A 72089-nucleotide genomic window follows, 5' to 3' on the forward strand; every position below is an offset into this window, starting at 1 on the left:
GTGAAGGATCTTTGTCTTTAATGTGCTGTACTAAGTGAATTAACTGTAAAACTAGTATTCAAGAAGTACTTTATACTTTGTGTGTCTGTGTGGGTACAATCTGTTGAAATCTTTACTTAATATATAATAAGTTGATGTTCTGTATACAAAAATAATTATAAATGAATCTTAAGAATGGGATGGGAGAGGGAGTAGGAGATGACATGGTTTGTGGGTGGGAGGGTGGTTATGGGGGGAAAATGCTATAATCCAAAAGTTATATTTTCAAAATTTATTTTTATTAAATAAAAGTTTTTTAAAAAATTAAAAAAGCATCAGAAGTATTTACTGAATCATTTTTTAATCATGAACATCTGATTTAGAAAAAGTATTTTTAAGAAGAATGTGATTATTGATTATTATTCATAGCTCTTGACCTACAATTGTAGAACAGTATTTATTTCTTCACCTAGTGGAGGATTAATCTTCTGATTATGAAATAAATGGAAAGCATGTGTCTGCAGCATTAACATCCACATGGGCACTGATTCCTGTCGTGGCTACTCCATTTCCAATTTACCTCCCTGCTGATGGCCTGGGATAAACAGTGGAAGATGACCCAAGTGCTTGAGCCTATGCGCCCGAGTAGTAGACCAGAATGAAGCTCCTGGCTTCAGCCTGGCCCAGATCTGGCCATTGCGGGCATTTGGAAAGTGAACCAGCAGATGCAAGATCTCTCTCTCTCTCTCTTTCTCTCTCTCTCTCTCTCTTTCTCTCCCTCTTCCCCTCTCCCCCTCTCTGTGTAACTTTGCCTTTCAAATAAATAATATTTTTTTAAAAAAAAAAGTAAAATAAAGAATAAAAACGGAAGGAGGAGGCAGTGTACAGGTATGGGTTGGAGGGAGGGTAGTAGGGTGGGAAGTATCACTGTGCTTCTAAATCTGTGTAAATGAAATACATGAAATTTGTTGATCTTTTATAAACAAAATTTTTTAAAAATCTATTTAACTATTCCTATTCTATTTGACTTGATTGAAACAAACTACTTAAATTTTTATGAGCTTCTTCTTCCTTTGTTATCAGACTCATTATGTAAACAAGAATGAAGCAGAAAGGTTCTAAAATCAATTAATTTCTACATTAAAGCATAATGTATCTATTTTATAGCCATGTCATGACTTACATATGGAATTGATGTCACTAAACTATTATAACAACCTCTTGGTTAATGTGAGGTTATAGTGTGACAGAGATAACAGAAAACAAGAATGATTTTAAATATGCCTTAGAAAGGGGAAGATTAGCCAATTAAGAAGCATATCAAATTGCTGACATCTTTCTATATGAATTTTGTGATGACTGCATTATGGGAGAGGAAAAAGGTCACTACAACTAAGGCAGACAGACTTTTTTAATGAATTGCAGAAAGAACAAGCTCATGGCATAAAAGCAGTGTTTATCATCCTGTGGTACAGTAATAGTAAAACACCATTCACAGCTTTGTGTTGTCCAGAGGTCTTGAGTTTCTTTGTAGCAGTAATGGAGGTTCAGGTGGTCTCCTGGCAACAGGAAAGGGTCCACACTTCCCTGGTAACAGAGGACACAGCTGGATTTAGGAAAGTCTATCCAAACATGACACTTTATTACAATACAACTCGCATTCATTTGCATATCAAGCCATTCCAAGCCTATTAACAGCTATACAAACACTAGCCCAAATTGAACAATGATTAATTGTGATGTTTGCTCTTAATCTTCCCCATTTGTTTCTGATCTGAGTTCTCATCTCAGATCTCAGACATGACAGTAGACTTCTTGATTTCTGCATTTCCCCCAAAGATTCTGACTTCATTTGTGTTCCATATTGTCTCAGATAGGAATCAATATTTTAGCTCTAGTCACATAGATTTGGGGCATGTTTCTATCCTAGCCAAGCCCACATAATCTCAACTTTCCTTATCACAACATGAGCTGCTGATGTACTATAATGCAACTGCCTCAGGATTGCTGTGAATTCAATACTGAAGTTTGAAGACAACCCAATTTTAAGCTATTTAACATATTTTATATTGTTTCATAATGCACTTTTTGTCAAGATATCTGTCCTGATGTTTCTTGACTGCATCTATATTTCTATATGCATTTTTAAGCTTGCAGTTGCAATAACATGTGAGAATATTCTGTATGCTATGAATACAAAGGGAAAATATAAACTTGAAATAGTTATAGATAAGAAATTCTTTATATTGTTTGTTATGTTATGCCATTAGACAATTATGATCTATCACATCATTTCAAAATGATTCAATCATGCTGATCTACTCTACAGATGACAAGTTTCTGAACCCTTATTTGAAATGTTACATTACAATTATATTCTGTCCTTTTATGAATCATGGAATCTCATTCTTGGTGGGAAATTTAATAGCCTTTGATTGGAATGATATTGTTAATTTTCAATCCATGTTTTCTTGCTTCATATAAATATCAGAGGGTTTCATAGTAGGCATGGGTTTGGGAAGCAGAAATAAGCCTGTTATTACTCTCTTTCTAATATTTGGATGTATTAAAGAGGGCATCCAGTTAAAATAATTTCTAGATTAATGAACTACTGTTTCTTTCAAAGCATCTAAAAGATATAACAACACTTAATTCACATCCAAAATGAGCAGGGTAAATCAAAGAAATACTCAGTAATTGTTCTAAAGTAGCCTACTATCTGGTGAGGAGAGCGAGGTTACCAGGGAAATGTACAAGGACAAATGCAACAAAGCATTGTGGCTGAATCTAATGGTACATATTAAATCAGGGATGTACAATGAGACTAGTGGATTTCAGCTGATAATCTTCAAAATAGAAAAAAATAGACTTTAAAGTCGTGGTGTAGTAATATCTATCTATCTCCATATATGCATGAGCATGTTATATACAATCTGAAAAATGGTAAAATCTTATATGTGGAATCAAGAAACAGAGGCTATCACAGAACTTTTAAGGTAAATAAGCATAACAAAATTCGGCAAAATGTATAATCTAAGGTGTAGTGGGAGATTAAAAACTTTAATGCTCACAGGGATTTGAACCTATTTTCAAATGTATAATTTCGTCCTCAGAGTATAAACATGAAAATATATGAAAGTGCTTCAAATAATATGAGGAAGGTGGAATTAAAAGATAAATTTTCTTTGTGTAAAAACTTTGAAATATATGCCCCTCTTTGTCATCAAGTTTCTGAGTTTGGCCAAGTTTACTAAGCACCATTTTTCTCTTTCAGAAAAGGAAATAGGGAGATACATTTCAGTTATGCAGTTTGGTTTCCAAATCTAGGATAAAATGTATAATTCAGCATTCCTGTGCTCACCCCACAGAGGAGGGACATATGCAATCTGAACACACACACACACACACACACACACGTTTGGTTTAGCTATGGGCTATGGAGACTGATGACATCATATATTTATAAAAGAGGATTAAAAGGTTTTTTTTGTAGATTAATTTATTTATTTACTTATATATTTTATTTTTTTATTTTTTTGACAGGCAGAGTGGACAGTGAGAGAGAGAGACAGAGAGAAAGGTCTTCCTTTTTGCCGTTGGTTCACCCTCCAATGGCCAACACGGCCGGCGCGCTGCGGCCGGTGCACCGCTCTTATCCGATGGCAGGAGCCAGGTGCTTCTCCTGGTCTCCCATGGGGTGCAGGGCCCAAGCACTTGGGCCATCCTCCACTGCACTCCCTGGCCACAGGAGAGAGCTGGCCTGGAAGAGGGGCAACCTGGATAGAATCCGGCGCCCCGACCGGGACTAGAACCCGGTGTGCCGGTGCCATAAGGCGGAGGATTAGCTTACTGAGCTGCGGCGGGCGCCAGCTTATATATTTTCATTTTCTTTGAAAAGCAAAGGATGAGAGTAAGAGAGAAATTTAGAAGAAGACAGAGACAGAGACAGAGAGAGCTTCCATCCTCTGCTTCTTTACCCAAATGCCTGAAACAGGTAGAGATGGCCAGGTTGAATTCAGGAACCCAGAATTCAGTAGAGATTTCCCAAACGGGTGGCAGGACCCAAACTTTTAATCCATCAGCTGCTACCTCACAGTGTACATTGGCAGGATGCCAAATGAGAAGCAGACCAGCTAGGACTTGAACCAATCATTACAATGGGATTGGACATCCCATCATCTACTTAATCACTACCCCAAACCCCCAACTGTGAAGGTTCTTATTATTCATAGAATGGGAATTACAGGGTAGAACGTGGTGATCTCTCAACCAGACTGAGAAAGGGAGAGAGGAAAGACTGGTTTGATGCTTGACAGTTTTGGGGGGTGGGACTAGAATGAGTTCAGATCTCACATGGGCAGATACAGCAAGATTTGTACCTCCAAAAGGTATTAATGGAGGGAGCACATGGGTTTTCTTATCAGGGTGCTAAGTTGTGTAGGAACACGAGACAAGGAAGTGGTAGTCTTTCAAATCTTTCAGCAAACATCAAAAATGAAGTTACAGTCTTTATTAAAAACCTGCAGACTAAATACTTAGTGCCAAATCCAGCCACCTAGGTTGATCTTCCTCATAGAGACTGAGACTTACTCATAGGGAACCGATGAGCCACCAAACCCTTTACCAGTCTAATAATGATTTGCTTCATGCTTTTTATTTTAAAAAGATAGTACACAGGCCAGCGCCGTGGCTCAATAGGCTAATCCTCTGCCTGCAGCGCCAGCACACCGGGTTCTAGTCCCGGTCGGGGTACCAGATTCTGTCCCGGTGGCCCCTCTTCCAGTCTACCTCTCTGCTGTGGCCTGGGAGTGCAGTGGAGGATGGCCCAAGTCCTTGAGCCCTGCACCCGCATGGGAGACCAGGAGAAGCACCTGGCTCCTGGCTTCGGATCAGCGCAGTGCGCCGGCCTTGGTGCACCATCCACAGTGGCCATTGTGGGGTGAACCAATGGAAAAGGAAGACCTTTCTCTCTGTCTCTCTCTCTCACTGTCCACTCTGCCTGTCAAAAAAAAAAAAAAAAAAAAAAAAAAAAGAAAAGATAGCACACAAATTCATCTAGCTATTGGTTTATGTATCCTGACTTTGTATTTATGTGTTTAATTTGAAGGCTTGAAAATTAAAAAAAAAAAAAAAAAAAAAAACCTATACACAAGTGCTTAAGAATTTCTTAGTTTGGCCAACAATTCAGCAACTTATTATTGTGGTTATCCTGGCAAAAGTATCTGCTTGATAAGATAGACTTAATTCTTAAAAAATCCTATTGTTTGAATATAAAAATACATTAAGATTATCAAATAAACAATCCTTGCCTAGAAAGAGAAATCAAGCCATTTTGTATGCTGAGACTCTCTCCCTGCACATGGCATTCTCAGAAACACACGTTCTCTAGAAAAAGATAATCATAAACATCTGTCTTTGCAGTGCTGTTTTTTCCACCATAACACATTAAGAGACTATTCCATGGCCTTTCTATGTGTACAGAAATTTGAGTTTTACATGCACTATTGGAATCACTAGTTTAATAAAAGCTTAGTGAAGTGTGGAAAATATGTAAAATAAAGGAGCAATCATAAACTTGACTGCCTTTAAAAACAAAATGATATCCTTCTATAGAGCTATAGACTTAGCTTGACATATTCTGTTAACCTTTTTTCTTTTATTTTTTCTCTTTGATTTATTTATTTTCTCTCTTCTCTTCTCTTCTCTTCTCTTCTCTTCTCTTCTCTTCTCTTCTCTTCTCTTCTCTTCTCTTCTCTTCTCTTCTCTTTTCTTTTCTCTCTCTCTCTCTGTCAGCATACTATAAGCCTAAGACTTCCTAAGAGGCTCATTGCTAGAAGGCTGTGGGCATTTTGATATTTGTATTGTAAATTTTAAAGTAACCTTTTATGGAGATTTTCATTTTGATGGCTAACCCACAGGAATGGGTGGAGAACAATTTCATGGAAATATAGAGACATAGCTCAGAGACTTGAGCTCCCTCCACAGAGCAGGGAGTTTATTAGAGGCATCAAAGTCAAGCTCAGGAGCATTCATGCCTTCAGATCATGTGTTTTACAATGAACATTTACATAAATTAGAGAATGCATTTGTTTTATTTACAGAGAATCAAATATGGAGTCCTCTAAACAGTTTTGTTCACTGTATTTCTTAATGTAAGTTCAGACAATTGATAGAATGTGCTGAGCTTTATCTAAACACACACAGAAGCCCATTAGTATTTTTGTGTTAAAGTTATCCCCAGCTGTATTTTTAAAGATTGCTTAGTACCTAGTTTTTCTCTTCTTTTTTAAATATTTGTTTATTTATTTATATGAAAGGCAGCGTTATAAAGAAAGAGAGGGAAAGGAAGAAGAGGGGGAGGGGCAGGGGGAGGGGGGAAGGGGAGAATCTTCCATCCACTGATTCACTCCCCGAAATGGTCACAATAGCCAGTGCTGGGCCAGGCGGAGGACAGGTTCTAGGAGCTTCATCTGGGCCTCCCATGTGGGTACAGAGTCCCAAGCACTTGGGTCATCCTCCACTCCTTCCCTAGGAGCATTAGCAGGAAGCTGGAAGAAGTGGAGCAGCCAGGACTTGAACTGGAGCCCATATAGTATATGGCGCTGCATGCCGGGTTTTCCTCTTTTAAGACTCTATTAAATCAGTGGACTATATTCACTATCTCAGAATAACTGAGTATCTTAAACGAGATTTATATTACTTTGCAGATTATCATTTATTAAAGGATTTCTCACCATGTTATGTTCATTAAAGTGTTTAAGTAACATAAATGATGCATTCAAGAAAATTTTTAATATCAAAATTTCATATGGAAAAATGTATGAAAAAATCTAGAGCACTATGGCTATTACAACTGGCATTAAATATGTCTTCAAATTATCCTTAGGGCAACAAATGAAATATAAAGTCTATTTTGTTCTAACTGTTGGATAAGAAAATTGGTTTCATCAATTAAATATGACATAATTTACTTGAAATGATTTTTACAAGGCAATTATTACATCAGTTTTACAGACAGAGCTACTAAACAATAAAAACATTTACAGTGAATATTTTGGCACATAAACAATTTGTATTTTGACTCTTGAAAATATTTTCCCTGGGGTCAGCACAGTGGCATAGCGGGTAAAGCAGCCACCTACAGGGCCAGCATCTCATATGGGCACTGGTTTGAGTCTTGGCTGCTCCACTTTCAATCCAGCTCTCTGCTATGGCCTGGGAAAGGAGTAGAAGATGGCTCAAGTGCTTGGGCCCCTGCACCCCCGTGAGAGACCTGGAAGAAGTTCCTGGCTCCTGGCTTTGGATTGGCCCAGTTGTGGCTATTTGAATAGTGAACCAGCGGATGGAAGACTCTCTCTCTCTCTCTCTGCCTCTGCCTTTTCAAATAAATAAATATTTTATTAAAAAAAGAAAATATTTTCCCTGAGCCGGTATTGTGGCCTAGTGGGTAAAGCTGCTGCTTGCAGTGCAGGTGTCCCATATGGCTCTATTTGGAGTCCTGGCTGCTCCAAGTCAAATTGAGCTCCTTCCTAATGCACCTGGGAAAGCAGCAGAAGATGGAACAAGTACTTGTGCCTCTGTACTCGTGTTAGAGACCTGGATGAAGTTCCTGGCTCCTGGCTTTTGCCTGGCCCAGCCCTGACCATTCTGTCCATATGGGGAATGAATAAGCAGATGGAAGATCTCTCTCACTCCCTCTCTCTCTAACTTTCTCTCTCTCCTTTTTCTCACTTGCATAATTTCTCTTGCTAGGACTTCCAGTACTATGCTGAATGAAGGTGGTGATAATGGGCATCCTTGTCTAGTTTCAAATCTTAGAGACAATGCCTTCATCTTTGCCCAGTTCAGTATGTTATTAGCTGTTGTTTTGTACCCTTTATTATGTTCAGGTATTTTCCTTCTATACCTAATTTGTCAGAATTTCTACTCATAAAGGATGTAGAATTTTATCATATAAGTGCCTTTTCCACATCTATGGAGATAAACTTGTGAATTTTGTACTTTATTCTGTCAATGATGTGTGCCTCATTTTTTAAATTTGTGTGTGCTCAATAATCTTTGCATCCCTGGGATGAAACCCACTTGATCATTGTGAATGATCTTTCTAATATGTTGATGAATTTGACTTGCTAGTGTTTTGATGAGGATTTTTGCATCTATGTATACAGGAATATTGGCAAATAGCTTTCTATTTTTGTTATGTTTTTATTTTTTATGTTTTTATTTTATGTTATTGAACTTATTGCCATCTAGTTGTTCACAGTAGTCTCTGACAATCTTGTTTTTCTGAGGTGTCAGACATAATGTTTACATTTTTATTTCTGGTCTTATGCATTTGAGTACTTTTTTTCTTGGTTGGTCTAGCTGAAGGTTTATTGATTTTGTTTATCTTTTTTAATTTAAGTAAACAAATTTAACGTATTTCATATATACAGGTCTAGGAACATAGTGATGCTTCCCACCCTACCCTCCCTTCCCTCAAACTCTCACACTTCCTCCTCCTTTATCTTATATTCTCTCTCTTAATTTTTACAATGATCTATTTCAGTTTACTTTAAACTCATTATATTAACCCCCACTAAGTAAGAATTTAACAAATAGTAAAAAGAAAAAAAAATTGTTCCTCAACAATAGAGACAAAGACTGTAAATAATCATCAAATCTCAAAATATCAATTTCATTCCTATACACTACATTTTTGGTACTCTACTAGTTGCCACAGATCAGGGAAAACATACAGTATTTGTCCTTGGAATTATTATTTCACTAAGTATGATGCTTTCCAGTGCATCCATTTTGTTGCAAATGACAGTATTTCTTTTTTACTGCTGTGTAGTATTCCATAGTGTATATATAGACCATAATTTCTTTATCCAGTCATAGGTTGATGAACATCTAGGTTGATTCTATATCTTAGCTATTGTGCACTGAGCTGCAATAAACTCGAGGTATAGATAACTCTTTCATATGCAGGTTTTATTTTGTTAAAGTAAATTCCCAGGACTGGGACTGCTGGATCATATGGTAGATAAATTTTCAGCTTACTGAAGTATCTTCATACTGTCATCCACAATGGCTGTAAGTAGTTTATATTCCCACCAACTGTGGATTAGGGTACCTTTTCCCTCACATTCTCACCAACTTTTATTGTTTGTTCATTTTTGGATGATAATGATTTTAACGGTGGTGAGGTGAAATCTCACTGTGGTTTTGATTTGTATTTCCCTGATGCCTAGTGATTTTTGAGAATTTTTTTTCATGTATCTGGTAGCCATTTGAATTTCATCCTCTGAAAAATGCCTCTTTGTGTCCTCTGCACACTTCTTGACTGGATTGTTTATTTTGTTCAGTTTCTTGAGTTCCTTACAAATTCTGGATATTAATCTTTATCAGCTGCACATTAGGCAAATATTTTCTCCCATTTTGTCGATTGCTTCTTCACTTTGCTGAATGCTTTTTTTAGTTCAGAATCTTCTCAGTTTGATATATTTCCATTTGTCTATTTTGGCTTTGGTTATCTGAGTTTCTGGGGTCTTTTCAAAAAGTCTTTGCCTACATGGATATATTACTGAATATCCCTGATGTTTTCCTTCAGTAATTTGATGGTATCAGGTCATAGATTGAGATTTTTAATCTAATTTGATTTTTGTATAAAGTGTAAGGTAGGGAGTTTTTTTTTTAACCTTTATTTAATGAATATAAATATCCAAAGTACAGCTTATGGAGTACAATGACTTCCCCTCCATAACATCCCTCCCACCCGCAACCCTCCCCTTTCCCACTCCCTCTCCCCTTCATTCACATCAAGATTCATTTTCAATTCTCTTTATATACAGAATATCAATTTAGTATATTTAGCAAAGATTTCAACAGTTTGCTCCCACACAGAAACACAAAGTGAAAAATACTGTATGAGTACTAGTTATAGCATTAAATCACAATGTACAGCACATTAAGGACAGAGATCCTACATGAGGAGTAAGTGTACAGTGACTCCTGTTGTTGACTTAACAAATTGACACTCTTGTTTATGGCACCAGTAATCACCCTAGGCTCTTGTCATGAGCTGCCAAGGCTATGGAAGCCCCCTGAGTTCACTGACTCTGATCATATTTAGACAAGGCCATGGTCAAAATGGAAGTTCTCTCCTCCCTTCAGGGAAAGGTACTCCTTCTTTTATGGACTATTCTTTCCACTGGGATCTCACTCGTGGAGAACTTTCATTTAGGTCATTTTTTTTTTTGCCAGAGTGTCTTGGCTTTCCATGCCTGAGATACTCTCAAGGGCTTTTCAGCCAGATCTGCATGCTTTAAGGGCTGATTCTGAGGCCAGAGTGCTGTTTAGGACATCTGCCATTCTATGGGTCTGCTGTGTATCTCACTTCCCATGTTGGATCATTCTCTCCCTTTTTGAGTCTATCAGCTAGTATTTGCAGACACTAGTCTTGTTTATGTGATCCCTTTGGCTCTTAGTCCTATCATTATGATCAATTGTGAACAGAAATTGATCACTGGGACTAGTGAGATGGCATTGGTACATGCCACCTCGATGGGATTGAATTCAAATCCCCTGGTATGTTTCTAACTCTACCGTTTGGGGCAAGTCAGCTTGAGCATGTCCCGAATTGCACATCTCTTCCCATTCTTATTCCCACTCTTATATTTAACAGTGATCACTTTTCAGTTAAGTTTCAGCACTTAAGAATAATTGTGTATTGATTACAGTATTCAACCAAAAATATTAAGTAGAACAAACAAAAAAAAATACTAAGAGGGATAACGTATTAAGTTGTTCATCAACAGTCAGGGCAAGGGCTGATCAAGTCACTGTTTCTCACAATGTTCATTTCATTTTAACAGGTTTCCTTTTTGGTGCTCAGTTAATTGTCACCAATCAGGGAAAACATATGATATTTGTCCCTTTGGGATTGGCTTATTTCACTCAGCATAATGTTTTGCAAATTCCTAACAGGGATCACTTTTCAGTTAAAATTTAAACACCTAAGAATAATTGTGTGTTAATTAAAGAGTTCAACCAATAGTCCTAGAACAAAAAAAAAATACTAAAAAAGATAAAGTATTACATTGTACATCAACCGTCAGGACAAGAGCTGATCAAGTCACTCTTTCTCAGAGTGTCCATTTTACTTCAACAGGTTTCCCCTTTGGTGCTCAGTTAGTTGTCGCCGATCAGGGAGAACATATGATATTTGTCCCTTTGGTACTGGCTTAATTCACTCAGCATAATGTTTTCCAAATTCCTCCATCTTGTTGCAAATGACCGGGTTTCATTTTTTTGAATGCTGTATAGTATTCTATAGAGTACATATCCCATAATTCCTTTATCCAGTCTACTGTTGATGGGCATTCAGGTTGGTTCCAGGTCTTAGCTATTATGAATTGAGCTGCAATAAACATTAAAGTGCAGACAGCTTTTTTGTTTGCCAATTTAATTTCCTTTGGGTAAATTCCACGGAGTGGGATGGCTGGGTTGAATGGTAGGGTTATCTTCAGGTTTCTGAGGAATCTCCAGACTGACTTCCATAGTGGCTGAACCATTTTGCATTCCCACCAACAGTGGGTTAGTGTCCCTTTTTCCCCACATCCTCGCCAGCATCTGTTGTTGGTAGATTTCTGAATGTGAGCCATTCTAACCTGGGTAAGGTGAAACCTCATTGTTTTTTTGATTTGCATTTCCCTGATTGCTAGTGATCTTGAACATTTTTTCTTGTGCCTGTTGGCAATTTGGATTTCCTCTTTTGCAAAATGTCTATTGAGGTCCTTGGCCCATCTCTTAAGTGGGTTGTTTGTTTTGATGTTGTGGAATTTCTTGATTTCTTTTTAGATTCTGGTTATCAACCCTTTATCTGTTGCATAGTAACCTGAAAAAAGATGCAGCATTGAAAGAGTATACAGACCAATATCCCTGATGAACATAGATGCAAAAATCCTCAATAAAATTCTCGCCAATAGAATGCAACAACACATCAGAAAGATCATCCAACCAGACCAAGTGTGATTTATCCCTGATATGCAGGAATGGTTCAGTGTTCGCAGAACAATCAATGTGATACACCACATTAACAGACTGCAGAAGAAAAACAATATGATTATCTCAATAGACGGAGAGAAAGCATTTGATAAAATTCAACACCCGTTCATGATGAAAACTCTAAGCAAACTGGGTATGGAAGGAACATTCCTCAATGCAATCAAAGTAATTTATGAAAAACCCACAGTCAGCATCCTATTGAATGGGGAAAGGTTGGAAGCATTTCCACTGAGATCTGGTACCAGACAGGGATGCCCACTCTCACCACTGCTATTCAATATAGTTCTGGAAGTTATAGTCAGAGCTATTAGGCAAGAAAAAGAAATTAAAGGAATACAAATTGGGAAGGAAGAACTCAAACTATCCCTCTTTGCAGATGATATGATTCTTTATTTAGGGGACCCAAAGAAGTCTACTAAGAGTCTATTGGAACTCATAGAAGATTTTGGCAAAGTAGCAGGGTATAAAATCAATGCACAAAAATCAACAGCCTTTGTATATACAGGCAATGCCACAACTGAGGAAGAACTTCTAAGATCAATTCCATTCACAATAGACAAAAACAATCAAATACCATGGAATCAACTTAACCAAGGACGTTAAAGATCTCTACAAGGAAAATTACACAACCTTAAAGAAAGAAATAGAAGAGGATACCAAAAAAATGGAAAAATTCTTTGCTCATGTATTGGAAGAATCAATATCATCAAAATGTCCATTCTCCCAAAAGCATTTTATAGATTCAATGCAATACCAATCAAGATACTGAAGACCTTCTTCTCAGATCTGGAAAAAATGATGCTGAAATTCATATGGAGACACAAGAGACCTCGAATAGCTAAAGCAATCTTGTACAACAAAAACAAAGCCGGAGGCATCACAATACCAGATTTCAGGACATACTAAAGGGCCATAGTAATCAAAACAGCATGGTACTGGTACAGAAACAGATGGATAGACCAATGGAATAGAATTGAAACACCAGAGATCAATTCAAACATCTACAGCCAACTCATATTTGATCAAGGATCCAAAACCAATCCCTGGAGTAAGGACAGTCTATTCAATAAATGGTGCTGGGAAAATTGTATTTCCACGTGCAGAATCATGAAGCAAGACCCCTACCTTTCACCTTACACAAAAATCCACTCAACATGGATTAAAGACTTAAATCTACGACCTGGCACCATCAAATTATTAGAGAGCATTGGAAAAACCCTGCAACATATAGGTACTGGCAATGACTTCTTGGAAAATACCCCAGAAGCACAGGCAGTCAAAGCCAAAATTAACTTTTGGGATTGTTGAACCCTTCCTGCATATCAGGGATAAATCCCACTTGGTCTGGGTGAATGATCTTTCTGATGTGTTGTTGGATTTGATTAATTAGTACTTTGTTTAGAATTCTTGCATCTATGTACATCAATGATTATTTTATGGTTATTTTCTTTGTTGAGTAATTTTTCAGGTTTTGGAATTGAGCTGATGTTAGCCTTGTAGAAGGTGTTGAGGAGGATTCCATCCATTTCAACTGGTTGAACAGTTTGAGAATAATTAGAATTTATTCTGGTGAATAAAGTGATGAATGAAGTCACTCAATCCTGAGCTTTTCTTTGTTGGAGGATCTTTATTACTGATTCAGTCTCCATCTTGATTATAGGTCTGTTTGGGTTTTCTATGTCTTCATGACTCAATTTTGGTAGTTTATATGTGCCCAGGAATCTATCCATTTCGTCAAGATTTTCCAATTTGTTGTCATATATCTGTTTGTAGTAATTCCTGATGATTCTTTTTATTTCTGTGGTATCCATTGCTACATTTCCTTTTTCATCTCTAATTTTATTTACTTGGGTCTTCTTTCTCTCCCTTTTTTGATTAATTGGTCCAATGGTGTTTCAATTTTTTCTTCACAAAGCCAGCTCTTCATTTCACTGGTCTTTCATATTATTTTTTGGTTCCAATTTTGTTCATTCTCTAACATTAATTATTTAATTCTTCCTACCAATTTTGTTTGGATTGCTGTTGTTTTTCAAGGTCCTTGAAATGCATTTATAGATCAGTTATTTGATGCCTTTTCAGTTCCTTGACGTAGGCTCTAACTGCCATAAACTTACATCTTACTGCTTTGTTGCTATAAACGTACTTCTTATTCCTGACTTTGCAATATCAATGATTCTTACACCTTCTTTTATTTTCTTTATGCTTGTTAACTCTTTCTTTCTTTTTCAAGAAAGATTTCTGTTTCATGAAATCCCCTTAACATTTCTAGTAAAGGTCTGTGATAACTTCTCTCAGATTTTGCTTGTCTAGGAATGTCTCTATTGCCCCCCATATCTGAGGAATAGCATTGCTGGATACGGTATTCACTTTGACTGGAATTTTTTTTTTTTTTTTTTAGTATTATGAAAGTCTCATCCCACTTCTTCCTGGCCTAAAGGATTTCTTCTAAGAAGGCTGCAATCAGCGGTGGAGCCACTGTGTATTATTTCCTTCTTTTCTAATAGCTTTGAGAATTTTCTCTTTAATTTTGGATCACTGATTATCTCATATGGTAGACCTGATTGGATTGAAGACATTTGACCTTCTGGTATCTGGATAGTTGTATACATTTTATTCCTTTGATAGTCTCAAGTCTCTGTTAAAGTCCAATAATTTGAATAACTCCATGCCATTCTATATTTACTGTAAGAATTTTTATTAGTCTTGATATGTTTTATGTTTTATTCTCCAAATGTATACTTTCAAGTATCCTTTGAGCTCACATATTCTTTCTTCTGCTTTATCTACTCTGTTATTGAATTCCTATCTTGTTTTTAATTTTATGTAGTACCCTGTTCAGTTAAAGGACTTTTCCTTCCATCTCTTTCAATTCTCTCTGCTAAAATATAGAGTAATTTCTCTGTCTTTTTGAATTTGCTGTCTTAAGATGGATATTTTTGTAATCTTTATCTGAGTATTTGGAAATTTCAGTTTCTGAAATTTCTGGTTCTGGCATTTTATTTTGCGTTTTAGGTGATTTCGTATTTCCTTGGAAGTTCTTGATGCTTTTCAGTGTGTAACATCATCTGTGCATTGAAAGATTAGTTATATTATTCTGGCTTCATTTGTAGATGTGTTTGTAGAAATTCTAAGCGGTCCATTTATTTTCTGTGAGCCTATGGATACTTCCGCTTTTTCAGCACTAGATAGCACCCTAAGTTGCAGTCTGATATCTGTCTGCTAATGGTAAATTTTTACTGATTCAGTCTTACAAAAACTCCCTAAACTTGAATTTTTTCCAAGTTTGCAGATGTGTTGTTCAGCATGCACTGGAGAAATACCCAAAAAGATAAAGTTAGACTTTTTAAGCCACTTTCTGAACCTGTAGTAAGCTGACACCTTGTCCTGTGTCGTGAATGCCACCTTGCTAGATCACATCTGTTATTCTCAGCCCACCAAAACCAGTGCAGCATTGGGCCAGGGCCAAAACTAACCCTGCTGCTGTCTGTCTGCTACAGAGATGGGCTCACTCCCAATGCTGCCCCAACTAGTCACTGGTGACATCGGCTAATCCCATTCTACCCAACAAGAACCACTGAACTGTTCTGAGCATTGAAGCCAATTTAAGAGCCTCTGTCTGCAGTCTTTGGCTTGTAAGAACTGCTCAATGTGGGTTTTATCAGTATGTAACTAAGTCTCAAAACTCAGTCCTGCCATTCCTTACTACATGTCCAAGGTCATGGTGATGGTGATAGAGACAGCCCCTTAGCTACTGAGGCAGGTTGTAGGTGAGTCACTTCTGTGTCTCATAGTCAGCAGGCCTTATGAAATCTTGAGGGCATGCACAAGACTTGTAAGAGGCTGGCACCGCGGCTCACGAGGCTAATCCTCCGCCTTGCAGCGCCGGCAAACCGGGTTCTAGTCCTGGTCGGGGTGCCAGATTCTGTCCCGGTTGCTCCTCTTCCAATCCAGTTCTCTGCTGAGGAGTGCAGTGGAGGATGGCCCAAGTGCTTGGGTCCTGCACCCCATGGGAGACCAGGAGGAAGTACCTGGTGCAGCGCGCCAGCCATAGTGGCCACTTGAGGGGAGAACCAACAGAAAAATGAATACCTTTCTCTCTGTCTATCTCTCTCACTATCTAACTCTGCCTGTCAAGAAAAAAAAAAAAAAAAAAGACCTGTAAGAGGTTGGTGGTGATACACAAAAAAACAAATATGTCCCACCAGGGCATAGGTCTCTGCCTGACACTGGGGTAACTCCAAATACTGTCCACAGAGACTTTCCTCCAGGTGGGAAACTGTTAGAATCTTACCAGTCTTGGAACAGCCCATCACTTAGTCTTAAGACAATTCCAAGGTGCCATGGTGCCTGCCTAAGACTGCAGGAGGGTGATAGAGGCAGCCTTCTGGCCACCCAGTCTGGTAACAAGTTGAGGCATGCATGGGACCTTATACAAACTCCTTTGGGTGAAAAGACCACCACCTGAGGCCGGCAGTGACACATACCCAAAGGAATTTGCCTCCATTCCCTGCTTCCACACACAGATATCCACCCATATCCACCCATACACACACACACACACACACACACACATGCCACGGAGCACTAGTCTACCTGATGCCAGGCAAGTCTAGAAATTCTGGGAGCACCAACCAGAGGTTAACGTCCTTTGGATTTGCTAGGTCTTGGGTGAGGTCGTTCATGCTCTGAGCCCCACTGTACAGTCCTGAGCTCCCTCTTCCGGCATCTCTGTGAGGCTGGAGGTCTACTTTCTGTTGGAGGGGTAGTGAAGATTTCATTCACTCCACAGCAACAGGTCTGGGGTAGACACTCTGGAACCCAGTCATACTGAATTTTTTCACTGCCTGCTGGAAACTGGGATTTATTTCTCCCTCCATCTCCCAGCTGAAGGCATCTCTTCACTGAGTGCTTCTTGGAGATGGAGTAGAGGTGGCAAAGGCAACTCTTCACTTCTTGCTTTCTTCAAGGTGACTTTTTATTATTGTAAGATGTGGCACCATGATTTCTCCCTTGAGTTCCTTAATGCTTGTATAGGTGACACGGTTGTTGTACTGCTGTTTACATTTCTGTCTCTCTAGGAAGGTGGTCACAAGAGCCTCTTACTTAGCCACATCTTGTTTCCAATCTCTCAGAACCACAGGTGTTTCCCCTTTTAAGATTTTATTTATTTATTTATTTATTTATTTGAGAGGTAATGTTACAGACAGAGTGAGCCAGAGACAGAGAGAAAAGTCTTCCATCTGCTGGTTCACTCCCCAAATAGCTGCAACAGCAGGAGCGAGGCCAGTTTGAAGCCAGATGCCAGGAGCTTCTTCCGGGTCTCCCATACGGGTGCAGAGGCCCAAGCATTTGGGCGTTCTTGTACTGCTTTCTCAGGACATTAGCAGAGAGCTGGATCAGAAGTGGAGCAGCTGGGACTAGAACCAGCACCCATATGGGATGCAGAGCCTCAGGTGGAGGCTTAACTTCCTAAGCCACAGCACCAGCATTCGAATCATAGGTATTTTCAAAAATCACTTAAATGATTTTGAAAACAGATTGGCATTAATCCAATAATATGATATGATGATCATACATGCACATGCATATTTGATATTTGATGCTCAGAGGAAAAACATTAAAAGAAATAGACATATTAATATGAGTAAACCTAAGCCTGGTTTTGCACAGGTGAAAATAATGCAGGACAGTGCTTGCATTTAAGGCAAAAATAGAGAAGAAAGCAAAAACCTGAAAACAAGAATTATCTATAAGTTGACTTTAAATTTATTGTTATTCTGAAATATCTAGGCCAGGAATGTTTATATGCATATAAACAATCATTTTCTGATACATGCACAAAATCTATTTAATGGAAAAGTCTTTCCACAAAACAAAACAATATTGCAATAAACGCACAAATGATAGAAAAATAAACCCAACTCCTATCTGTTACCACACAATTGATTGAAGACAGATTACAGACCTTAACATAAAATGTAAACTACAAAACAAGTAGTATATGCTTACCACAAGTGAAATATTTACAGACATGTTAAGATTATAAAATAGGAGAAAACTTATTTAGAGTTATTCATGAAATACAATAAGTAATTGCTTTTTTTGTGGAACTATTTTAGGTTCAGTAAGTGCCATGATGGACAGCCATGGAGTATTCAAGATGTGCAGTGCAGGAAATAAACAAAAAAGTTAGGTACACAACTTTTGAAAATAATAACATTTAAAAAGTAATAGGTAATGAACTCCATGATATGTACAAACTTTCATCCCTCATTTTATTATCATTTCTTTAGAAAGAATAAAGAAAAGTAGAAACTAACATAACTTAATTAAAATAAATATCACCTATTAAGTGCCTTTAATATAAGACAAATTTAATAGCCTAATCTATAAATAAATAAATAAATAAAGTGCTACAAGCTGTTGGGACTTCATGTCAGTCAGGGGTTGGGTTATCTCAAGAATTAAAACATATTTTTCCTATGTTTTGTTTTCTCATGCCCCTTTATGGAATTTTATGTCCAATATCATTAGAAAAAATGAAGTGCAGAATTTTGACTATTTTTATTAAGTAAGGTAACTGCACACAATTCAAACAGAAAGGTTTAAAAAGGGAATGAAAAGATCATATTATAATCAGCCCACAATTTACTTTACTGTTAAGTTTTAAATGATTTATTTTATCTATTTAAAGACAGATTTAGAGTGAGAAAGAGAAATTGTCCATATACTGGTTCACTCCCAAATGACCACAATGGCTACAACTGGGTAAGGCTGAAGCCAAGTGCCTGGAGCTCCACCCTGGTCTCCCATGTGGGTAAGGGTCCCAATTTTTGGGACATTCTCCATTGGAAATGGAGCAGCAGAGATTTGAATTTGTGCTCATATGGGATGCCAGTACAGCAAGTGTTAGCTTAACTCACTGTTGAAAATGCTGGCCCCTACTGTTGATATTTTACGAAGTATTTTGCAAGTCTTTATCTATGCACAGAAATGTATCCATATGCAATCATAATGTATGACTATATATGCTTATACTATTTATAAAATTCTGAAAATTATGTTATTTTTTTCTTTTCTTTTTTTTTAATTTTATTTAATGAATATAAATTTCCAAAGTACAGCTTATGGACTACAATGGCTTCCCCCCACCATAACTTCGCTCCCACCCGCAACCCTCCCCTTTCTCTCTCCCTCCCCCCTTCCATTCACATCAAGATTCATTTTCAATTCTCTTTACATACAGAAGATCAGTTTAGCATATATTAAGTAAAGATTTCAACAGTTTAAAATTCTGCAAATTATGATCAATCATGATTAAATTACAGATAAATGAATGGTTATTAATCAATTAACTACTTATGATTGCATAGTATCTATTCTAGGGAAATATAACTTTTTTTAAAGAATTCTTTCATGATCTACATAAAATTATCTTTTAAAATTGTTTTATTGCCATTACAAATAACGTCAGAATGTACAAAACTTTATAGACTTGTACTTTAAAGTCTGGGGATAATCAAGAAATAGTTTTGTGAGGTGTAACAGAAATAATTTAAGACATGGGCAATTGACCTCAATTGCTGAAGCTTCTTTTGGATAATTGTATATACGTGAGTGTGGTGGGGGGGATAGGGTCATGAGAATCTACAGTAAGTGAATTTCTCCTTTTCTTATAATTTTCTCTGTTTTTCTTGAACTGGTGAGATGTGTTGAAAATGGACATCAGGAAACTTTCAGTTTCTGGTTTCACAGGTAAGGAGGTTGGAAGTAACCACTCTGTCTTAACAAGAAGTACAAAGCTAAAAAGACTGAAACCCAGTGATTCTTGCAGGATATGTGGGAGAGATGAGGATATCAGGTGAACCTCAACACTCAAGACTTGTGAATTCCGCAGTCAAGCTTATCAGAACAGCGCTTCCATAGTGGATAATGACAGCCGGAAGCAGTGTCGAGGTAGAAAGATCTGAAATGTAATATGAAAACTGTTGTAGACTTAGAGTGCACAAATGTCAGTGTTGAAAACTAACAGGTGCAGCCATCAGCAGGAGAGGGGGAGAATGCACTTCTAGGATATTTATCTCCAAGATCTCAAGAGGTAAATATCAGAGAAAAATCTCTTCTTTATCTTCTGGTAGGGGGAGGAAAAAGAGCTACTTTAAAATACTCCAGAGTATTCTTGTCTTCCTAAGAAAACTTCCTTCAGGAAGGAAAGAGTGAATAAGTGACCAAATGCCTGGAGCATTATCAGAGCCTAACTGACCTGCAAATACGCAAGTGCCAGCTCCAGTCAGTTCCTGTCGTCCATGTTGAAGAAAAAATACCCAAGTCCAGCATGCTCTGGCTTTTGAATGCCATCTGAGAGGGAGAATAAAAGACTGAGGGACACTCCTGGAGCTCACAGACCACATCACACAGTGAAGAGAGAACTCAGGAGGCTTGCATAGCCTTGGCAGCTCGTGACAAGAGCCTTGGGTGATCACTGACATCATAAATAAGAGTTTCAATTGTTAAATCAACAACAGGAGTCACTGTGCACTTACTCCCCATGTAGGATCTCTGTCTTTAATGCATTGTACTATGTGAATTAATGGTATAACTAGTACTCAAACAGTACTTTATACTTTGTATGTCTGTGTGGGTGCAAACTGTTGAAATCTTTACTTCGTGTATACTAAGTTGATCTGTATGTAAAGATAATTAAAAATGAATCTTAATGAAGAATGGGATGGGAGAGGGAGTAGGAGTTGGGATGGCTTGTGGGTGGGAGGGTGTTTATGGGGGAAAAATTCTCTATAAACCAAAAGTTGTGCTTTCAAAATTTATATTTATTAAATAAACATTTTCTAAAACAAAAAAGATATTAAAATCCTCAAAGAAAATCCTTGAGATTTTTGACAGCTTATGGTAAAACAATTAACCAAAAAAAGGTGAAGTTGAGCTGTAAGAAATTTTTTTTTATTTGACAGATAGAGTTAGACAGTGAGAGAGAGAGACAGAGAGAAAGGTCTTCCTTCCATTGGTTCATCCCCCAAATGGCCGCTATGGCCAGAGCTACGCCAATCCAAAGCCAGGAACCAGGTCCTTCTTCCTGGTCTCCCATGTGGGTGCAGGGGCCCAAGCACCTGGGCCATCCTTCACTGCCTTCCCGGGCCATGGCAGAGAGATGGACTGGAAGAAGAGCAACCAGGACTAGAATCTGGCACCCATATGGGATGCAGGACCCACAGGAGGAGGATTAACCAAGTGTGCCACAGCGTTGGCTCTTGTAATAAAATTTTATTTTTTTTCTTTAATTTGCAAGGAAAGAAACAATGAGGCAAATCACAGGATGAGAGAAAATATATGGCCACAAAGGATTTTTATTCAAATATATAAGCCAGACTTAAAACTCAATAGACAGTGGCCAAATAGGAAACAGGTAAAAGATCTGGACACACACCTTGCAAAAGTACATTTCAGAAAAGTTAAACAGATTTAGGCAATTACAATGCTTTACAATGCTAGTTGGATGTAAAGTTTCTACTTTCTAAAGAAATTAAGCATAAGTATTATTTGACCCATCCATTTCATCTGCATATTTATCCAAGAAGTATGAAAATATATGTCCACCTAAATGGTCATGCATGAAGGGACAATGCCTTAATTTACTATAGCCTGCCCTTATCAATCCATGAATGTATCAGTACATTTTGATATACAACAAAAATATATTTAGCAACAAAATGAAACAAAGTACTCATACACAGGCAAATATTAAAATAAATGTGCTGAGTGAAATAAACCAGGCACAAAATGAATATATTCTATAAGACTGTATTTATATAAAATGAAAATAAATATATACTAATAAAGTCAAATCAACAATACTGAGCCAGGATGAAAGGAAGGGAGATTACAAAAGGAAAATAGAGTATTTGCAGGGTGGTGGAAATATTTTGCATTGCAAGTTTGGTGTTGGCGCATGAAGATATATGATGTCAAAACTTATTGACTTACACATAGTTTATTGATATTTAATAAAGTTGATAAGAAATGAAGTCAGTACAAATATTAACTGAAGTAAACATGACCAAAGAAACTAAAGAAAAACCTTTAGGGATATGATGATTGAAATGACAACAACAGCCTCCGTTCCAAGAAGAGCCTGTACTGTTTACTCAGAGAAGGGCTGTTGGTCTTGCTGGAGGGAGATGCGTGAGAGTGGACTGAACTGATGCTCACGTATGCTGCGATCCTCAGTGTCCTCTACTTTTCCCAGTGTGACTCCTTCTGCCCTTCCCACAGAGGCCATCCAATAACTCATCATCCCCCTTCAGAAAATTCTTTCCTGTCACAGTTGAACTTTCATCACATAGAAAAATAAGGCCATTTGGGATACACTTGGCCTTGAAATGCCTAAAATGGCAAACAAGGGCCTTCTTAATCTGGTCTGACTTACTTCTCCAGAATTATTTCTCAGAACATCACACTCCAGCCTCCTCTTGCTGCTCTCTCTGCACAACATCTCCATTCTTTGTTTACATTTTTCTTGTCATCCTCATATTATCTCCCTGTAAATGTATGCACATGTTGCAAGGTTCAGTCCAGAACTGCTCTATGTAACCATACTGATATCTAAGCCAGAATTAATCACTCACTACAATGTGATTCCATTGCAGTACATACATTTTTTATAACTGACTATGCATGTCTATTTTGTTTGTTTCCAATGCTTCAAGAGAGCATCAGATGGATTATTTCTTGCTTATCTTATGATTTTAATAATGTCATGATCTTATACACTTAATATATATTAAAGTAAATTAATAACTTTAATATTTTAAAGTCTAACTTCATGTTTATTCTGTAATTTAATTCCTCACACAAACATTTGAACACTTCTCAGTCAACTTAGAAGCCAGAGTCCCAAATCCAAGCCATTTTCTAGGAGACCTAGGTATAGAATGGCATGAGATTCGTCTAAAGCCCCATAGTAGGTGTCAGAGAGTGTATAAAAAGCAATGAGGAACAGACATGCCCTTGTGAGCCAGACAGATCATCAATAGCTGAGTCAATCAGTAGAAACTAAGACCAGGTATAGAAGAGCTGTTAACGCAAGGACACCAGAACAGCAATAGTAAATTCTTACCTGCAGCTTAGAGTCAAACTTACTTGTTCCCCCAATTTGAAGAATTATGCCCAATGTTCCTTTGACAAGCAAAGTGGCTTCTATAGTGGGCATGGAAAAAGCTGTTATGTGTTCCCTAAAATCTTGAGTAGAAATCCTATGAGACAATTGTTACATAGGAAGATATTAAAAATTAAATCATCTAAGTTTTGATAAATAATGTAACTGAAACTTAAAGTAAGACTTATAATAGCAATTCAATAATGTTCCCTCTGCTAATTTACAACGTTTTGATTTGCTAACTGAGCCTTGTCCATGAAGAAGTACGCAAAAATAGATGAAGATTCAGGAGAGCATTTGTCTATGTAACTAAATGATATGAATATTTCAAATATGGTGGAAGAAATCTCTATACAGCAGACTAAGAACACATCATTAGACTGCAATTGCAGCAGGGTAATGAACAATGGGAAATGCATTTCTGATGTTCGGGTGAAAGTATGGTACCTACCTAGGTGCAAGTATTCACAACTCAAGCCAACAAATGTATGCCCACTCCTATTTGGTCTTGACTGAAGGGATCTTAAAGACACGTGGCTTGTTCCTTGAGGTTCCATTAATTTCCTTACACTTGGACATCTTGGACGATATTCTTTTTACCTCTTGGTTCCTGGAATTTCCCTTTGTTTCTTGATTCCATTTTTCCTACTCCAAAGACTCTTCCTTCTCAGGAACCATTTACTAGTGAAGTGATAAGTAGCTTCTGGGGTGCATTATGTGATTAAAGTATATTTATTCATGTGGTCCTGTCTGCAGAAATTGGTCTTTCTCAAGGCAAATCAACTTTGCTTATGAAAATTGTGAACGATTTTACATAATCCGTTTTTCCTCCATTGCTGATACATTATCTACTCTAAGATGATATGGTAAATTATCAGGATTCTCTTCTGATTATTCATGGGTTCTTAAATCTTGTTATATCCATGATACCAAGCGTCCAACACTCAGGATGTAAAAGGCTCATGGTATGTATTCAAACAGTAGCATGTTCTTTGCTTTGGGTGATTCTTTTCTGCTGAAAGTCACGGGACACACCAATGTTACTGATATGTTAATTTCTTTTAGGTTTCATAAAGCAAATGTACTCATTACATGTCTCACAGAGAACTTCACTATCTTGGAAGAAAACACTAGGTAAAACCCAGTGAAGGGTCTTGTAATAGTGCCTTGGCATTTCCAATAACTATCTCCTGGTGTTATTTTTGCCATTACATTTGCCCAAATACTTTCTAACTAAAAGTACTTTTATAAGATTTGACCATGTAAAATTCTAATATATTACTTGTTTTCACTCACAAAAGCATACCTATGTCAGCAAAATACTACTCTCTCTCTTTTTTTTTTTTTTAAAGATTGATTGATTGATTGATTTGAAAGTCAGAGTTACACATAGAAGGAGAGGCAGATAGAAAGAGTGGTCTTCCATTCACTGGTTCACTCCCCAATTGGCCACAATGGCCAGAGCTGAGCAGATCTGAAGCTAGAAGCCAGGAGCTTCTTCTGGGTCTCCCACATGGGTGCAGGGGCCCAAGGACTTGGGCCATTTTCTACTGCTTTCCTAGGCCAAAGTGGAGAGCTGGATCAGAAGTGGAGCAGCCGGGACTTGAACTGGTGCCCAAATGGGATTCTGGCACTGCAGGCAGTGGCTTTACTGGCTACACCATAGTGCCAACCCCCAAAAATACTACTCTTAATGTTAACGGATTCCTTCTATCTTCTCTCAGTTTCACCATTTCTTCCTCTTTACTCCTAATTTCTTCTGACTTCTAGTACCTCAAAACTCCTGATTGTTCATTTCTCTGTGTCTTGAGACACAAAACCATTTGTTTCTTTCTGCTCATTAGTGATGTTTCTTGGAATCAGTAATTGGCCTCCAGTCACCAGTGAGAGAAAAACCCACACTTGTTTTGCTTAGAGTTACCATACAGGGCCATTCCATATTCCTTATTCAGCCTGTAGTTGATCTTTTTGGGCCCAGCACCATAAGTATATACATAGTACAAAATTTTCTTACCTATGCCACCTAAGTAGCTATGAAGGAGAGCACTGAAAGTAGTAGGTATTAAAGAAAATCAGTAAATTTTCCATTTTTTCAGTCGGTTTTATAGTTGGAGAAAAATATATACTTATTCCTCCAACACTCAAACCACATTTCTCCAGAGATAATCATGTTACTTAGATTTTTTTTTTTCTTTTCACTCTCTATGAATCAGTAAGGCCCATATTCAGATGACCTTATAAAAATGCACATAAAATAAAGATCTTCTGCAACACAGTAGGCCATAGAGTCAATTATGGTTAATCTCTGACCTCACAGGGTAATGTGTTTTGAAGATGAATTATATATTTCTCTTTAATTTTCTTCTTCCAAACATGGGGTTTCTATGTGTTTAAAATTTCGTCACAAGCAGGCCTCATATTTCAGTTCAATTATATAAATTTAAATAAAATTTGAGAGTTTTTACCATAAAAAGTTTTGAATGCCCCTCAGCTTTATTTTTATTTTTATTTTTTTAAATACAAGCAACAGGTCAAGCTGTCTCCAACTGAACCATGTCTAAGTAATTCTGGCTCTTTCTCTCTTTGTTACTGCTTGGCAAGCTTAAGGCTCCAAGGTCAGGTCAAGGCCTTGTCTTTCCAAAGTATGATGGAGCGCGAGGTCCAGCCTCTCCTTTACTCCCTTCCAGACTGTTAAGAGTTTCTTTTCTTCAGTGTAGCCAGATGGACTTTTTTATATCCTGTGCACAGGACTAAGTTTGGATTCGATTTTTCAAGATGAATCCAAGTTTAACCTCTCAGTGTTAAGGAATCTTTCCACTGCAACTTTTTCCCAACCACTTTTGTACATTGAAAATGTCTCCATAATTGTTTTTTAAAACATGATTGCCTCATCCAAACCTCCTCCTGTGCTATCTATGTCTGCTGAAAATTAATATATAACACCCAGAGACAGAATTATACATGGATTACAGCTTAGTTAAAATTAAAGCAAAGTGAATTTGAAGAATATATGTTATGTGGGAAACACATCGGCAATTATGGAAAGCAAAAGAAAATGAAACAACATTCTTAGTGCTTTCGATTTTCCTAAGTGAGGAGAAAATACGTCTCATCCTGGTTCTACCTGCAATCTACTAGCTAGAGTATTTGTGTGACATGCCTGGGATTGCCTTATAGAATTGATAAGCAGAAAGTGGTGCTGTTCAAATAATACTCTCAGTAGATCCTGCTTTGTTTTACGGTTTTACACTTAAAGGTGGAATTGGGATTCTGTAAATGAGCTTAAGTGAATACTGAGGATATTAACATAAACAGAGAAGGGCCACTGTATGTGAAATAGAGGTTTCCCAGTTCATTGTGTAATGGTTTCTCTGTGGGACTTTATCAACACAGGCCTGGGATGGAACCTCATGGGCTACCTATACTTAGGCTGCAATGGAGTAAAAATTCACTTCTTTGCCCAAACAGCCACATTTGAGCAAATGGCTTTTTACAACCAAGACAGAAACAGCATGTTTTCTCAGCCCCCTGACTATGTCAATTATATTCTGAGCACCCTTCTCTCACTTTAAAAATGTGAGCTGAGGAAGGCATCAGCATTGGTCATTTTGGTAATTTGTCATGCTGATATGTAAACTCAATATGTTAATTGTTCCAAAGAGATTTGGATTTTAAACTTTATTTCTTTTGATGGATTGAAAGAGTTTTAAAATAAATAATTTAATAAATTAGAAACTAAGTAGTAGAAGTTTCAGAGGGAAGGGGCTTTCCTGCCAAAATACTAAGGCTCTCCAGAATGACAGAACCCCTTAATTTTTGGATTGACACACATTCATTAAAAATAAATTACTGTTCCCATCTGGTCTGACTCATTTGATGGGAACAAGAAGTTCCTTTGGAAGTACAAATAGATAGGGGGAAGGGAGCGCAAAGAGAAGGGAGGCATGGGACTGGCCTTGTGCAATGTTTTAGGTCTCAAAACCACACATATAATTTTATGTAGGAGGAAACTACAAAAAAGTTCATGAAGAATGCATGTTGTAAAAATGTGTGGATTTCAACATTTTTCACACCAAAACAAATCTGTCGTTTAATTCCATTTTCCACAAAAATTTTAAAACACCCATATAATTAAAATATTGCAAGTAGAAAAACTTTGAAACAGTCATATAATTAAAATATTCGAAGTAGAAAGTCAGTAGGCTCATCTATGTGTCAAAATATTTATTGCCTGGGTTACCACACAAACCAATTTAATTTTCCTCAATCAATCTCAAAAATAGCTTCTGTTCCAGTATTAAGTGGTGAATTATTAAAGAAATAAAAGTATTCTATTACTTTTCTATGTCCATTCTCAGTTACCTTTGCCAAAGCAGTGGTCAGATTCATGAAAACTTAATTAAAGTGTAAATTATGGTAGTAGGCACATTTGAAATAAGTAGCCTTGAATGTCTTCCTTTTTCTAAGCCCTCTTTATAGATTGCATGTTATAATATGTAACCAAAGAAGAAGGTCATGGCCATGGAGAAAAGAAAAAAAAGTGTGTGTATATAGGTTCACATGTGTATAGAAGTATAATCTTTTAAATATCATAGCAGATTAAAATATTATACATCAAGTTTTAGTTAAAATTCTTTGTGCAAGGAAAATTTAATATCAGTTTTTATGGTCAGGAAAGCACAATACTCATTCGCTTCTCAGTTTCTTAAATTAGCTTCTATTCCCTCCTTACTCTCTAGCCTTTATAGACCGATAAAATATACTTGTCTTGGCAGAATTTACATAGATTATTTTCTCTATTTTTTAAGTGTGTAATGCAGGAATTTATTTTTTAAACATATGTATATATAATGAATTGAATTAACACATAAATACATTGCATTTAACTTTATACATGATTTTTCTGATAAGCAGTCTTAAACTGGGGTACTAAAATGAGGTTTCCATTGAGTAGATGTTTTTAATTCTCTCTGTCATCATATTTCAAGGGGAAAAGTTCATGAATGATAAGCCAAAGAGGTTTGCCAATTCTGACAACATATTTTTTTTTGTTTTATAGATGAAGTAGGAAAGGAATTATGCACTTACTTTGTTTATTTCTTTTAAATATGACTTTTTCTCTGAGAAAGACCATACGAGACAATCATTAATACATGTGTGACAGGAAGTTTGAGTGTGGGATCAAGTGGAAAATTCGGATGACATAGAAAATTATTTTCTTAATGCAATTTTATCTAAATACTGTTTTTAAATCCTGTTCTGGATTTGAACAGTAGATCTCAACTTGGTTTAAATTAGCACTAATACTTGTGGAGTGTGATAATAAGTTCAACATACCCAGAAATCTTTTACTTTCGGGATCATGCATCATATAAAAAACCAAAGCCAAGTTCTAATCTATAAAGAAGATATTCTTATTTAATTTTGGTTCCAAGCTATCTTCACTACAGCCAGGCAATATTTCCTTCCAAGGGGCTTCAAGGATACCACAGACTTAATGTTTTATAACATAGCTATGTGTCTATATGTACAGTTCATAATCCACAAACCAATATTGCTTATTTTAAATCAGAGTTTTTGAAATGGACTCAAGGAGAAAATGTGCCTACAGATGTTTGGCTGGTTGCTTAGTCAGCATTTTCTAGGGGTAATATTTTAACTGAATATCACCAATCAAGCTGTAGTCATCTGCTTAAGACAGTTATGCATTCAATATGGTTAGAATATCCTGAGATAATCAGTCTCTCAGGACCTGGTTTACATAAACCCAACTCATAAGAGACTTAGGAGTCACACTCAGTCTCTATTCTGAAGCTAATCTGGCTTTCCTCTTGGCAAACAAAGAGCCACCTCATAGATTTTTTTAACTTTTTTTTAAAACTTTTATTTAGTAAATATAAATTCCCAAAGTACAGTTTATGGATTACAATGGCTTCCCCCCCAATAACTTCCCTCCCACCAGCACCCCTCCCATCTCCCGCTCTGTCTCCCATTCCATTTACATCAAAATTCATTTTCAATTATCTTTATATACAGAAGATCAGTTTAGCATATATTAAGTAAATATTTCATCGGTTTGCACCCACACATAAACACAAAGTGTAAAATACCGTTTCAGTACTAGTTAGAGCATTAATTCACATTGAACAACACATTAAGGGCAGAGATCTACATAAGGAGTAAGTACACAGTGACTCCTGTTGTGGACTTAACAAATTGACACTCTTGTTTAAGGCATCAGTAATCTCCCTAGACTCTAGTGATGAGTTGCCAAGGCTATGGAAGCATTTTGAGTTTGCCGACTTCAATCTTATTTAGACAGTCATAGTCAAAGTGGAAGTTCTCTCCTCCCTTCAGAGAAAGGTACCTCATCCTTCTTTGATGGCCCATTCTTTCTACTGGGATCTCACTCGCAGGGATCGTTCATTTAGGTGTGGTTTTTTTTTTTTTTTTTTTTTTTTTTTTTGGCAGAGTGTCTTGGCTTTCCATGTCTGAAATACTCTCATGGGCTCTTCAGCTGGATCTGAATGCCTTAAGGGCTGATTCTGAGGCCAGAGTGCTGTTTAGGACATCTGCCATTCTATGAGTCTGCTGAGTATCACACTTCCCATGTTGGATTGTTATCTCACTTTTTTAGCAGACACTAGTCTTGTTTATGTGATCCCTTTGACTCTTAGACCTATTAGTATGATCAGTTGTGAACAGAAATTGATCACTGGGACTAGTGAGATGGCATTGGTACATGCAATTTTGAAGGGATTGTATTGGAATCCCCTGGCACATTTCTAGCCTCACCATTTGGGGCAAGTCCGACTGAGCATGTCCCAAATTGTATATCTCCTCCCTCTTTTTTTCCCACTCTTATATTTAACAGGGATCACTTTTCAGTTAAATTTAAGCACCTAAGAATAATTGTGTGTTAATTACAGAGTTCAACCAATAGTATTAAGTAGAACAAAAAATACTAAAAGGGATAAAGTATGAAGTTGTTCACCAACAGTCAGGACAAGGGCTGATCAAGTCACTGTTTCTCATAGTGTCCATTTCACTTTAACAGGTTTCCTTTTTGGTGCTTGGTTAGTTGTCACCAATCAGGGAGAACATATGGTATTTGTCCCTTTGGGACTGGCTTATTTCACTCAGCATGATGTTTTCCAGATTCCTCCATTTTGCTGCAAATGACCGGATTTCATTGTTTTTGACTGCTGTATAGTAGTCTATAGAGTGCATGTCCCATGATTTCTTTATCCAGTCTATTGTTGATGGGCATTTAGGTTGATTCCAGGTCTTAGAATTTTATGCTAGATTTTCATAGTTCTGAAATGCTCTATCTTCAGATTTGCGCTTCCGTCAATCTTGGTAAAACACCACTGCCTTAGAGAAAGCCTGCCCTGCTGCCCTACATTGGATTTCTTTTTTTTTCTTAAAATTTATTTATTTATTTGAAAGGCAGAATTACATCAAGGCAGGGGGAGAGAGAGAGAGAGAAAGGATCTTCCATCTACTCATTCACTCCCCAAATGGCTGCAATGACTGGAGCTGGGCCAATCCGAAGCCAGGAGCCAGGAGCTTCTTCCTGGTCTCGCACATGGGTGCAAGGGTCCCAGGACTTGAGATTTTCCACTGTTTTCCCAGGTGCATTAGGTGGATCTGTCCTTAATGTGTTGTACTAGGCAGATTAATGGTAAAACTAGTATTCAAACAGTACTTTATACTTCGTGTCTGTGTGAGTGCAAACTGTTGAAATCTCTGTTTTTTCAATCTGCTTTACTTTTCTATAAGCACTTAGTGTTTCTGAAATTCTGTTATTTATTCAATTCTACCCAGGTATCCATTTTCCCCTGAAAATAAGTGTGAGTGTACATAAAAATTCATAAAATTCAGAGATGTAACTAACAACAGAAAGGTGATCTCAGAGCCATTCAAGCAGAGAGATTGTACTGGCTTGGCCTCTTTCCTAAAAGCACAGCAAAACATATCTTAGACATGAACAAAAGAGTTACAGTACACGTTGCTTATGAAGGTATGATAATAAAACGCAGTGTTACAATCAAAGTCTAACTGTACAAATGATTAAGGCTTTCCAGAAATGCATGTCAGTAAAATGTATGAAAACTATAGTCTTCCATTTTAAAAGGATGTAAAAGAAACATGCTTAGATAACTTATCAAATAGTAGAATAAATCAGAGATAAAAGTGTTCAGGAATGAGGCGACGAAAAAAATAGTAAATTTGCAGCATTGGCTGCTGAAACCATTTGGGGAGTCACCTAGCAGATGAAAAATCACACTCTCTGTCCCTTCACCTCCTTCTCTTTCTTTTTTCCTTTGTCACTCCACCTTTCAAATAAATAAATATTTTTAAACATTGTCTTTCAATTCCATTTTTCCATCAACATTTGGAAGGAGCCTCATCAACACCATACATAGTGCTTTAGGAGAAGTATAAGACATTGCATAACAAACTTAAAATAATCATAAATTAAACTGTAAAAGTTAAAAAAAAAACTAAAACTACAAAACTTACAGAAAAACAGAGAATATAAAATCTTTGTGGTCTTAGAGATCTGTGTTGTGGTGTAGTAGGTAAAGCTGCCACCGGCAATACTGGTATAACAGACGTGCATTGATTTGTATCCTAGCTGCTGCACTACCCACCCAGTTCCCTGCTAATGAGCCTGGGAAAGAAATGGAAGACAGCTCATGTAAGGGATCCAGAAGAATCTCTTCGCTACTGGCTTCGACTTGACCCACTCCCAAGTATTGTGGCCTTTGGGGTAAAGAACCAGCAGATGGAAGATCTCTATCTTTCTCTTTTTGTAATTCCACATTCAAGATAAATAAATAAAAAAACCAGTTTGTGATCTCAGGTTAGACAAAGTTTTTAAAGGCACAATCTATAAAATAAAAAATACTGGTATATTGGACTTTTTATCATTAAAACTTCTGTTCAAATTACACTGTCACATTAATAAAAAGACAAACTACAGAATGTAGGAAGATTTGTAGAACAAATGAGAAAACTTCAAATACGTTGTGAATACTAGCATGTCAAAAATCACAAAATCATTTAGTTTCAAAATGCAATGATGTACGACTTGAAAAGTCAATGAAGGGAAAATCAGCCATAAATATACACTTATTCTATGTTTTGTACATCATCTATACATCAGGTTACCAAATATTTAATGAAGTGATGTTTCTCTTTTTTAGAAGTTTTCCAGTTACATATTAAAAATAAATAATATAATTAGAATATCACACTTTCACAAGTGTTAATGAATTATCCAAATGGACAATGATCAATGACTGCTAATCCCACAACACAGAGAGAAATGCAGACCTCGTGTATTTGCTGATGCATACAAATAACTGAAACTGCCTTGCCAAAAAAAATAAATAAATAAAACTGAACTTGAATCTTATTGAGTCTCTTTCATCAGTCTTAGGCTACTCAGGAGGGAGAAGCCACAAATATTTTGGACAAGAATTTAATATAAGGAATTATTAGCTATGCCACAGGGTTGGTATAATGAAGAATGGCATCCTATGAGATAAAGATAATTCCAAAGAGTAGAGAAGTGGCAACTACAGGGGACAGCCACTGACACTATGGCTGAGACAGAACTCCCAAGGTGGGGACAGATGCGGAAGCAATACTCAGATGAGGATGAGACCTAGGCCTCAATGGAAAGGGCATGCCGGAGGGCCGCTGAACAGCCAATTCATTGAGCTGTCATTTGGAGAGACATGCTGAGATTCTGTTCTCTGGACTGTAGGGGAAGCTGTTGAAGAGCAAACTCCACACAAGAGGATTTCACAGGGAAATAAATCATCCCTAGGATGGATGAAGAAACTGTGCAAGAGGAGTGCTGTGCCCTGGAACTCACAATAAAGCTGCTCAAATAGGTACCAGGGAAGCAATCTATAGGCAAGTATCGTGTGCTGCTGGCCACCTTGCTCACAGAAAACTGCCTGAGGAGCACACTGCAGTCAGTAGGCAAAATCCAGGATCTTCACTACATCACCAAAGAGCAATGTTTTAGTAACATAATAAGATATTATAGGGTGAACTGGAAATTGAGGCAGAATGGATTGATAATAAGCAAACTTCTACTAGGTTCCAGTAAGGGGAAACACAAGGGGCAAAAAACCAGGTTCATCTCATGGATAAAACCAGAAAACTTTTAAAAATGAGGAGGGGTGCAAACTGAAATACAAAGCTAATCAACAGGTGTCCCGTGCCTTGGCATAGGTTCATCCTCTACCTCTGGCGCTGGCATCCCATATGTGCGCCGGTTCTAGTCCCGGCTGCTCCTCTTCCAATCCAGCTCTCTGCTATGGCCTGGAAAAGCAGTAGAAGATGGCCCAAGTGCTTGGGCCCCTGCACCCATGTGGGAGACCCGAAAGAAACTCCTGGCCCCAGGCTTTGGATTGGCGCAGCTCCAGCTGTTGCGGCCATGTGGGGGAGCGAACCAACGGAAGGAAGACTATTTTCTCTGTCTTTCCCTTTTACTGTCTGTAGCACTACCTCTCAAATAAATAAATAAAATCTTAAAAAAAAAGACCAAAGCTAATTGACAGTACCAGATAGAGATTTGATGATATAAACACATTTTTTCCAAAGTGTGACATTGCTAGTAGATCATGTCTCTTAAGTTCTTTTCTTTTTGAATTGAATCCTGAAATACTTTTATATCAAGTGGTATAATATCTTATACTTTCCTCAATATAATTATGCAAAGAAAGGGAATGGATGGAGCTAGAATGGAATTAAGGTTGCTAAGGACAAATTATTGCTGACACTCAGTGACAGGAACATGAGGGGCTCATTAGACTATATACACTTTTGTACAAGTTTGAAATTTTCCATAAGAAGGAGTTATAAATAACTACTTGAAATGTTGATACAAGATACTGAATATTCTATTCTTGGCAGCTCTCCTATTATAGGAAAATGTGCAAACTTCTTGTAGGTCAACTTGAGGAGAAAAGATATATGTGCACACTTATCAATGAAAAAGGATTATAAGACAATACCTTGTTCAACTGTATATAAATTTCTTTATAAGTATGTCTGAAATGGACACATATTTCAAGGAATATATTATTAAAATTATCTTTTTACTTAGAAATGACATAAATCAAGTAGAATGCTGCATATTAATGCAATCAACTGTGTTCAAATGTGACGCCACAACCACTTGATTTTATAGGAAATTCTTTCAAATCATCAAGAAGCAAAACAGCTAAAATCATGAAATTTTAGAATTTCCAAATTATATCTTCCAGTCATAATTTGACATCACTTCTGCCTAGAACCTATTTGACAGATAATTTAAAGTTTATTTTAAGTAAACATAGTAATATTAAGGAAGCAAAGCAAAGATACAATCAGCAGTCTGAGCAGCTTGAAAAATTTCTGAAAGATAAAGATGACATAAGAATGACCGAAGGACAAAATACAACTGAGGAACATAAAGACTATCTCCTACTACAAAGGGGCTTTTGGAGAACTAAGTCTTCCAAAACTGAAAATTTAGTAAAAAGGAAAGCTGGTGTTAGAGTGGAGATTAGTCCAGAAAGGCCTTATATTAATTTAAAGAGTAGAGAACCACTGGGTCCCTCCCAAACTGGGTCCCTCCCAAGTGCCTCCTATTGCTATTTTTGACAATCACCTGTTAGCTCTGGCTGTGGTCTTGAAAGCAGCAAAGGGCAGTGGTGCTCATTGATTGAAGAGAAGCATTTAATGATTCTGATTTTCATAGGTTATTCTTAAATTCACTTGAATATAAAACCGGTACAATCCAGTCATGGCTGGACTGGAAGCCATTATGGTAAATACAATAAGCCAGTCTTTGAGGGAGGGAAGTATGGTTATCTCCTTAGAATTATATCTATGAAATACATGAAATCTATTGTCTTATATTAATAAAATTTTAAAAAGCACAAAACATAAAGACAAATACTAAATGTTCTCTCTCAAGTGTTTAAGCTAGAAATTCAATAAATCTGTGTGAATTTAGAATGTCAATTACCAGGGGCTGGGAAATCTGAGAGGAGGGAAATAGAGGGAGATTGGTAATGGATTCCAAGGCACAGAAAGAAGTAACAAGCATGAGAGAGTACTCAGGTGACTAGAGGTCACAAGAATGTGTTATGTACCATATAAAGAACTAAAGAACAGAAGCTTGCAGGCTACCATAAAGAAAAGATAAGGAAAAGGAAATGGCTTGATCAGTTTATGCAGTACATGTTTGCAAATCTAGCACTGTGTCCAATAAATATGTACAAGAACTTCATGCTAATCAAAAATCTTAATTAACAAAATGATAAATTATTTATAAATACGGGGCCAGCATTGTGACATAATAATATCAGCTACTGTCTGCAACACTGGCATCTCAGATGGGCTGTGTTTCAAGTCCCGTCTGCTCCACTTCCCATTTAGCTCACTGCTAATGCACCATGCACCTTGAGCTCCTGGCTCCTGGCATCAGAATGGCCCAGCTCTGGCCTTTGTGTCCATTTGGGGAGGAGCCAGCAGATGGAAGATTTCCCTCTTTCTCCCTCTCTCTGTAACTCAGATGAATAAATCTTAAAAGAAACTTAAAAATAGATTAGTGGAGAGAGAATGATTGTGAGTGGTAATAAGGGCTTGAAAGGAGGAAACCTCACTTTACTGGACAAAGAGAAAACCCAGTTTCTTTACAACTGTCATCATCTAATATTGGAGTTCCACTTTAGAGTAATTAAAAGTTTATAAATATGTCTACACATCAATAATGCAAGCCAAGAATATGGGTTTATTGTCCAAATGTTCATTTCTTGTAATTCTCTGCCGTATTTATATATCCTGGCATAACTAAACCCTCTCTCTGCATAGTCATTGTTCATTTGTGGTAGTCTGCTTAAATTCATCCAATATGCCTCAGTAGGCAGATTCTAGAAACACAAAATATAACCATATGTTTTACATCGTGTCTGTTACCTTCCCAATATATGAACTTTCTGTGCTCACCCTTTTTCAACATTTTCCCAATTTCTTATTGGTGCTCCTCTCTGCCCCTCTTATTCTACAGTAGATTTTATGCCCAATTTTAGAACTGAATATAGAGCTGCACCCCAGGTAGCATTTTAAATTTGCTTACCAACTCATGCATGGTAGGTGTGAATAAAAGATGTTGGAGTGCAGGGGCTCCACCCTTTGAAAGGGTTCACTACTGGTGGAATCAATACAACACGGGAATAAATTGGGAGAAAATGCAACTGATAACCTAACAATTGTAATGGGTAGTCTGTAATGGTAGTCTGCTGGGAAAAATCCCAGCACTATCATTTTTTAGAATATTCACATATATATGTATATATATGTATGTGTGTGTGCTTTATATATGTGTGTGTTGCATATTGTGAAAGTATTTTAACCATTTAAAAAGCAATCTTCTTTCTTGAATTTCTGCTGTTGCAGGATTTTCTTGCTGTTTTATCTCTATCCAAACAAGTAATTTTACGATTTTCTGTCTAATATCAACACACAATGACAAGTAATGATAAACCTTACAATCTCTTTTAAAAATTCTTTAAAAATGGGCTGAAGTTGGGGCCGGTGCTGCGGCACAGCGGGATAAAGCCCTGGCCTGAATCACCAGCATCCCATATGGGCGCCGGTTCTAGTCCTGGCTGCTCTCTTTCCATCTAGTTCTCTGCCATAACCTGAGATAGTAGTGGAAGATGACCCAAGTTCTTGGGCCCCTGCACCCAAGTGGGAAGACCCTGAAGAAGCTCAGGGTCCTGGCTTCGGATCAGCGCAGCTCCGGCCATTGCGGCCATCTGGGGAGTGAACCAGCAGATGGAAGACCTCTCTCTGTGTCTTTACCTCTCTCTGTAACTCTGTCTTTCAAATAAATAAAACCTTTAAAAAATGGGTAAACTGAGCACCAAAGGGAAATAAGCCAGACCCAAAGGGACAAATACCACATGTTCTCCCTGATAGGTGACAACTAACTGAGCACCAAAAAGGAAACCCGTTAAAGTGAAATGAACACTAGGAGAAACGGTGACTTGATCAGCCCTCACCCTGACTGTTGATGAGCAACTTAATATGTTATCCCTCTTAGTATTTTTTTTTTTGTTTGTTCTACTTAATACTTTTGGTTGAATACTGTAATCAATACACAGTTATTCTTAAGTGTTGAAACTTAACTGAAAGTGATCACTGTTAAATATAAGAGTGGGAATAAGAGAGGGAAGAGATGTGCAATTCGGGACATACTCAAGCTGACATGCCCCAAACGGTAGAGTTAGAAACATACCAGGGGATTCCAATTCAATCCCATCAAGGTGGCATGTACCAATGCCATCTCACTAGTCCCAGTGATCAATTTCTATTCACAATTGATCATAATGATAGGACTAAGAACCAAAGGGATCACATAAACAAGACTAGTGTCTGCAAATACTAGCTGATAGACTCAAAAAGGGAAGTGAGATACACAGCAGAACCATAGAATGGCAGATGTCCTAAACAGCACTCTGGCCCCAGAGTCAGCCCTTGAGGCATGCGGATCCGGCTGAAATGCCCATGAGATTATTACAGGCATGGAAAGCCAAGACACTCTTGGGGAAAAAAAAAAAAAAAAAAAAAAAACAACAACTAAATGAAAGATCTTTGCGAGTGAGATTCCAGTGGAAAGAAAGGGTCATCAAAGAAGGAGGTACCTTTCTCTGGAGGGAGGAGAGAACTTCCACTTTGACCATGGCCTTGTCTAAATATGATCAGAGTCAGTGAACTCAGAGGGCTTCCATAGCCTTGGCAGCTCATGACAAGAGCCTAGGGTGATTACTGATGCCATAAACAAGAGTGTCAATTTGTTAAGTCAACAACAGGAGTCACTGTGCACTTACTCCTCATGTAGGACCTTTGGCCTTAGTGTGCTGTACATTGAGATTTAATGCTATAACTAGTACTCAAACAGTATTTTTCACTTTATGTTTCTGTGTGGGAGAAAACTGTTGAAATCTTTACTTAATGTATGCTAAACTGATCTTCTGTATATAAAGAGAATTGAAAATGAATCTTGATGTGTATGGAAGGGGAGAGGGAGTGGGAAAGGGGAGGGTTGTGGGTGGGAGGGATGTTATGGGGTGAAGCCATTGTAATCCATAAGCTATATTTTGGAAATTTATATTCATTAAATAAAAGTTTAACAAAAAATAAATAAATCTTAAAAACAAAACAAAAAAAATGGGCAAAAGTCTATGATTATTATATGACTACCTTGATTTTTTTATTAAAAAAAGTTAGTTATTTAGTTATTTGAGAGGAGAGAGAAAGAGAATCGACCTCACATTTTACTTTTAAGTGAGGATTGAGAAATCTCACACAAGAACTTTGCATTCTTTTAAACTGGTATCTTCTTAAAAAGGCCATGTCTGGCTCCTTCTCACTAAATGGTCAGCACCTCCTTTCTGATGGTGCTGATCCTTTCTGATAAGCTGAAATAGCATATGTATGGAAATAAGTGGAATTCATGACTTCTATGCTTAATACAAAGATTTGTAAAAAGAGAGAATATTTTAGACATATTTAATTATATAGTGACTATATATCCCACACTTCCCCTCAAAAATAAATTTAAATTTATTGCCCAGATTGCTATTTATTCTGTCCTCTTTTACTCAAAAAAAAAGTCTCTCTGGAGGGTGAATTATACATCTCCAGTACCTGAAATCTATGTCTTTTCTGAGATAAACAGAATCCATTTCATCATCAAAGCAAAAGAAAAAAAAAAAGAAAAATAATCATAGACTACAGCACCCTGCAAAAGTAACAATTGATATCAACTCCTAGAATATTGAGCTTTTTTTTATATTTGTTAAGCAAAAATGCAAAACAAAATTCTGTGTGAAAAAACATTAACTATGATGTAAGTAAACATAAATACTTCTTATTAATTAGAATAATCAGTAAACATGAAAATTAGAAGAAAGCATATAAAATGTACATAATGCAGTCAAAAAAGTAAACAAATATATCACTATAAAATTAAGTTTAGAAAAATAGAAATAACATTAGGAAATAAAAATTGGAAGTTGCATAATATTCATTTGTACTTTTATAATTCTATTATTCATTATGGAAAAAGGGGAAAATCACAGAAAAAAAGGAATATTGTCCACTCATATAGATATAAATGCATAAGATACCAGCATTAAAGAACAACTTTCATTCAGTTGCAAAACGGCATTTTATCAATCCTCTGATTTACTAGTCCAAACACATGCAAGAAAAAAATAAGAATTTCTTTTTATTTCAAATACTGTTAAGGATTTTTACCTACATTTATTGCTTTCTTTCTCATCATTGATATTTCCAAATGCCTTGTTCTATGTGGAAATATATTCCTTGCACAAAGTTGACCTACCTCTACTTCCAGTTAATTTTCACATTGATATCTTCATGATTAACCTGAAATATTTCTTCTTTGTAGAAAAATGTTCCATTGTTAAGGATATTTTAGGTATATTGCCACTGGCACCCAGTAGTAATCTACACTAAATCCCTGAGGATGGTAAAAAACATAAATAAAAAGCAATATTTTATTGCTGAATATGATCGAAAATTGCAAAAGAGGAATGACCAGAGACTGCAGTAAGGAGCAAACATGAAAATATACTTGAAAGTACTTACAAAGGTCAAAATTATATACATATGTTGTCTAGACAGCACATCTCATCACAGAAATGTGAAAGATAAACTGTAGTGTAAAGTGAATTTAGTAGCTTGGCTATATATTTAAATGAAAACTAAAAAATAACGCCTATAGGTAATGATAAAAAGAGAAAAATAGAAAAATAAAAAAAAACTGAGAATCTTTCATAAAATGTCAGTTTTCTTTGGAATCGTGGAGTAGAATGATACACATTAACTTCTATGAAGGAGGCAGTTACATAAAATATCTCTTTCCCCTCTATGTGAGAATGTTATATTGCACAATAATCACAAAAATGTCTGTGCTCTAAAATGGTTTAACTACCTCAAAAGAAGATGCTGAAGACATTTGTTGTTTCACAATTTTTACACTGAATATCCCTGTAGATTCTGCTACTATTGAAGAATATGGTAAGTATCAATTAAGAGGAAAAAATTGAAAATGACAAAAAGAGTTCAATGACACTATAAGCACTGTATTATAGAAAAAGGAACCAGAATGCCAGGTCCTCTCTCCATTGGAGTTAAACCCTTATTTAAATCAGATGTGACAGCTTAGGTCACTCAATGTTCAAGACTAAAGTTGGCACACTGCCTACTCTGTGATGTAAAGGTGGACAGATTAGATAAGCTGTGAATCCCTGAGCTTTTTTTCCAGTAGAATGTGTTTTCAAATATTAATAAAGTCACTTAACTGTGTTTTTACAGAATTTCAAAGCGACAAATTTACAAAGTGATGAAATTATCCCTAAATGTAAAAAAAACTGTGGCTTTCCTTTGTTAATGAAACAGCTCCAGACTTGACGAAAAGAATAGTGCTATAAACATCCAGAAAAAGTCAAGGTTTCTATTATTTCAATTATTACTTTGAACTTCAGGAGTTATTAGTCACATGAAAAAAAAAAAAAGTCAACAAACAGAAGAGACCTTCACCAAAATTCACTGAGCAACATCGAACTCCTTTGCAAGAGGGATTTTACCTAAACGTGTGAAATTAATCCTCATCTTGGACCTGAGGGCCCGGGTGCCTTAAAAGCCTATTTGTTTCTGGAGACGTGTCTTGGAACACAGATGAGTCTAGTGTTTCAAGAGTAGACACTAGGGGAAGCGGTGAGCCTGCCAGTTCAGTAACAGACACCAGCGTGTCGTCCGGTCTCACAAAGACCACTTTGTGGGCTGTGTTCTTTTCCCATCAGGCTCTGCTGCCCTGACCTGTGCTGTGTTTTTAGTTTTCAAAGAATGCTGATCCTCTCTAAATGATCTGCTGGAAGCCAAGTGTTGAAGCACAAATGAAAACTGAAAAGTGCTGTTTAGCACACACGTAGTTATTTCACGGCCTATTGCTAGTTAGCAAAGGCACGTTTCAGCGTTTAAGGTGTGAAAGACAAATCATTCTGTCTCGTAGGATTTTGCATGTTTTCTGGAAACTGCTTTAAATCTCCTTTTTCCTGGGTTGGAAGCTGCAGAGAAGGAAGGGGGAAGGGAATGATGTTTTCATGTAGACTAACTTTTTAAAGCCTATGTAATAAAACCTCAATTAACGGTGAACAAACACTGAATTCAATATCTGCAGTTGCCAGATCGTTTTCAAAAGGAACTAGCTTAACCTCAGAAAATAGTATAAGCAATCATAGGTATTAGATTAACTTTGTACTAAAATTTAATCCAGCCTAGTATAGCATTAAAGTCAACACCATGAATAGCCATACAGTGTGGGCATGTATGCACATATTCATTTGTCCTACCTTTCAAGTTTAATTTTATACACATTCAGTAAGGAAAAAAAACATAAGGTTTTGTGACTTCCAATTCTCACCAAATTCCATAAACGAATCAACCTTTATGATAACAAATTAGGTATCATAGAATCTAATGATAACTCCCTATAGCTTTCCAGCCCATAGAAACAGTCTATGGTGCATCTTAACAGTGGAGAATAATTCATGATTAGGAAAAGGATTGAGGAGCAGGCACTGTGGCATAGAATGTTAAGCCTCCAACTGCAGTGTCGGCATCCCTTGTGGACACTGGTTCATGTTCCAGCTGCTCCACTACCAATCCAGCTCCCTGTAATGGCCTGGGTAAAGCAGTGGAAGATGGCCCAAGTGGATGGGTCCCTGCCACCCATGAGGGAGACCAGGAAGAAGATCCTGTTCCCTGGTTTTGGACTTGTCCAGCTCAGGCAATTGTATCCATGTGGGAGTGAGACAGCACTCTCTCTGTCTGTCTGTCTTTCTGTCTAAACACTCTCAAATAAATGATCTTTTAAAGGAGAGAATAAAATATTATACCTTTTACCAGAATAATCTTAAATGATCATAGTGACAGCATTTTTTTTAAGATTTATTTACCCATTTCAAAGTCAGAGTTACACAGAGAAGGAGAGTCAGAGAGAGAGATAGAAAGAGAGAGAGGTCTTCCTCTGCTGGTTCACTCCTCAACTGGCCACAATGGCTGGAGCTGCACCTATCTGAAGCCAGGAGCCAGGAGCTTCTTCTGGGTCTCCCACATGGAGATCAGGCCACAGCAGAGAGCTGGATCGGAAGTGGAGCAGCCAGGACTTGAGCTGTGCCCATATGGATGCTGGCACTGCAGGCAGCGACTTTACCTGCTATGCCACAGCGCCAGCCCAGAATTTCTTTTTCTATACCATAGGTAGCTGTAAAGAGCTTGAAAGGGAAATTTTTCTATTTCTCACCAACACACTCATAGCACAAATGAATTGTGAGATCAGATAATTTACTTCCTACATAAAATATAATAAAAGATAAAATATTCAGCTAGTTCCCTGCTTTTTAACAGATTTTTTTAAATGCATTTTTTAGGAAAATTGTCAAAAAATACTCTCGTGGCTGTCTATTTACTGTCCCTCCAATAGCTTCTCGTTTATGGACCACAACACAAGGTCTGTTGCCAGGCACCTCCTGAATGAGTGGTGTTTGAATGAAACAAGGGTTTAGTAATTTTTCAATAGCCATTAGTTTATACATCAACGTAAAATGTACAGATGACAATTTGTCATAAAAAAGAGAATAACTACAACATTCATGTTATGCACTTCGACTAAGACTTCTTTCCTAGCTGTCAGCCTTAGCTACTTTTCAGTCCTCATTTTTTTTTTTCTTTTCATTCAGTGAGAACGGGTTGTCAGGAAAAAGACTTTTGTGGGACAATTGATGAGCACTATCCCAAAATATGTTGGTTTTGTAACTCTTCACTCAGTGTTCACAATAGGCCATGCACTTTATCTTGGAATATTAATAAAGTATCAAAGGTAATATTTTATAATATCTGGCAAATATCCCTTGTTTATTATAACATCATGAAAATATTTGAGGAACTTCAACAAATTTTTGTACCATGTGTTGGACATCACTTTTCACAGTAATTTCAAGGACCGAGGGTTATTATCATTTCCTATTTTCAGATTAGGAAACCAAAGCAGAGAAGAATAAAGTAACATGCTCAGATTCATACAGCCAGGCCTTCGAGAGCCAGCCATTGGACTGAAGCATAGCCTGGTTCAGGAGAACTTGTAAGCAATAAGTTATGTGGTAAAGGTTGCTGAGCGGTGAAGAGAAAGCCTTGCTGTGTAATGTGCTTGTGTGAGAAGCATATTTTTAGACTGTAATATAGCTCATTGTGTGGCCTAGCCAAGAGTGTTAAGCAAAACAGTCACACATTTGCTGAACCACCCAGAAGAAATATATCCATTTGATAATGGCATATTCCCTGAATTACCAGTTGAACATTATTCTTTACAAGCCTTCAGTAAATTATAGTAGTATCGATATAAACACAGTAGTTAGTTTTAATTTCCCTTTGTCAACCTAAAGAATCTTAAAAGTGGCATAGCCTTTGTGTGAATTTTTTTTTTTTTTTTTGTCATCCTGTTATATGTCTTTCAAATAAGTTCTGCCTCTTGGATTTTGTTGATGCTTATTTCTGATGGCTTTTGTCTTCCAGCCCCTGGGTCAAGATTTTAAGATTATGAATACAAGGAGCTCTATAACTTTGATTATCTGCCTATGAAATAACATCTGGTCAAATGGATTCGGAGGTGAAGATATGCCCCTCAGTCCTAAACTTTCATTCAACTCCTAACCTGGGCTTTGTTCTCTATCAATAGGCTCGATTGTTCTACACAATTTTGCCTTCTTTCGTAAGTATTATGAAGTCTTTCTCTATGCACTGTAATTATTTAAGTATATTTTAATTGTTCACTCTTTGATTAATAAAATAAGTATAGCGAGTCCGTTGTGTGCTAGCAATGTTTGAGTCACACATATGGAGGTAAATTATATTCTTTTTATGTTTTCCAAATTGTTCACATTGCATAAAATAGCAATTTATGCAAAATTAAGTGTGAAGTATATGTTTAAACTGTGAAGTCCGCACATAGTAAAAACCAATGATCTAACCCAAGAATCAGAACATCATTGAGGGACAGGTGTTTGTTTTATCAATTATGATGCTATTTGGGATGCTTGCATCCCATATCGGAATGCCTAGGTTCAAGTCCTGACTCTGTTCCCAATCCTTAATGGACACCTGAGAGGCAGCAGGTGATGGCTCAAGCAGTTGAGTCCCCGCAGCCTGCATGGGAGGCCAGGAGTGGCCCAGCTCTGCTTGTTGTGGAGTGAATCAATGAATGGGAAACTCTCTCTCTCTCTCCCTCTCTCTCTCTTCCTCAATCAAATAATTACTCATTCTCTATCATAGTTCCCACCTTCTTTCAAGAAGTAACTACTATTTGAATTGTCTTTTTTGTTCTCAGTCTCCATTTTCTGATGCTTATGGTTATACTTCTTGAATAATTTTAACAAAGGCAAAATATTGCTGTTCTGTAATACTTTATTTCGTAAATTATTAAAATTTTATTTACTCATCTATTTAGGGAATTTGGTGTTATTTTCAGATTTTGTTTTTATTAACAGTGTTCCAATGGACATTCTTGTATATGTTCCTAAACATACCTTCCAGAATCTCATGTGCACACACAGTAGTGAAATTGTTGTAAATAATAGGAAGATCTGTGTTTTCAAGACGGGGTCAAATTCTTTCAAATCTGATCCTTTACACTGCCACCACCATTGCATAAGGGTCCTCATTGATTCAATACCTGAAATTATCAGGCTTCTTAAATTCTGTCCAGCTATTGTGTACTAAAGAATTTTATGCTATGGTCTTTACTACTGTATTGATTCCTAATGAATTTTAATATCTTTCACTCATGTACGGGTCATTCTTATCTCTCTTCAATGGAGTGTCAATTCACTTCATTTGTTCCGACCATTTTAAAAAATTTTGTCTTTCAACATAACCATTAAAGCTTTTGATTATGAAGAATAATTTTGATATATAATGCAAAGTAAAAGAAAGCGTACTTAATTTAGTGGAATATACCATTGGTCTTACACCATTTATTTATTTACCCATGAAATTCCAAGTCATTCTTTTTTTTTTTTTGACAGGCAGAGTGGACAGTGAGAGAGAGAGACAGAGAGAAAGGTCTTCCTTTGCCATTGGTTCACCCTCCAATGGCCGCCGCAGCTGGCGTGCTGTGGCCGGCGCACCGCACTGATCCGATGGCAGGAGCCAGGTACTTATCCTGGTCTCCCATGGGGTGCAGGGCCCAAGCACTTGGGCCATCCTCCACTGCACTCCCTGGCCACAGCAGAGAGCTGGCCTGGAAGAGGGGCAACCGGGACAGAATCCGGAGCCCCGACCAGGACTAGAACCTGGTGTGCCGGTGCTGCAAGGTGGAGGATTAGCCTAGTGAGCCGCAGCGCCAGCTTTATTAATAAAATTTTAAGAAGATAACCATGCTTTCCTCTTCTTCTCTCCCTCCCTCAATTCACCTTTTTCTTGCTATTTTAAAAGTAATTTTGCAAAAAAATAATTTCAATCTACTATGTAATCAAAGGTTTAACACACTTCTAACCATATTATTCAAAACATTCTTTCTTAAAGTGAGTTTATTTGAGTGATCGATCTCATGTACGCTTTGTGTGCTTTTTATATTTTAAAAATGTACTCACATTTCTTAGGGTATTTTACAAACCAATTCATTAATTCCACAGTGATTTACAGAATTTTAAAATACAAAGTTTTTAAATATAAAGGTAAAGATTTAGTTCCAGTGTGGTTATTTAGTATCTAAATGTCACCAGAAAATGTTATTGACGTTGCCTCATCCATGAAGAAATTATTGGGAATAACAGTGTAGTACTACACACTGAGGCTACCTTCCCATTATTAATTCTGCTGGTTACTAAGTGTAGTCAAAATGTCCTGAGAGGAAATGTTGACTGAGCCGTCAGTTTGAGGGATGGTCAGTCCCTTTTTTGGCAGAATTTCTGTTTCTGATAACCTCACCCTACATTAATCTGCAAATGACTCTTGTCTGACCATAGAAATTGGTTCAGGTGACTTGGCTAACTCAACTCAGATCAAATAGGTATAAGGGAAATTTTTCTGGAAACGTAGAGCCATAAAACAAAACAAAAATATAAAAGAAGAAATGATTGGGGCACACTTTCTCTCCTAATTCTGTGTTCCTCTTGCACATTGTTGTAGATGTGCAGATGTGAAATCCATGAGTGTGCAGCTATTTGGTCACCATAAAGTGGCAGCTCCAAGGTAACACTGACACTGTGGCAGGCAGAACAGAGAGACGTAAAGAACTAGGTCTTTATGATCATCAGTGAGTCAAATCAACCAAATCCAATAAACTCTACAGACTAATTATGCACTATCCAGTTACAGACGCCCATAAATTAGGAGGTATTTTTTTCTGTTTTTGTTTATGTCATTATTTTTCTACTTTTAAAAAAATTATTTATTTGAAAGGCAGAGTTACACAGAGAGAGAAGAAGAGACAAAGAGAGAGAGGTCTTCCATCCGCTGGTTCATTCCCTAATTGGCCGCAATGGCCAGAGCCGTGCCAATCTGAAGCCAGGAGCCAGAAGCTTCTTTCAGGTCTACCACATGGGTGCAGGGGCCCAAGGACTTGGGCAATCTTCTATTGCTTTCCTTAGCCTTAGCAGAGAGCTGGATCAGAAGTGGAGGAACCAGGACTCAAACCAGCGCCCATGTGGGATGCTGGCACGGTAGGCAGAGGCTTTACCCACTATGCCACAATGCTGGCCCCTGTTCCTGTCTTCTTTAACGTCCCAGCAACTCCTTCTCACCTTACTTCATTTGGCCTGAAAGTCTGGAGTTACTGCTCTGGGTTCCTGCACTCTTTGTGCTTTATAGACTTCACAGATTTGTGAATAAATCCTGAGAGTATTCTTCAAATGATCTTACTTAGGATATACCACCTGTTTTCTGGTTGGAACCCTAACTGATAAAAAGTGTGCTTTAAGTCAGATAAAATAATATTAACTGAATTATTTCATGGCCTGTCTTATAAAAGTGCTTAATGTTATTTAGAGCAAGCATCGTTTTTCCATTATAAAACTGATACACTTTTTTAAATTTATTTTTTTATTTTTTGACAGGCAGAGTGGACAGTGAGAGAGAGGGAGACAGAGAGAAAGGTCTTCTTTTTGCCATTGGTTCACCCTCCAATGGCCGCCGTGGCCGGCGCACCGCGCTGATCCAATGGCAGGAGCCAGGTACTTATCCTGGTCTCCCATGGGGTGCAGGGCCCAAGCACTTGGGCCATCCTCCACTGCACTCCCTGGCCACAGCAGAGAGCTGGCCTGGAAGAGGGGCAACCGGGACAGAATCTGGCGCCCCGACCGGGACTAGAACCCGGTGTACTGGCGCCGCAAGGTGGAGGATTAGCCTAGTGAGCCATGGCGCTGGCCTACACTTTTCTGAATATATTCACTAAGATGGAAAATATGCTTGGTGTCTTCAGATAGTGTGTCAACTAGTTATTACTAAAAAGAACCTTTGCAAGAAAGTTTGTAAATTTGGTAATATGCTTTGTGTAATAATAATAAAGCTGTCTTTCATTAAAGGGAGACACCATTAGGATGCACAGTGAACTATCTCCAAAATAGGTTTCTTTCATATAATTTTATTAAATTGGATAGTCCTACTCAGCTGTTCGCATGTCTAATGTATATCAAACTAGGCTATTTTAGTGTTTTAATAAGTGTTTGATAAGAATGAAACATGAGTTCTGAGATACATATAATGTTGAGTGAGAAAATCTTTGGACTTAAGTTGCATTATATCAAGGCTCTAAAAGATGCAAAAGGCTTTATCTCATGTTGCAAAGATTTCAATAATGATTAATTATAGCAGGTTTGTACAAAAATAATACATTAGAGATAGAATATATAATTAGGGAGATAGGACCTTTTAAATAGGGAGATTACTTTTTTTAAAGATTTATTTTATTTGAACGACAGAGAGAGGTAGAGACAGAGAGAGAGGTCTTCCATCTGCTGGTTCACTCCCAACATGGTTGCAACGGCTGGATCTGTGCCAGTCTGGAGCCAGAAGCCAGGAGCTTCCTCCAGGTCTCCTAAGCAGGTGCAGGGGCCCACGGACTTAGGCCATCTTCCACTGCTTTCCCAGGCCATAGCAGAGAGCTGGATCAGAAGAGGAGCTGGTGGGACTAGAACCAGCGCCCATAAGGGATACCGGCACTTCAGGCTAGGGCTTTAACCTGCTGCACCACAGTGCCGGCCCCGGGAGATTATTTTTAGCTTCCTGAAGTTCTTAGCATATGAGCTTTATTAGAACCTGATTTTGAATACAGATAACTTAATGTGGCAGCTTAGAAATTAAATAAATGCCTAATTACATTTTGGTTTATTGGGATATGGATGAATGGAGAGTAGTTTTAAGTTCTTGTTGCTTTAGGCTTAAAATGATGATTAACCATCACTGATATGAATAAGCAGTGACTTCTTAAATAAAACTTTACTTTCTATTACAAATGTCATTGGCAAAGCATTTCTTTTATTTATCTTATAAGTAATCACAAAGTACAATCAGATGCATCTGCTTTTGATTTAATAGGTTGGATATACTTACAGACACAGATGTCATGCTATATAAATGTGATTATCACTCATACAAAATTTTCTAGCTTAGGATGATTAATAAAGCACATGAGATGTGGTATTCACTTAGATCTTAACAAGCATCAGAGTTAGTTCTATGAGTCTATTTTTCAGCTTATTTATTTATTTAAAAGGCAGAGCTAGACAGAGACAGGCAGACAGAAAGACACAGACAGATCTTCCATCTTCTTATTCACTCCCTAAATGCATACAACATCCGGGAATGAGCCAAGCCAAGCCCCCGAGACAGGAATTTCATGAGGATATCCCAGTAATGTGGGATACTTAGGGACTTCTTCTCTGCACTATCAACTGCTGTCTCTTGGAGTGCAGAACAACAGGAGGCTGGATGGGAAGGGAAGGGACTCCATTGTGGGATGTGGGCACCTCAAGTGGCAGATTAACACTCTGCACCACAACACCAGCCCCAAACTTCCCTGAGTCTTACCCAAAGTGTTTTTTCCTCAAATTGTAAACAAACAAAAATAATAAAAAGGGTAATATTATATGACAGCGCCAGTGTGAAGAAAGGGAGAAAAAGAATTCAAGAAAATCACTCATTCTTATTTGAACTATTAGAGGAAATTTTAAAAAATATTCATTTAATTTATCATTTAAAAGATTTATTTTATTTATTTTTAAAAGATTTATTATGTATTTCTGTACTTATTTATTTAAAAGATTTATTATTTGTTTTATAAAAGGCAGAGTTACAAAAAGAGAGGGAGAGAGCACATGTGCACAAGAGAGAGACAGACAGACAGACAGCTCTTCCATACTCTGGTTTATTCCCCAAATGGCCACAATGGCCAGGGCTGGGCCAGCTTAAAGTCAGAAGATAGAAACTTCATCCAGGTCTCCCATGTGGGTGCAGGGGCGCAAGCACTTGGGCCATCCTCTGATGCTTTCCCATGCATATTAGCAGGGAGTTGGGTCAGAAGTGGATACCATGTTGCATCTTCCTAAAAGTCTTTGAAAAGTCTATTATTTCCACTCCCTCATTTTTCCTACTGAAAATAGGCATCTGTTCACCAATATTTCTTTTTTTTTTTTTTTTTTTTTTTTTGACAGGCAGAGTGGACAGTGAGAGAGAGAGACAGAGAGAAAGGTCTTCCTTTGCCGTTGGTTCACCCTCCAATGGCCGCCGCGGCCGGCGTGCTGCGGCCGGCGCACCACGCTGATCCGATGGCAGGAGCCAGGAGCCAGGTGCTTTTCCTGGTCTCCCATGGGGTGCAGGGCCCAAGCACCTGGGCCATCCTCCACTGCACTTCCTGGCCACAGCTGAGAGCTGGCCTGGAAGAGGGGCAACTGGGACAGAATCCGGCTCCCCAACCGGGACTAGAACCCAGTGTGCCGGCGCCGCTAGGCAGAGGATTAGCCTAGTGAGCCGCGGCGCCGGCCTATGTTCACCAATATTTCAATATACACTAGAACCACCTATAGCTCTAATCACTGACAGCCTGATCTCTCCACTCCCGGATATTCTCTATCTCAGGATAAACTTACTGTCTTTGTCTCCCTGTAATTGTGATTCACTGGCTGTTTTAAAGACAGAAATTAATTGGGATAAGACAAATCAATCTGTTTTATATTTTTCCCAGCCTAAAAAGTTTCAGTTTCTTTCAACACCTTTTATATAGCACTTATATTGAGTCTCCCTATCATCTGGGTTTCCTGTTTCTGGAAACGTTTCCTGATGGCGAAAATCTTTATGTCAATTTTGTATTAAAATATGATATGCAGCCTTAAACCATATATACGTGTTTCCAGACCCAAGAGCAGGATCACTTCATACCAAAAAACATGTGGCTATGTCTAACAACCATTATTTCAGGCTAAGGAGTGGTAAGTTACTAGACAAGGCATTGAAGTAAGAGAGAGAGACAGTTTGCATATTAATAATTATTTTTACTTTTTAAATGTTTATGTTCATCTACTTAAACCAGATTTATAAAGAATATATAGAAATAAAGAGAGGGAGAAAGAGGCAGAGGGATACACACACACACAGAGAGAGAGAGAGAGAGAGAGAGAGAGATCAATTTTCCATCTGCTGGTTTGCCCCCCACACAGCCATGGCTAGGCTATATCAAGGCCAAAATCTCAAAACTCCATCTGGGTCTTCCATTCGGATGCCAAGGGACGAAGCGCTTGAATCACCATCTGCTGCCTTGCAGGATGCATTAGCAAGAAACTGGATTGGAAGTGGAGCAGCTAGGACTTGAAAAGGCACTCTGATAAGGAATGTGGAATGTCAAGCAGTGATTTAACCTGCTGTGCACAATGGCTACCCCATCTATTATTTTAAAAAACAGCTAATGCACAGTAGTGTGATGATATATGATAGTAAATATAAATTTACTATACGTTTTTCTAAAAATTTGAAAAGAGAAATTTGGAATTTTTTAACATAAAGAAAAATTAAATGCCAGAAATGATGAATATATTTACCCTGATTGGACATTATAAAATGTACACATGCAACAGAACATCACATTCCACCCCATGAATATGTACGAAATATGCCAGTTAGATTTTTAAAGTAAAACATTTCAAAAGGCAGAATAATTCAAGTGATAAAGAGGCACAATTGCATGCATTAAGAGAAAAGAGCTAATTTTGAGAGTTAAAGAATGACAAATACTTTAAAGTAGACAAGGGTGAAAGCTATGCCTTTGGGCTGAGAAACTTGTACATGGAAATAAAATACAATGAAGAAGTGTAGTGTGTTCTGGAATTGGGAGAATGGTGGTGTTAACTAATGCTAGCTGGTGATATAAAGTAAATAATGAGACTTCAAGGACAATTAGAGTCACATGGAAAGCACTTTGAACGCCTAGATGAAAAGGTTCAAACTTTGGGGGTCGCCTTGTGGCACAGCCGTTAAGCCATCGCCTGAGATGTCAGCGTCCCATATTGGTGCTAGTTCCGGTCGTAGCTGCTCCACTTCTGACTCAGCTCCCTGCTAATACGCCTGGGAAAGCAGCCGAAGATGGCCCAAGTGCCTGTTTCTTTGTACTCAGGTGGGAGGTCACAAAAAGCTCCTTGGCTTCCACTTGGCTCACCGCAGGCTGTTGCAGCCATCTGGGCAGTGAACCTGTGGATAGAAGATTACTTGCTCTCTGTCTTCCCTTTTCTCTCTGTAACTCTGCCTTTCAACTAAATAAATTCTAAAAAAATAAAAAAAGGTTCAGATGTCAGCAGTGGGAAGCAAACATTTAAGGAGAGTAGTAATCCTGGTTTGGGGTGGTGTGAATTATGATGCATAGAGCTGGATTTCCTGTTAACACAATTTGCAACTAAAACATGGTTTTCCCAATTCTGTATCTGTATGGTTAAATATAAGACCTTGGTCAGGAGAGAACAAAACCCTCACAAACTCAGTCTCTTTAAGAGAGCTCACTATTCCAACTGTCAGGATTGGGAGCACCCCAACATTGTTATTCCAGTTCTCTATCCCAGAGTTGAGGCAGTCACAGGTTTGGTAAATCTCTCCTAAAAATATGCCTCATTATTTCTTCTTACAGTTCTTTTCAGTGAAAAAGGAAAACAATAGCATAATACCTTTTTTGCAGACCACATTTCAGAAGAGACAACCATTAAACTCACATAACAAACAAACACAAAACCACAAAACGACATGTTCCTGAGTGACTGTGTGAGGGTAGGGAAGCTGTCCATAATCTGGAAACCTCCAAGTCTTCATTTTTTTTTCTGTGACAGGCAGAGTGGACAGTGAGAGAGAGAAAGGTCTTCTTTCCTTTGGTTCACCCTCCAAATGGCTGCTATGGGCGGCTCCCTGCGCTGATCCAAAGCCAGGAGCCAAGTATCTCCTCCTGGTCTCCTATGCGGGTGCAGGGCCCAAGCCCTTGGGCCATCCTCCACTGCCTTCCCCGGTCACAGCAGAGAGCTGGACTTGAAGAAGGACAACCAGGACAGAATCTGGCGCCCTGACCGGGACTAGAACCCGGGGTGCCAGTGCCACAGGCAGAGGATTAGCCTAGTGAGCCGCGGCGCCAGCCCAGAACAACTGCTTTTCTATCAAAGTGTTTGCTAATAAATTCCAAACCAACTTGAATGACCAAATGCACCTGATAAAAACTCCTTGCTAATTCATTGTACTATTTTCATACACCAGGATATTGGATTATTTTCAAATTGCTTTGTTAGAATTATTTATTGCATACATAGTAAATCATTAAAGTACTTAGCTAATGACATCTTCCATGGTAATACAAAGATTAATTTCAAATCAACACAGAAATTACAAGTTGAAAACAAAGTGAAGATTTATTAAAGTGGATGAAAGAGTTTCTTTGTAAATACTTAATGTGTCTTTGGTAAATCCCCTACCTATTATTATCTGATGAAATTGACTGGGACTAGAACCCGGGTGCCGGTGTAGCAGTCAGAGGATTAGCTTAGTGAGCCGCAGCGTCCGCCCCTAGTCTTCATTTTTAAAATGGGTGAGGATGAGACCAAAATGAGACAAAATGATAGGATTACTTTGAATTTGCAAACAACAATATATACTTTCTTAGTTGACAGTAGCAAAAGAAACACATTCAATAAAGGGAGTATCAACTTCTTTGTATTAATGTTAATTTCTTAGTAATAATATTAATATTAATTTTACTAGCTTTTAAGATATTTTTATAAAATAACATTATACTCACAGAACACAGAAGTTGAAACATCACTTTGAGTTTATATAATGTATTCTATCCTTGGCGGGCGCCGTGGCTCACTAGGCTAATCCTTTCCCTGCGGCGCCAGCTCTAGTTCCAGTTGGGGCGCAGGATTCTGTTCCAGTTGCCCCGTTCTAGTTCAGCTCTCTGCTGTGGCCTGGGAAGGCACTGGAGGATGGCCCAAGTGCTTGGGCCCTGCACCCGCATGGGAGACCAGGAGGAAGCACCCAGCTCCTGGCTTCGGTTCGATGTAGCTCCAGCCCTAGCGGCCATTTGGGGGTGAACCAACAGAAGGAAGACCTTTCTCTCTCTCTCTCTCTCTCTCTCACTGTCTAACTCTGCCTGTCAAAAAAAATTAATATATTCTATCCTCTCATTGTATTGTGAGGAAGACAGGAAATAAACTGTCACTTAGCTAAGAAGAAACCTGTTAATGAAAGTGGCAATACTGATTTGAAGTCAGAGGACTCAAATCACACTGCCTCATAAGACATTCTCTTGAGAGCTTCATTTCTCTGAAAAAAATCACCACATTGGCATGCCCAACTAATGCTTTTCCATTACTAGAATTCAAAGACTTATAATCTACCCCTAACATTTAAGTCCACATCTACTAGATATCAACATTTTCACTGTTCTTAACATAGTTGCCTATCTCTGAATAACAAGTATATTTAAAAGTAAAATTGTATAAAATTTAATTCCTTTATTATTTTTAAGATATAAATTTACCAAAAAAATCATGTGAAGTTACCAACTTTCAAAGGTCAAAGATGTTCTGTGTTTTCTTTTCTTTGGCTCCTGCCAGAAATGATAATCTCTTATATACGGAAAAGAATAAAATAAAAATTTAGAATGTTTCTATATCCCTAGAGATGTGTGCATGTGAGTATATATGTGTTTGCGTGTGTGCACGCACGTGTGTGTGTTTGTGAGGTTAATTTAAGTATCCATAAGTTATGTTCTGCTATTAGGATCAGAACTGAAAAGTGATGTTTGTGCTCAATTTTAGGATTAATCTTGTATTGATAAACAACCAGAAATGAAAAAAATCTTCTGGTAATGATATAACCCATTTTTAATCACTCTTCCACAGCCTGAATACAACTAGTGATTCTAAATGTGAAAGAATGGATTGAAATATGTCATGCCCTCTTATTTGGGAAAACACTGTTGGTCCATCTTTATTCTGTATATCAAGCTTTTACCAACAAAACCAATCAAAATGTGATATTTATGGATATTCACGTCAATCTGATCTTCATAAAAAGACCCTGTTTTGTTCAGAGTTTCTTCTTCACTTTATTCAAAGCCTTCAATCACTTCACATTTCCCCCAAAATAAATTTGATATTTTTTGAGCTCACATTCAAAACCATGACTATCAGTAGAAAAATTGCTTTCACATTTTTATTTCCAATATAAAACCTACCTCCTGGGCACACTGAATTCTGCCCCATTTTTAAAACACACCTTTCACTTTCCTTTGTCTGAGCTTTTGTTTGTATAATTTCTTTGAAGAGTGACAGAATCACTTCTTTTCTATTCCAGTCAACTACCTTGAGCTTGTGTCACAAATTTTGAAGCATGTGGAGATGCTTGAGAATTTGGGAAGCACAATACTTATAGGAATTCTCAGTTGATAATGTTCTTGCATTTCAGGTTAACAGAAAATCCATTTTGAAATATGCCAATATGGTAGTTCACTCTGAGTTTTCTCACTTTTGAAATGATATATTTTCATCTGGAAGAAAGGTTTAGTAAAAATAAAATAAAAAAGAAATAAATATTGCTTTTTTTTCTCAGCATAACTTGGTAACATCAAAACATCCATCTCTAATAGCTTGCTGGATTGATCAGCAGATGAAATCTGGTGAAACTGTCAGATTTTGCTTTTGAGAAATCCAACACAGTGAGTGGTTCAAGCAAATATTTACAGTTGTCATTCAGATCTGGAACAATCCCTCTATAATCTTGTCATTCATCATTATCAGCTCTGTATTTATCACCAGCCCTCCTACCAAATTGTGGGGAGCAACTCGGACTAGACTAAGTTACTGGAATTAAGACTTATTCTATGCATCTGCTCTCCCACAATATGGCGCTGGGAGAGAAGAAAACAGCTTCTACACAGCTGCCTCCAGTTCAGCCAATAAACTGTAGGACTTGCTCCTGATTGGAGGAGAGCAGCGTACTCAGCGTGTGGGCAGCCGAGTTGGGATTGGCGGAGGAGGACTATAAAGGAGGAGAGAGACGGCATGCACCAGGAACATCTAAGGGGAACATCTAAGGGGAACACCTGTGCAGCCCCCGAGAGAGCCGGCCGGCGGTGTGCCGCTCCCCTGCTGAAGTGGGGAATGTGGCAGGGGGAACCGCCCTTCCACGGAGGTGGAAGGGACAGTAGCCAACCCGGGAAGAACCAGCAGCAAACCCGGGGAGGGCCGAGCAGACGAAAGAACAGCGCAGGGTCCTGTGTCGTTCCTCCACGAAGACGGGGAGCGACATAATGGTGCCGTGACTCGGATATGAAGCCTAGGCAGGGCTTAGTGTCGTTCCTCCACGAAGACGGGGAGCGACACCAAATGTGTCATTTCATAATCATTTTAGTTTAACTCAGAATGTTGGGCCTCACAAAGGAAGTCTTCATTAAGCCATCTCCATCTAATGAACAGTAAATAGAAGACCATATGCCTGGAGATTCTTAAGTCCCCAAAACATTGGAATACGAAGGTGTGTATTTCATGGAGTACATGTTTACTGCACATTATTATAAAGTCTACCGAACATCCGAGGTAACACGCTTTGCCTGTTTTTATTTACTTTCCATAAGATATTGAGTGATCTAAAACTAAAATATAAATGGAGAAAATTTAAAATTTGTCACAAATAATAACATCATATCCCCAAATATATAAATTTAAATATAATGATCCTCCCTCAGTCTTTGATATATGAAAGCGGGTATCACTACAATTGGTATCTTGCACTGTTTTAAGTGCTGTACTAGTGGCAAATAATTATATTATGACATTTAATACTGTACTATTACAAAAAGAAGTCATGTAAAAGGACTTCCTGGACTTGTTTTAGTAATACTGAATTATTGCTTTAAATTTTCATGACCTTATGTATGCTCCATTAACCATCTGCTACATAGCATAACATATCAGTTATTCAGAGCTGCAAAGTCAAGATAAATGTATAAATTATGTACAGTGTGAAATAGCTTTGTTATGAAACAGAAACATATTCTAATTTAGATTCAAGTCCTGGCTGCTCCACTCCAATCCAGCTCCTTGCTAATGTGCCTGTGAAAACAGTGGAGGGTAGCTAAAGTACTGTGGCCCTTTCACCCACATGGGAGACCAGGAAGAAGCTCCTGGTTCCTGGCTTCAAATCGGCCAGCTCCAGATGTTGCAGCCATTTGGGGAATGAACCAGCAGATGGAAGCTCTCTCTCTCTCTCTTTCTCTGTAACTCTGTATTTCAAATAAAATAAATAAATCTTTTTAAAAATTGATTTAAGTAGCTTGTAAATTATTTTTCACTTAAAATACATCACACCAGTATCAAAGCCTAATGCTTTTATTTTTAACTACCGTAACATTTGATTCGAAAAAGCCTATTCATTTCTTGCAATTCAATGGTAATTCTTCAGTCTATCTATCTGCCTTTTGTCTTTGTTTTCATCTTATTAATGGTAATAATGCCCTCATATCACATTTGTGTAATGATATGCTTATTTATTTATTTATTTATTTTGACAGGCAGAGTGGACAGTGAGAGAGAGAGAGACAGAGAGAAAGGTCTTCCTTTTGCCATTGGTTCATGCTCCAATGGCCTCTGCGGCCGGCGGGCTGCGGCCGGCGTACCAGGCTGATCCGAAGCCAGGAGCCAGGTGCTTCTCCTGGTCTCCCATGGGGTGCAGGGCCCAAGGACCTGGGCCGTCCTCCACTGCACTCCTGGGCCACAGCAGAGAGCTGGACTGGAAGAGGGGCAACCAGGACAGAATCTGGCGTCCCAACCAGGACTAGAACCCGGTGTGCTGGTGCCGCAGGCGGAGGATTAGCCTATTGAGCTGAGGCCCCAGCCTAATGATATGTTTTTAATACCTTTGTCAGCAAGAATGATATATAAATTGTTGGATAAAGCACCCAGTCTTCATGGATTCCCCAGCTAGTGCCCAGGATGCCACAATTCATCAGAGTAGTCACTACCACAAAATGGCAGTATTGTCCGATCAATGTGTTGTGGCTGTTTAACCTCCGTGTTCTATAGTGCATGTTCTACATTGTAATTTGGGTAGGCTGAAGTGTAGTAAGAAAAAATATAAAGTTCTTATCTTTTGAACAAAACTGTAAAGGAATCATTTAGTGATTTGTTGTTTACTTCTGATTCTTTGATTAATTTTGGGTTAAGCCAGGGTGGGTAGGATGTCTATTGACTAATTTTTAGGCTTGTATTGTATGGCTATTCTGTATAATTTAGAAGACATCACTTTCCTCAATTTGTGCCTTATTTTCCATCTTGGCTGTTCTAAGTCAATGTTACTGGGAAATTTTTATTTAAGGATATTTTAACTGGCATAGAACTTAAAGTTATTAAATTCCATGCTCACCAGTGGATGTTATACTTTTCTTACCTTTTATATATTAACTTTTCAATTTCATCAGATAGTAACAGGTAGGGGATTTACCAAAGACACATTAAGTATTTACAAAGAAGCTCTTTCATCTGCTTTAGTAAATCTTCACTTTGTTTTTAATTTGTAATTTCTGTGTTGATTTGAAATTAATCTTTGTATTACCATGGAAGATGTCATTAGCTAAGTACTTTAATGATTTACTATGTATGCAATAAATAATTCTAACAAAGCAATTTGAAAATAATCCAATATCCTGGTGTATGAAAATAGTACAATGAATTAGCAAGGAGTTTTTATTAGGTGCATTTGGTCATTCAAGTTGGTTTGGAATTTATTAGCAAACACTTTGATAGAAAAGCAGTTGTTCTGGACTGGTGCCGTGGCTCACTAGGCTAATCCTCTGCCTGCAGCACCGGCACACCAGGTTCTAGTCCCGGTCGGGGCGCCAGATTCTGTCCTGGTTGCCCCTCTTCAAGTCCAGCTCTCTGCTGGTCCCAGGAAGGCAGTGGAGGATGGCCCAAGGGCTTGGGCCCTGCACCTGCATGGGAGACTGGTGGAGGCGCCTGGCTCCTGGCTTCAGATCAGCGCCGGCCTCAGTGGCCATTGGAGGGTTAACCAACGGAAAAGGAAGACCTTTCTCTCTGTCTCTCTCTCTCACTGTCCACTCTGCCTGTCAAAAAAAAAAAAAAAAAAAAAAAAAAGGAAAGCAGTTGTTCTGAAACACAGTTTCAAAAAATGAGACCAATTGGGGAAATTTGAAAAAGTACTGGGCCTTGCTTCATAGCAATTTGTTCTGAATTTCTTGAAATTTAAGTAGAGAAACAATGTAGATTTAACATTAACAAAATTGATTTATTTCATTATTGTCTAGAGATTTTAAGGCAGTAGTCTCAAAACTTTACTGCAATTTAGAACGAGGTGTGTGATCTTAAAAAAAAAAAAAAACTATTGATAACTTAATTTCCTCCAACACGTTCTGATTCAGTTCGTGTCAGGTGGAACACAAGCATGGAGTTTTGTAGTCTCCTAATCAGCTGCTAACGTGAAGCACACTTTGAAGACTACTGAACCAAAGACTGCTGCTTCTGTTGGCATATGTAATCAATCGTTGGGATCCTTGAAGGACTGGTTCTGGGAACCAACTGCTTGCAATATGTCAAAATCCACAGATGGCAAAGATCCTTATATACAATGGTAGAGTATTTGCATATAATCTACGTACTTCCTCCCATATACTTCAAATAACCTCTAGATTATCTGTATACCCAACACAAGGTAAGTGCTGAGTAAATAGCTATCATAGGAACCAATTGCTTGCAGGATGTCAAACATTACAGATGTCAAACTCCTTTTATAAAATGGCATAGTATTTGCATATAACCTACACACCTCCTCCCATATATTTCAAATAACCTCCATTTTATCTTTATACCCAGTGAAAGGTAAACACCTTGTAAATAGATGTTATAAACCAACTACTTGCAGGGCAGGATGTCAAAACCCACAGATCCTGACATCCATTATATAAAAGGGCATAGTATTTTCATATAACCTACACACTTACTCTCATGCTTTAAATGACCTCTAGATTATATATAATACAGTGTTGCAGTGGATTCGTTTCTTGGAGGAGGAGCGTGGTGGGGGCAAGAGGCGCAGAGTCAACACACAGACCCCGGGAGTCAGGTGAAAGCAGGCCTGAGGCAAGCAGCCTGCAGATTTGTTTATTTCGGTTGCTACAACAGCTTATTTAGCCAAGGCAGCCAATCCGGTCAAGGGGCGGTCTATACCCTAACCAATCACACACTGTTGCCAGGCAGTTTCTGAAGCCATCCAATCACAGCCTGTTGCCAGGAAGATTCTGCTGTCATGTGGTTTCCAAAACCATCCAATCACAGCCTGTTGCCAGGCAGTTTCTGTTGCCAGCAACCATCTTGGCATGGCCTTCTCATTCCACCACAATACACAATGCAAGATAAATACTTTATAAACAGATGTTATACTATATTGTTAGGAAACAGTAACAAGAAAAAAAATCTGTCTATATCAGTATGCACACAAATTTTTATCTAATATTGTAATATATTGAAATCAAAGATTCATGAATCCAAGAATATGGAAGTCTGACTATATTTTATATTTTATAATAATTGCAAATTAAAATTTTGAAAGTATAAAATGGCTATCCAGTGACCTCTGAAAATAAACAGGAAATGGAAATGCACAGAATGAAATATTCTAGATTTTAGCTAAAATATTGTGTCCGGTAAGGTGCATAAAGTATCATTCCTTCAGACAAATACACATATATGTCATTGTTTTTGCAGGTAACTTCTAGCACATTTGTGATCTGGATTATCCAAACAATTGGAGATTTGGTAGCTGTCAACGTTAAACCCATTTACTTCATAAGTTTGCTGCCAGTTCACCTGGTTATTATTTTTAATGCTTGATTTGAAATTTCAAGAGTAAATTCAGATTTGCTAATGCCAAAGAATGAGTTGGTTTGTTTTTTAAAAATTGATATTAATATAAAGAGAACAGATTTCCTAATAAAATTAGAGATGAAAAAAGAAATGTAATAATAGATATCACAGAAATAAATAGAATCATCAGAAATTACTACAAGGAGCTGTATGACAACAAACTAGAAAACCTATAAGAAATGGATAGATTCCTGGATGCATACAACCTATCTAAATTAAGCCATGAAGACAGAAAACCTAAACAGACCCATTACCAAGATGGAAATTGAATCAGTAATAAATACCCTCTCAACAAAAAGTCCGGAACCAGATGGTTTCACTGCTGAATTTTAACATTTAAAAAAGAACTAACTCAATTTCTTCTCAATTTATACAAAACAATTGAAAGATAGGAAATCCTCCCAAATTCTTTCTTTGAAGCAAGCATCACCATAATTCCTAAACCCAGAGAGACGCAATAGAGAAAGAGAACTACAGACCAATTTCACTGATGAACATAGATGCAAAATTCTTCCACAAAATTCTGGTCAATCAAATTCAACAACACCTCAGAGAGATCATTCACCTGGACCAAGTGGGATCTATCCCTGATATGCAGGGATGGTACAACATTCACAAATCAATCAATGTGATACATCACATTAAAAACTGCAGAAGAAAAACCATATGATTATCTCAATAGATGCAGAGAAAGGATTTGATAAAATACAACACTTTCATGATGAAAACCCTAAGCAAATTGGGTATAAAAGGAATATTCTTCAACACAATCAAGGTAATATATGACAAACCTATGACCAGCATCTTATTGAATGGGAAAAGTTATAAGCTCTCCCACTGAGATCTGGAAAAGCAGAAAAAGATTTCCACTCTCGCGGTTGTTATTCAATATTGTCCTGGAAGTTTTAGTCAGAGCCAACAGGCAAGAAAAAGAAATCAAAGGGATTCAAATTGGGAAAGAGGAAGTCAAACTATTTGCAGATGACATGATTCTATATATCAGGAATCCAAATGACTCCACAGAGACTGTTGAAATTCATAGGAGAATTTGGTAAAGTTGCAGGATGCAAAATTAATAAACAAAAATGAAATGCCTTTTTATGCAGAGGCAATACCATGACTGAGAAAGAGCTTCTAAGATCAATCCCATTCATAAAAGCTACAAAGAAGATCAAATACCTTGTGATAGATTTAACCAAGGATGCCAAAGATCTCTACAATGAGAATTACAAAACATTAAAGAAAGAAAAAGAAGATACAAAAATATGGAAAAACCATCCATGTTCATGGATTGGAAGAATCAATATAATTGAAAGGTCCATTTACAGATTCAATGCAATACCAATCAAAATACCAAAGACATTCTTCTCAGATACAGAAAGAATGATGCTGAAATTCATATGACCAATGAGCTAAAACCAATCCCCAGAGCAAGGACAGTCTCTTCAACAAATGCTACTGGGAAAACAGGATTTCCACATGCAGAAGTAACAAGCAGGATCCCTACCTTATGCCTTGTACAAAAATCCATTCAAATTGGATTAGAAACCTAAATCCATGAATTTTGATACCATTGAATTATAGGAGAACATTGGGGAAACTCTGCAAGACACTGGCATAGACAAAGAGTTTTTGGGAAAGACCCCGGATGCACAGGCAATCATAGTCAAAATTAAAATATGGGATTACATCAAATTGAGAAGAGTCTGTACTGAAAAAGAAACAAGAAAGTGAAGAGGAAACCAACAAAAAAGGAGAAAATATTTGCTGATAAAAGATTAATTGATTGATAAAAATTAATAACCAGAATAGACAAAGAGATCAAGAAACTCCACAACAACACAAACTACCCAGTTAAGAAATGGGGCCGGCGCCGCGGCTCACTAGGCTAATCCTCCGCCTAGCGGCACCGGCACACCGGGTTCTAGTCCCGGTCGGGGCGCCGGATTCTGTCCCGGTTGCCCCTCTTCCAGGCCAGCCCTCTGCTGTGGCCAGAGAGTGCAGTGGAGGATGGCCCAGGTGCTTGGGCCCTGCACCCCATGGGAGACCGGGAAAAGCACCTGGCTCCTGGCTCCTGCCATGGGATCAGCGCGGTGCGCCGGCCGCAGCGCGCCGGCCGCGGCGGCCATTGGAGGGTGAACCAACGGCAAAAGGAAGACCTTTCTCTCTGTCTCTCTCTCTCACTGTCCACTCTGCCTGTTAAAAAAAAAAAAAAAAAAAAAAAAAAAGAAATGGGCTAAGGACTTAAGCAGACATTTTTCAAAGGAGGAAGTCCAAATGGCAAACAGACGAATGGAAAAATGTTTAGAATCACTAGCCATCAGAAAAATGTAAATCAAAACAATAATGAGGTTTCACCTCACCCTAGTTAGAATGGTTCTTATAGAGAAATCAACAAACAACAAATGCTGGAAAGGATGTGGGGAAAAGGTACGCTAATTTACTGTTGGGGGGAATGTAAACTAGTAAAACCACTATGGATTTTGGTATTGAGATAACTCAAAAATCTGAATATAGACCTACCATATGACTCAGCCATCTCACTCCTGGGAATTTACCCAGGGGAAATAAATCAGCAAATAAAAGAGTTATCTGCACCTCAATGTTTATTGCATCTCAATTCACAATAGCTAAGACATGTAATCAGCCTAAATGTCCATCAACTGAACACTGGATAAATAAATTATGGAATATGTACTCTATATTGGAAAAACCCGGAAAGATATAGGTACCGGCAATGACTTCGTGGAAAACATCCCAGAAGCACAGGCAGTCAAGGCCAAAATTAACATTTGGGATTGCATCAAATTGATAAGTTTCTGTACTGTATTCTGCTGGAAACACTACAATAAGTCAGTTCCCAAGTACAAATATCATATAATTTCTCTGATATATGGTAGTTAATACAGAACACAAAAAATTCTGTAGGAATGACGTTGACATCTTGTGACCTTTGTACTCTGAACTTTATACTTTTTACATGTTGATATTATGATTAGCGGTGCATTAAGCCTGTGATAACGGAGTACATTGAAATTACATTTTTTAAAAATTATAGAAAAAAGGCAGGAAGGAGAATAAGGGAGGAATACACGGAGGGAGAAAATTGTCCCAATGAAATATATAAAATCTTTCCCAAGTAATTGCTTCTCAAACTGTCAATCACACTACTAAAATTTCCTTTTGGGTGCTCTATTAGTTATCACAGATCACAGAGAACATATAATATTGTCTCTTTGGGACTGGCTTACTTCACTAAGTATGATGTTTTCCAGATTTTTCATTTTGTTGCAAATGACCAGATTTCTTTCTTTCTTTTATTTTTTTTAACTTTTATTTAATGAATATAGATTTCCAAAGTACAGCTTATGAATTACAATGGCTTCCCCCACGTAATGTCCCTCCCACCAACAACCCTCCCTTTTCCCACTCCCTCTCCCCTTCCATTCACATCAAGATTCATTGTCGATTCTCTTTATATACAGAAGATCAGTTTAGCATAGTAAAGATTTCAACAGTTTGCTCCCGCACAGAAACATAAAGTGAAAAATACTGTTTGAGTACTAGTTATAGCATTAAATCTCAATGTACAGCACACTAAGGACAGAGATCCTACATGAGGAATAAGTGCACAGTGACTCCTGTTGTTGACTTAACAAATTGACACTCTTATTTATGGCACCAGTAATCACCCTAGGCTCTTGTCATGAGCTGCCAAGGCTATGGAAGCCCCCTGAGTTCATTGACTCTGATCATATTTAGACAAGGCCATGGTCAAAGTGGAAGTTCTCTCCTCCCTTCAGAGAAAGGTACCTCCTTCTTTTATGGACTATTCTTTCCACTGGGATCTCATTTGCGGAGATCTTTCATTTAGGGTTTTTTTTTTTTCCCCAGAGTGTCTTGGCTTTCCATGCCTGAAATACTCTCATGGGCATTTCAGCCGGATTCGCATGCCTTAAGGGCTGACTCTGGGGCCAGAGTGCAGTTTAGGACATCTGCCATTCTATGGGTCTGCTGTGTATCTCACTTCCCATGTTGGATCATTCTCTCCCTTTTTGATACTATCAGCTAGTATTTGCAGACACTAGTCTTGTTTATGTGATCCCTTTGGTTCTTAGTCCTATCATTATGATCAATTGTGAACTGAAATTGATCACTGGGACTAGTGAGATGGCATTGGTACATGCCACCTTGATGGGATTGAATTGGAATCCCCTGGTATGTTTCTAACTCTACCATTTGAGGTAAGTCAGCTTGAGCATGTCCCGAATGCACATCTCTTCCCTCTCTTATTCCCACTCTTACATTTAACAGCGATCACTTTTCAGTTAAGTTTCAGCACTTAAGAATAATTGTGTATTGATTACAGTATTCCACCAAAAGTATTAAGTAGAACAAACAAACAAAAAATACTAAGAGGGATAACATATTAAGCAGTTCATCAACAGTCAGGGTGAGGGCTGATCAAGTCACCGTTTCTCATAGTGTTCATTTCACTTTAACGTGTTTCCTTTTTGGTGCTCAGTTAGTTGTCACCTATCAGGGAGAACATATGGTATTTGTCCCTTTGGGATTGGCTTAATTCACTCAGCATAATGTTTTGCAAATTCCTAACAGGGATCACTTTTCAGTTAAAATTTAAACACCTAAGAATAATTGTGTGTTAATTACAGAGTTCAACCAATCGTACTAGAACAAAAAAAAAATACTAAAATGGATAAAGTATTACATTGTACATCAACCGTCAGGACAAGAGCTGATCAAGTCGCTGTTTCTCATAATGTCCATTTCATTTCAACAAGTTTCCCCTTTGGTGCTCAGTTAGTTGTCGCTGATCAGGGAGAACATATGATATTTGTCCCTTTGGTGCTGGCTTAATTCACTCAGCATGATGTTTTCCAAATTCCCTCATCTTGTTGCAAATGACTGGGTTTCGTTGTTTTTGACTGCTGTATAGTATTCTATAGAGTACATATCCCATAATTTCTTTATCCAGTCTACTGTTGATGGGCATTTGGGTTGGTTCCAGGTCTTAGCTATTGTGAATTGAGCTGCAATAAACATTAATGTGCACGCTGCTTTTTTGTTTGCCAATTTAATGTCCTTTGGGTAAATTCCAAGTAGTGGGATGGCTGGGTTGAATGGTAGGGTTATCTTCAGGTTTCTGAGTAATCTCCAGACTGACTTCCACAGTGGCTTAACCAATTTGCATTCCCACCAACAGTGGGTTAGTGTCCCTTTTTCCCCACATCCTTGCCAGCATCTATTGTTGGTAGATTTCTGAATGTGAGCCATTCTCACTGGGGTGAGGTGGAACCTCACTGTGGTTTTGATTTGCATTTCCCTGATTGCTAGTGATCTTGAACATTTTTTCATGTGTCTGTTGGCCATTTGGATTTCCTCTTTTGAAAAATGTCTATTGAGGTCCTTGGACCATCTCTTAAGTGGGTTGTTTGTGTTGTTGTTGTGGAGTTTCTTGATTTCTTTGTAGATTCTGGTTATCAACCCTTTATCAGTTGCATAGTTTGCAAATATATTTTCCCATTCTGCACGTGGAAATCCAATTTTCCCAGCACCATTTATTGAATAGACTGTCCTTACTCCAGGGATTGGTTTTCGATCCTTGATCAAATATGAGTTGTCTGTAGATGCTTGGATTGATTTCTGGTGTTTCAATTCTGTTCCATTGGTCTGTCCATCTGTTTCTGTACCAGTACCATGCTGTTTTGATTACAACTGCCCTGTAGTATGTCCTGAAATCTGGTATTGTGATGTCTCCGGCTTTGTTTTTGTTGTACAAGATTGCTTTAGCTATTCGAGGTCTCCTGTGTCTTCATATGAATTTCAGCATCATTTTTTCCAGATGAGAAGAAGGTCTTCGGTATCTTGATTGGTATTGCATTGAATCTAAAAATTGCTTTTGGGAGAATGGACATTTTGATGATATTGATTCTTCCAATCCATGAGCATGGAAAATTTTTCCATTTCTTGGTATCCTCTTCTATTTCTTTCTTTATCATGTTTTGATTTTTGGATGATAGCCATTCTAACTGGAGTGAAATGTGTCTCATTGTGGATTTTATTGGCATTTCCCTGATGGCTAGTGATCCTAAGCATTTTTTTGTTTGTCTGTTGTCCATTTTTATTTCAACCTTTGAAAAATGCCTGTTCATGTCTTTTGTGCATTTCTTAACTGGATTATTTGTTTTGTTGCTGTTAGGTTTCTTGACCTTTTTATAGATCCTGGACATTAACCCTTTATCAGTTACATAGTTTGCAAATATTTTCTACCATTCTGTCAGTTGCCTCTCCACACTAGAGGCTTTTTTTCTTTTTCTTTAACTGCTATAATACTAATAAAGGCTTAAAGATGGAGTGGTTATATTCAGGTTAGGAATGAGATGAAAGAAATTTCATCTAGGTTAATAAATTTAGTTGGGGGGAGGGCTGGCTCTGTGGCGCAGTGGGTTAATCTTCCACCTGCAGTGCCACCATCCCATATGGGCACCGGTTCTAGTCCTGGCTACTCCTTTTACATTCCAGCTCTCTGCTATGGTGTGGGAAAGCAATGGAGGATGACCCAAGTCCTTGGGCTCCTGCACCCATGTGGGAGACCTGGAAGAAGCTCCTGGCTCCTGGCTTTGGTTTGGCACAGTTCTTGCTGTAGTGGCCATTTGGGGAGTGAACCAACAGAAGGAAGATCTTTTCTCTGTCTCTACCTCTCGCTGTCTGTAACTCTACCTCTCAAATAAAATAAATAAAATCTTTTAAAAAATTTAGTTGGGATATGGATAGAGTATTACTCCTGTGGCTTTATGAAAACCAACATTTTGCATAGATAGAAGCACTGAAGGGTAATTGTAGTACTAGTCTGAAAACAACATGTGCAACTTGCAATTGAGAGTAAAATAGCCTTACACAACTCAGAAATTATCACATTTTTGTCTTTGGAAATAAGTTGCCATCCCATTTCCCCCCATTTCTTAATTCAACACAATTAAGAGATACAAACACCTAGACCTCCATACCAAGAGGTTCTAGACACACTAACACGAGTTGTCTAAGTAATCCAATCTCTTTTTTTTTTCAGATGTACTTATTTGAAAGGCAGAGTTAGAAACGGAGGCGTTAGGGAGGGGAGAAAGAGAGAAACCTATGTTATAGTTCACTCCCCAAATGGCCACAATGGCTGGGATTAGCCAGGCTGAAGCCAGGAGCCAAGAATTCCATTCATTTTCTCATCTGGGTGACAGGAACTCAAATACTCGGGCCTTTATCTGCTGCTTTCATGGAGGCATTATCAGGGAACTGTACCAGAAGTGGAATAGCTAGGACATGAACTGGTGCCTCTATGAGATATTGGTGACACAGACAGCTACTTAAGCCCTGTGCCGCAATGCCAGCCCCAATAAATCCATATTCTATGAAAGCTCTTAGGTTATTTTTACTGCTCTAAACTATTTCAATGCATATAATAAAAATATATATCAAAACCACTCCCTCAATTACCAATGATTCAACTTAACATTTTTCAAATTTATAGTGCTATCAAAGTACTCAATAAATATTATATTTCAAATTTTGAATTTTAGTCTTTTCTGGGGCTAATAATATGTATTATTATACTCATGATTCTGGGTAGTACCAGTGAGCTCCAACTCAGTCAAATGATCATGAGGGTAGGCAAACAACCCTCTACAGTGCACTGTGAAGCCAGCTATGTTTGGCACATTAGATGTGTCAATTGTATTTTCACCTCATAATAGTTTCCTCTTAGGATAGGCTTAGCAGGGTACAACTACATTTAAAGTTAAGAGACATCTATATGTTTTATATATTTTTGTTTGTTTAGTTTGCATTGATTCTATTTTGAAAAATGTTGCTATTAACATCCTTAAATGGATTCTCTGTGTTCTTTGGAAGGTCTCTTTGATGCAATTGCCTAGGAATGTAATGTCTACAATATGTCCTATGCAAATCTTCGTCTATACTAGATACTTGTCTATTGTGTTTCAAATTAGTTGTACTAATTTGATATTCAAGTAGCAGTTTATAATTTTACATCCCTTGATAACCTTTTATTTTGTTGGCATATTTTTAATTGTTTGCCTTTACCCGGTTGTGGATTTAATTTTCATTTCCTTGATTACTAGAAAAGTCAGATTTCTTTTATTTATATATCACAATTCTGATTTCCCCATTTTTTAAATTTTTGCTCTCAAACATTATCCCACATACTTTGTCTAAAATAAAGAGGATATCATATAGAGTGCCATAACTGTAACTTCTGAATGTCTTCCAGTTTGCAATCTCCTTATTTATTTTATAATAGAACTATCTATTTTTGCTGAATAAATTTCCAGCTGCAAATATTACAATATAATGCTACTTCTTTTTGTAAAATGTACCATGATCTTAATAAGTGCTAACAATAAATGTAAGCAGTCATGTTGCATGTAACTAATGCCTCTTAAAATATCAAGGGTCTCTCTTTTAGTATCTATTCAATAAGTTGCAATTCGCAACAAACATCCCCAATATAAACAACTATGAAAGTGAATTGAATAACAGGATGTCTGGTTACAGATATTGAAATAAAAAATTGTGATCCCGATGAGAATGCAAAGGAGACAAACACAATAATTGCCCTAGATCTCTATCTGGAAGTACTTTCTAATTGAAGCAGGACAAGAAAATTTGAACAGAGACTAGCTGGATGAACTTCAGTAGAGATTTGAAAGGCATAGTGTTTGAGAGCAATGAGATATATAAAAAGGAACCATAGAAATCTGCATGGAATTCTTGAATCACTGGTTGAATATCAATCTACAGGCACATAGGTTGATTCTCCACCAGATGAGACAAATAACAATTATTGAGAACTAAAACTGGAATAATGTAGAGTAAAATGCTATGCATCAGTAAAAATTGAAAAAATGCCTGTATACACAAAGACACTGATATGTGAGAAAGAAATGAGGCACAAAAGAATACATACTGCATGATTCTACTTACATGGAATTTTAAAATAGGCGATACTAATCTATACTATACTAAAAGTTCCCCAGCCAAAAGGCCCAGGACTCAATAGCCTAACTGATAATTTATAGCAAACATCTAAGGGGAACAAATATCAAAATCAAAATTGAAGAGGAACACTTTGAAACTCATATGTATGTATTTATATACATATATACATATATATATATATATATATATCCCTGAAGACTCTACCAGATGACTTTCAGATCAAATAAATAATACAAAAATAACACAAAAATCAGAATCATTTCTATACACTATATTAAATTAATTGAAAAGGAAATCAAGATGCTATTCTTAATAGATAAGAATTATTTAGGGAAAATTGAAAAAGAAGAATAATACTATAAAATTTGATAAGAAACTTAAGGAGAAATAAATTAACTGTTCATGGGTTGGAAGAATGAATATTAAAATGTCCATACTATTCAAATCAATATAAAATTCAATAGAATCCATATCAAAATATCAATAACATCATTCAAAAAATGCAAAATAAAAAAACCTAAAGTCCCTAGTCAAGCAAAAAGATCCCTCAAGTAGCCAAAGCAATCTTGAAAAAAAAATTGCAAAGTTGATGCATCACACTACCTGACTTCAAAATATGCTGCAAAGCTATAGTAACTAAAACAGTTGGTACTGGTTAAAAAAAAAGGTACATCCACCAATGCAAGAAAATAAAGAGCCCAGAAATAAATCTACAGGTTTTCAGACAAATTATTTAATGTCCACAAACATACCGAGAGCACACTGAGAGTGGACAGTGTGTTCAATAAATGAAGTTGCTAAAATAAGATATATGCATGATATAATGAAATTAGTCCCCTATATTGCACTAATTTAAAAATAAAGTCAAAATGTATTAAGAGTTAAATGCGAGGCCAGAAACTATAAAACTATTGGAAGAAAGCATAAAGGGAAAACTAAAGAACATTGGTCTAGTCAAAAATGCTTTTGGATATGATACCAAGAGCACTAGCAACAAAAGCAAAGATAGACATGGGATTAAACCAAACTAAAAAACTTCTGTACAGCATATAATTAATCAACAGAATAAAAAGACAACCTGTAGAATGAAAAAGCATTGCAAGCCAACTTTTTAAAAGCAATTCATAACCAAAATATAAAAATTCATCCAATAAATTAGTAGTAAGAAAATGAAAAAAATTATCAAAAATGCACAAAGGACTTGAACAGAGATTTCTTGATGGAAGATATAAAAATGGCCAATCGTTACGACAAAAAGGGGCTTATTATCACCAATCACTAGGGAAATAGAATGAAAATCACAGATGCTACCTAACTCCTGTTTCAATGGCCATAATCAAAAGACAAACATTAGTAAGTGTTGGCAAGGATGCCGAGAAAAGTAAAATTGTGTACTTTTTTATTAGGAAGAAAAATTAGTATAACCATTATAGAAAATAGTATGGAGGTTCCTCAAACATTAAAAGATAGAACTATCGGGGTCGGCACTGTGGCACACTAGGTTAATCCGCTACAGAGAAATCCTAGTACAGGAAGCTAACAGAACCCCTAATAAACATGACCAAAGATATCCTCACCACGACACGTTGTAATTAACTCTCCACAGTGAAACATAAAGAAAAGATCCTAAAACGTGCAAGAGAGAAACGTCAGATTACTCTCAGAGGATCTCCAATCAGACTTACAGCTGACTTCTCATCAGAAACCCTACAAGCTAGGAGGGAATGGCGAGATATAGCCCAGGTACTAAGAGAGAACAACTGCCAGCCCAGAATATTATATCTTGCAAAGCTATCATTTGTGAATGAAGGTGAAATGAAGACTTTTCATAGCAAACAGAAATTGAAAGAATTTGTCGCCACTCGTCTAGCCCTGCAAAAGATGCTTAAAGATGTGTTGCACACAGAAACACAGAAACACGGTCATCAATATGAAAGAAGGTAAAGGAAGGAAACCTCACAGCAAAAGATCACAGGGAATTCAAAGCATATATTAAAAATTATTTTTGGCAAATGGCAGGCTGAAGTTACCACTTATCATTAGTCACATTGAACGTGAATGGCCTGAACTATCCAGTTAAAAGACAGATTGGCTGATTGGGTTAAGGAACAAAACCCATCTATTTGCTGCTTACAAGAAACACATCTTTCCAACAAAGATCCATACAGACTGAAAGTGAAAGGCTGGAAAAATATATACCATGCCAACAGAAATGAAAAAAGAGCGGGCGTAGCCATCTTCATATCGGACAACATAAACTTTACCACAAAAACTGTTAAGAGAGACAAAGAGGGACACTA

At 37.6% G+C, this 72089-nt stretch overlaps 1 long non-coding RNA gene across 1 annotated transcript; it reads right to left on the reverse strand.

Moving 5' to 3' along the window:
• Positions 1-21966: 21966 nt before the first annotated feature.
• Positions 21967-59979, reverse strand: LOC127493014 (uncharacterized). Its single transcript, XR_007922899.2, has 3 exons — positions 59838-59979; positions 23162-23297; positions 21967-22583 (listed from the first exon to the last, which is right to left on the reverse strand). It is a non-coding gene; the product is annotated as an uncharacterized lncRNA (long non-coding RNA).
• Positions 59980-72089: the final 12110 nt, after the last annotated feature.

This window comes from Oryctolagus cuniculus, chromosome 5 (genome assembly GCF_964237555.1).
Source record: "Oryctolagus cuniculus chromosome 5, mOryCun1.1, whole genome shotgun sequence".
NCBI classification, from domain to species: Eukaryota; Metazoa; Chordata; class Mammalia; order Lagomorpha; family Leporidae; genus Oryctolagus; species Oryctolagus cuniculus.